This window comes from Bufo gargarizans, chromosome 9, assembly GCF_014858855.1.
Source record: "Bufo gargarizans isolate SCDJY-AF-19 chromosome 9, ASM1485885v1, whole genome shotgun sequence".
Taxonomy (NCBI): domain Eukaryota; kingdom Metazoa; phylum Chordata; class Amphibia; order Anura; family Bufonidae; genus Bufo; species Bufo gargarizans.
The window spans coordinates 147,065,510-147,137,598 of NC_058088.1; the positions used below are offsets into that span (position 1 = coordinate 147,065,510).

The 72,089-nt window shown below is 43.7% G+C and overlaps 1 protein-coding gene and 1 long non-coding RNA gene across 4 annotated transcripts; one reads left to right on the forward strand and one right to left on the reverse strand.

Annotated features, from left to right (window-relative positions):
* Positions 1-21,956: 21,956 nt before the first annotated feature.
* On the reverse strand, positions 21,957-25,952 carry LOC122919697. The gene is made up of 3 exons (XR_006386828.1): positions 25,817-25,952; positions 23,962-24,030; positions 21,957-22,583 (listed from the first exon to the last, which is right to left on the reverse strand). It is a non-coding gene; the product is annotated as an uncharacterized LOC122919697 (long non-coding RNA).
* Positions 25,953-26,047: 95 nt separating this feature from the next.
* Positions 26,048-46,964, forward strand: RAB9B (RAB9B, member RAS oncogene family). Of its 3 annotated transcripts, none has more exons than XM_044268326.1 (2): positions 26,048-26,367; positions 45,933-46,964. In XM_044268326.1, the coding sequence occupies exon 2, from the start codon at positions 46,011-46,013 to the stop codon at positions 46,614-46,616; it is 606 nt and encodes a 201-aa protein (XP_044124261.1). In that variant the 5' UTR covers positions 26,048-26,367; positions 45,933-46,010; the 3' UTR covers positions 46,617-46,964. The 3 variants fall into 3 exon arrangements, with proteins under 3 accessions (XP_044124261.1, XP_044124262.1, XP_044124263.1); XM_044268327.1 differs by lacking the exon at positions 26,048-26,367 and adding an exon at positions 35,523-37,960; XM_044268328.1 differs by lacking the exon at positions 26,048-26,367 and adding an exon at positions 37,976-40,101.
* The last annotated feature ends 25,125 nt before the right edge of the window (positions 46,965-72,089 follow it).

The following is a 72,089-nucleotide window of genomic DNA, read 5'->3' on the forward strand; positions in this document are numbered from 1 at the left end:
AATACTGCGGGTGCTCGAGTACAATTTAATACAATGAAAGTCAATGGGAGACCCGAACATCAAACCAGGCACCCCCTGCTCTGAAAAAGAGAGTGTCTGGTTCACAAAAAAAGGTTAGAAATTGATGGAAATCTATGGTTTGGAAACAGCATTAAGAGGATGGCTGGATGAGTATTGAACTCCTATTATCTACGACATACAATAGAGAATGAAGGTTGTGGAGTTATTTCTCAGAATGTCAGCTATGGAGAAGGATACATGTAAGTTTTTGTTGGGTTTGTTGGACTTTGTGCTGACCCATAACTTTTTTCTATTCAAGGGTGCCTTCTATCTACAGTTCCAGGGCATAGCAATGGGGGTGGCATATGCACCCTCTTATGCCAATTTATTTCTGGGGCTGTAGGAGAGAGGCATCTTCCTTTCGGATTCCCTACCGATGATCTAGAGGGTACAACATCGAAGTTACATCGATGACATCTTGGTCATCTGGTGGGGATCCGAAAGGAAATTTAGGTCATTTTTGCAAGCTCTGGACAACATGAATTGAATATTAAACTTATCTCTAGGGTCGGTCAGGTGTACATGGAGTTTTTGGATTTCCAACTTCAGGTCGATCAAGATGGATGGATAACAACTGACCTGTATAGGAAGTATACGGCAGTAAATGCACTTCTACATGCAACATGATCACATGCAAGAAGTCTGATTATGAACATACCTGTGGGACAATTCCTTAGAATTAAACATATATGCTCAACAGAACGGTCCTTTGACGAATAGGCAACTTCCTTAAGTGAAGAAAATGTATAATAAGGATTGCGCTGCAGGAGAGAAATCTTCTCTGGGTACAAAAGTTCTCTTTACGTAGTCATCAGCTAATGGGACCACATGCAAACTTCACAGTCCAACACTGGTAGGAAACCTGTAATGTGATGAGAAAAGCGCACTATGGTGTAGTAAGCCCCAAACACCTAACGCACCATGTGAATAGGCTATACTCACAAGACTCCGCTAGTGAAAAACGTGTAGAGATCTGTATAGTGTCTTTCTTCGAAAATCTATTACAAAGAAGAACACTATAGTGTAGTATGTTATAACACTTTACACGTCCTGCAAACAGATTGTACTCACAGAACTTCGCTAGTAAGGTGCGTAGATGATGATAGTCAGGAGCAGTTTCAGCTTGGTAGATGGAGCGGGCGTAGATCAGAGCACGTCGGTATAATGGGCCAGTCCAATGGATTGGACAACGTAACACCTGAATAGCACCAGACCCCGGCTTCCAAGGATCTCATAAGAAGAAGCATCACGGCGAAACCCGGGTCGGGCAGTTTAGAGATATTTTAAACACGTTTTAGCTGTATTTTTGTGAGTATAATAAATGATTTCTATCTGACCTATCGGTGCGTACTTCACCATACTTGCAACTTTCTTCTTATGAGATCCTTGGAAGCCGGGGTCTGGTGCTATTCAGGTGTTACGTTGTCCAATCCATTGGACTGGCCCATTATACCGACGTGCTCTGATCTACGCCCGCTCCATCTACCAAGCTGAAACTGCTCCTGACTATGATCATCTACGCACCTTACTAGCGAAGTTCTGTGAGTACAATCTGTTTGCAGGAAGTGTAAACATACTACACTATAGTGTTCTTCTTTGTAATAGATTTTCGAAGAAAGACACTATACAGATATCTACACGTTTTTCACTAGCGGAGTCTTGTGAGTATAGCCTATTCACATGGTGCGTTAGGTGTTTGGGGCTTACTACACCATAGTGCGCTTTTCTCATCACATTACAGGTTTCCTACCAGTGTTGGACTGTGAAGTTTGCATGTGGTCCCATTAGCTGATGACTACATAAAGAGAACTTTTATACCCAGAGAAGATTTCTCTCCTGCAGCGCAATCCTTATTATACATTTTCTTCATTGCAGCGGACTTTTCCCACATTGTCTTTTGGATTTGCAGCGCTAGAGGGAATAAGTATTTCTAACAGAGACACTATTTATATAACTTCCTTAAGTGAAAGATTCAAAAAAAGGGGTTCAGGTCAACGTGAAAAGTGGCATATCACAGAGCCAAATGTACCACAACAAGTCTTAGGCTAGTTTCACATTAGTGGCAAGGGACTCTGGCAGGCTGGTCCGACAGGTGAGTAGCATGTCGGATTTGTCCGTCTTGGTGCTTGTGCTGGGGCCGGAGCAGACTACCACTCCAGCCCCATTGACTATAATGGAGGCGGGCATAGTTCCGGCGGCAGCGCATGCCGAGAGGCCGCTGGAATAAAAGTATTACATGTTGTACTTTTATTCCGTCGGCCTCTCGGCATGCGCTGCCGTGCTGCCGACGGAAATCTTCCCCGCCCTCATTATAGTCAATGGGGCCGGAGCAGTAGTCCAGGGGCATGCATGCACTAGCGGCAGGATGGATCCGACAGGCTGTTCACTCACCAGAACAGCCTGCCAGAGGTCTGTGCCGCTAGTGTTAAAGTACCCTTATTCATTCAAAAGGATCAACTAAGAAGGAGAAGGAAAAGGATGAAGTTCGCTTCATTACAGGATACAAACCCATATCAAGAGAGGTGAGACAAGCCTTATTAAAATATTGGGATGTAATACTTATTGATCCCCAAATTTCTGGGTATATTGCTGCCCATCCATCTATTACATTTCGCAGATCAAAGAACTTGCGTGATAATCTTATCAAGAACCATTATGAGGGCCCCAGGATCAGGAAGATCTTTGGCTCAAGAGGGCCTAAATGGGGATGCAAAGAATGTGGTGACTGTGTCGCTTGCAATAATATTGACGGGCATATTTTGGAATTTGTCTGGGGATAGACAGTTTAAGATTACACATACTATTACTTGCACCACAGTTTAAGTCATTTCTTGGGCCATTTGCCCCTGTGCATTGCAGAAATATGCACAGGGAGCCCACTGTGCTAGTGAAACAGTACTGTGAGTCATGAGTAAGGACCGGGATTGGATGGTCCGAAACGTGTAGATTTTGTACCTTGTCTTGTGTTGGAAAGTTTTTACCGCATGTAATAAAGTTCTTCATATTAGAAGCTGGACACCTCTTTCTCCTTTTTCAAGTACTGTGAGTCAGTATGACATGCTGATGATAGGCATTACTGTTAGAATCAATTCACACTTCACTTATTTGATCAGTTACGGGGCCAAAACTGACAAAATAACTCAAGTGTGAACTCAGTCTTACAGGTCAGTGTTAGCGTCAAGAAGAAGCACACTCCATTTACACCATTGTCAGCTGATTCCATATAGATTTCCACAGAACCTGGAAAAGGTAGCTGGGACCCAAGACCTCTCCTCGGGTCCATAGCCCTTCCAGTGGACCAGGTATTGAAAGGAGATCCTAACCTTTCTAACATCAATAATTCTAGAGATGATAAATTCCTCCTGACCTTCAACATCCACAGGTGGAGGAGGTTTTTTAACCGGAACCACTGGTGACACATATCTCTTAAGCAACGACTTATGAAACACATCATGTATACGAAAAGAGTCGGGTAGCTTAAGTCTAAAGGACACTGGGTTAACAACCTCAATAATATTGTATGGTCCAATGAAACGCGGAGAGAATTTCCTAGAACACTGTTTCAAAGCAAGATTCTTAGTCGACAACCACACCTTATCGCCGAGTACAAAATTTACCCCCTTGGAACGTCTTTTATTGGCATGTTTACACTGGGTTTCCTGGGCCTTTTCCAGGTTTGTTTGAACCTGTGCCCAGACTGTGCACAGTCTAGAGGTAAAAGAATCTGCCTGCGGGTTGAGTGAGGATACAGAGGGACTAGAACAAAAGCGAGTAAGCAAACCACTGTATCTGTAAAGAATAAATCAAGGCAACTGGACGTACTGTAGATTTCTTGAAAACGTTTCACTCGTTCTACCATATATACCATGACCTGGATAAATGAGAACCTTCACAGACATAAGCAAACCACTGTTACAAAAAAAAGTAGACACCCCCGTGGAAGAATTAACTTGATTGTTAATAGCAAATTCTGCCAACGGGAGGTATCTCACCCATAAGAGTTCATTAGGTGATACATAGCACCTTAGAAAAAGCTCTACTGCCTGATTTAACCGTTCCGTCTGCCCATTTGTCTGTGGATGGAAAGCAGACGAAAAGGATAAAGAGATGTTGCATCTTTGACAAAAAGCCCTCCAGAAACCAGAAACAAACTGAACGCCTCTATCAGAGACAATATTCTCAGGGACCCCATGCAGATGTACCACATGTTCAATGAACAAGGATGCTAAAGTCTTCGCATCAGGGAGCTTACTTAAAGGAACAAAGTGCACCATCTTGCTAAAACGGTCAAACACTACCCACACCACTGATTTCCCCTCAGAAGGGGGCAGATCAGAAATAAAATCCATGGAAATGTGAGACCATGGCTTGCAGGGAATGGCTCGTGGTTGTAGTTCACCAGCAGGATGTGTTCTCGGGGTCTTAGACCTGGCACAAACATTGCAAGCCAAAATATAAGACCATACATCCTTAGACAAAGTGGGCCACCAGAAAGACCTCAGCAGCAATTCCTTAGTGGCAGCAATACCTGGATGACCAGAGAGCACGGAGTCATGACATTCACCCAATAATTGAAAACGAAAGCACTCAGGAACAAATAATTTATCTGCCGGTGTTTGTGGAGGAGCAAGTTGCTGAGCCTGTTGAATCTCAGAGGAAAGATCCGCAGAAACTGCTGCCAAAAAGATGATTAAAACTCTGGGACAAGGCATCTGCCTTAATATTTTTACTTCCTGGTCTGAAAGAAACAGGGCCCATCTGGCTTGTCTAGGATTAAGGCGTTTGGCCACCTCAAGAAACACTAAGTTCTTATGATCGGTGAGGACAGTAATACGGTGTCTAGCCTCTTCTAAAAAATACCTCCATTCCTCAAATGCTCATTTTCTGGCCAGTAATTCGCGGTTTCCAACATTGTAATTTCTCTCCGAAGGAGAGAACTTACGAGAGAAGAAGGCGCATGGCCTTAAATTAGTGAGGTTAGAAGACCCCTGAGAAAGGATGGCCCCCACACCATCCTCTGAGGCATCAACCTCCACCACAAAAGGTTCCTCGGTATCGGGCTGAACCAAGACTGGAGACATCTGAAAACAATTTTTAAGGGTATCAAATGCCCGATGGGCTCCAACGACCAGTTAACCAGATCTGAACATTTTTTTAGTTAAGTCAGTAAGTGGCTTGGCAATAACAGAAAAATTCTTTATGAATTTACTGTAAAAATGTGCGAATCCGAAAAAGCGTTGAAGTGTCTTAAAGGAGGATGGTCTTACCCAGTCTTGGATAGCCTGAACCTTACTGGGATCCATTTTAAATGAATGAGGAGTAAGAATATAGACGAGATAAGGAATCTCTTGAACTCCAAACACACATTTCTCCAATTTAACGGACAGATGATTCTCCCTGAGGATTTTAAGAACCAATCTGATGTGAGACACATGAGAATTCCAGTCAGGTAAAAAGACAAGAATATCATCGAGATAAACAATCATAACTTTGCCGATGAATTCTCTAAAAATGTCATTCATGAAATTCTGAAACACAGCTGGGGCATTGCAAAGACCGAATGGGGAGGGAGAGTATCTGTCTCAGTGGTGGAAAAAACATCTGAATAATCAGAAATAAAATGAGGAATAATATCTGATGAAACCCCAGCTTGAACTACGGTTAAGCAAGAATTACAGTTAGGCCCCCATCTCTCTAACTCGTCCAAACTCCAGTTAATGACCGGATTTGTGTTGCTGAAGCCAGAGCATACTAAGGACTACCTGAACAGGAAGATTCTCTAAAACAAAGAAAGAGCATTTCTCTGATTGGCAGACCCCCACAGACAAGATAACCTCCGGAGTACGGAGATTTACCGTGCCCCCTAGCAGGGGGGTAGAATCGATGGCGACAACCTGGATCGGGGTGGACAATTCTAGTATAGGAATTCCCATTTGTTCAACAAATTTGCAATCAATAAAATTGAAAGCTGACCCTGAATCCACAAAGGCATTTCCTGACCCCTTTAAGACTTCAAAGGCAAAAGAAACCGGCAACAATAATTTACTTCTTACCACTTCCGGGAGTACCTTGTCCTTGGATCCTTTAGACTTGGATGACTTTCCAGAAGGCGGAGCTTTAGGACACTGACAGATCCAGTGGTCAGGATCCCCACAATAAAAACAAGAGCCCCGACGACGGCGTAGCTCTCTTCGCGTCATCCCAAGTTGCATGGGCTCGTCCGAGTGGGCCTCCATCTTGGGTTCAATGGGGGAAACCTCAGGTTGAAGGAGGGAATGAGGAGAAAACAAATGCTTTCGCTGTCTCTCTCTGATCCATCTATCTAGTCTGATGGCTAGCGTCATGGTCTCCTCTAAAGAGTCAGGACAGGGATAACAAACCAACATGTCTTTTAACTTCTCAGTCTAAATTGACATTTGAGCGCTGGTTCGTTCCAACCCGAGGGAACGCACCACTTGCGGAACTGCGTACAATAATTCTCCACGGGACGATTCCCCTGAGTGAGGGCCTTAAGATATGGATTCTGCCACAGAGGCTCGATCTGGTTCATCATAAAGAACCCCTAATGCCTGGAAAAAGAGGTCCACAGAGCTAAGACAAGGGGAATCCGGAGGCAAAGAAATGGCCCATTCCTGGGGGTCCCCTTGAAGCAGGGAGATGATAATACCAACCCTCTGTGGATCAAGACCAGAGGAGTGAGGACGTAGTCAAAAATAAAGTTTGCAGCTTTCCTTGAAAGCCAAAAAAACTTTGGCAGTCACCCGAAAACCGATTGGGTAATTTAATGTGTGGTTTCACCTGAACAGTGGCGGTAGCAAGAATGGGGGGGGGAGTTCAGACGGTCTCCTGAACCTGTAGTCTCTCCCCAAGTTCCTGTACTATTTGAGCAAGACCCTGCACATGTTCGGTAAGGCTCCGTAGAGGGTCCATGCTAAATTAAGGCCTGTGATTCTGTCCTGGGGTAGCATCACGGGTATAAAGATAGAGCGAAGGTGCACCCCCTGAGCTGCCACCCGGTCCCCTGTCCCTGCCTACTTGCACCACCTGCCCTAGGTGACGGGGCGCAACTGGGCGACAGTCCCTGACCTGAGTAAGTGCAAGCAGAGAGATAGAGACAGCAGGGAAGCGGACAGCCAATGAGAGGTAGCACTCGAGCGGACAGAGAGGTGGAACAAGCAAGGTACCACCAAAAACTGAAGGGCGAGGCGGGTCAACTAGCCAGGGTCAGTCCAGGAGGTCATGTCAGTACGAGGGAGGAGACAGAGACAGATCCGAGAGCGAGCCGAGGTCAAAATCCGGGAGATTGTCACATGACCGACAGACAGACAAGTCGACCACCGAGTGATCAGCTCGGCGCTCAAGGCAGAGCTAGGAGCAGGGAGCCTCCAAGCTAGCAAAAGCTGCCCTGGGAACGAGGCCGAACACAGATCCTCGCTCTCGAAGCTAAGCAGCAGGTCTGCGGCTGATGGGAGACTGAGTGCGCCTTCAGCGCCCTGTTACAGGTAACTATGTCCCCTCCACACTAAACACCCACTCTGATGCCACACTACTGGCCAGGCAGGAAATCTTGTCCAGGGCAAACTCGGACAGTTGCAGCCACAAATCAAGGTAGGCTGCCCAGTAGTCCAGAGGCTCTTCAATGTGGGGTGGAAGGGTGCAGTCCGAGTATGCCACAACCTGTTGGTTCAGGTTTTGGTCCATGTCTACCTGCTGATGCTGGTAAGTAGTTTTTTCACTAGGAGGGTGAAGAAAACTGCTCATCAGCGACTCTAGACTTAAGTTGCTGCTGATGAAGCTGGTATTGCTCCTGCCACCCCACCCTACCCCAGCAGCCATGGCAGTGGAATGTGAGCGCAGAGGGCTCCCCCAGTCAGACCTGCGTGAGGATGGGCGATGTCACACATAGGCAGCAGCCAACTGACTACATAGGATGTCTCGGTAGTAGTTTAGTTTGTCCTCCCTCTCAGTGCATGAAAAAAAGACCCCCATTTTGGACTGGTAGCGAGGGTCTAACATGGTTGAAAGCCAGTAGTCATCCCTCTGCCGAATGGTGACAATTCGGCTGTCACTACGCAAGCAACTGAACCTGTATTGGGCCATTTGCGCAAGTGACTTGGAGGGACTTCCTGCCTCCATCTCCACTGCATACTGCCACAGTGTTTTTGCCTCATCTTTCTCATTGCCCTGTAGATCCCCCGGCTGCTCCTGCTCCTCCTCTCCTGTCACGTGTGTAGAAAAACCACTCATTTTTCTATGCATTACTTGTGTTCGAATGTCCTTCAGCTCCTCCTCTAGTTCAGCCCCCACAGGGCTCATGTAGCCGTGAGATGTAGTCGCCACATCTCCTGTCCCCTGGCCAGACAAATTTAGCAGCATCGGTTCAAGGATATTAAGCAGTGGAATGACGTTGTTCATCCCTAAGTGCTGGCAACTGACAAATAAAGTGGCCTCCTCAAAAGGCCCAAGCAAACGGCAAGTGTCCCGCATGAGATGCCACTGGCTAACATCCAAGTTAGAATGGGGAGTACCTCTGTCCGCCTGTATCATCAAGAAATCGTTTATGGCCTTTCTCTGTTCATACAGTCGGTCCAACATATGGAGGATTGTCATATATCTTCTATATGAAAGAATCTTCATATAGAAGAGAGGATAAAAAAAAATATAAAAATTATATTATCCTTCAGGCGGACATAAAAAACGCCTATAAGTTCTTTTTATCAAGTATCTTAATTTGATTCGTGCAAGCAGTGAAACAAAGGGTCAGTTGTATGTGCAAAAATATATAATCGTTTATTATAAAAACCAAGAATATAAAACAATACAACTGCAAAACAAATGATAAAGTTACAAAGTAACACCCAAAATGTACCACACGGTGGTGTTGACACACCCCTATCTGATCAGCACAGTATAACTTGGTGATTTATGACAACCAGTGTCATACTTTTAACAAACGGACTCATGTACCAAGAGAAACTTAGGATCTTCTGTTATCAAACAGGCTATAACAATAAAACACGGATTTACAGGAAAATAACTGTTATCCCTTAACTCTGTTTTCCTGTGACCAATCAAAAATATATGATATTAATATGATAACATATTCAGCTCGGCAATCAGACTAAGGAAAAATAACTCTCCAAGGGTTTAGTCCTCTTTTCAAATAATGTCAGATCTTCTATTAACAATATGCATCTTTGCTAAGAGAATAATCAGCATTATGGAGGCACCTAAGACTATATATTCCCACAGTATGGGAACTCTTGGCTATATACCGAGAGAAATATCTTATTAATATCATGAGTAGTAAACAAGATATACGTTACCGGGTCAAAGGCAGACAGAGTTCAGATGGGACCAGTTCTGAAGAACTTTCCTAGTAATCCAAAAAGTATAATCCAAGTTTCTTCTGGTAAAGTTTTTCTTTTTGAATGAATGGATCAATGGACATATGGATCTTTTTCCTCTTTCTCTAGTTCTCCTCCTTTTTTGCTACCCCGCACACGAGTAATTATTCCCCCCCTTATCTAAGAATCACCCCTTTTAGATTAGGGATTCCCAATCAGGTAAGGTGGGTGTACTTGCATGCTAATAATACCATGATGTCATATAACTCCTAATATGGTCAAGAACAAATAATGAAATAATATTGTCCATCTGCCTCCAGATGGCACTGCGGTATTGTAAATGAACATCACAACTTTTAAGCATTAAAATTAAATATCTAATAATATGTTTTCAGGACCTTGTTGACCTTTCTATACAAATCATTGAGGAAGGTCTTTCCCTGACACTTTTAATTACCTATATCCTGGACTTGTTGGAGTTGACTGTCTTTTCCTATCTTTTTGAAATATAGTTTGACTTGATGAAAATTTTATATAGCGGCTTTGATGCTTGGCATCGGAACTTGTACATTTCACTTATCTACATCCATGAATAACTATTGTTTTGAAATAACATTTTCTCTTCTCAGAAAATCCAATTACCATAAACTTACTTGTTTCTATACCTTCTACAATACTTTCTTAATGATGAATACATGGTATAACATATATATATATATAAATCGATACATTGTTACACATAGATAATACATTATATGAATTATTGATTAACATGTGTTGTAAACTAAATATACCATGCAGAGATATATATAATATAATTATGAATATATAAATTGAACTTCATATAGCAGGTGTGCCTCAAGGACATGAAACCTTATCAAATAACCTTGTTCCCTCCAGACATATATGTTTTAAGGAGTTGAATTACTCCTTACAGATGGTCCCATATCTTTAGCAATAACTTTTAAACACAATGTCCGTTTATGTTCACAATTATTTTTTTATAAATTGAACTTGCCATGAACTCATCTTGGCTTCCTCAGCCACATAATAGAACTTTGGTTCAGGCTGTTTTTTTTTTCTTAAAGGCAATGAGATGAGCATACATTTCGATCATAATGTCATTAGATAATATTGTATACGTATGAAAATGCACAACAGGATGGAGTTCCAACGGGTGGAAATGTCGCATATCAGCCATTGTTGGGGAACACCATTCTGCTTTTGCAGCTCAAGGAGGGTGTGCTTTGCAGTGTAAGAGTGGCTGAAGTGCATGAACAGTTCCCTGGCCATTTTCAGGATGTCTTGCAGATGGGTGGAATACTTCAGAAACCTCTTTAAAATCAGATTGAACATGTGCACCATGCAGGACGCACGGCTCAGACCTCCTTGACATAGCGCCGACAGCTTCTTCCCTTTGTCGGTGACCATGCTTCCAATTTTGAGTTGTTGAGGAGAAAGCCAGGATTCTATTTCTTGATGAAGGACACTGAGCAGTTCCTCCCCTGTGTGACTCAGGAAAACTAGGTTAAGAACAGCGTGGCACCGCCGTGCCCTGCACATGTGGTATGCTGGAGGAGCACTGTGAATTGTCCCTGCAGTGAAGGCTGAGGACAAGGTGGAGGTTGAGGAGGCAGACATTGTCGCAGGACCAACAGCGTGAGAACATGGAGGTGGTATCTGAGTCATCTAACCAAGTTGCTGGTGTAGCAAGACAGAAACCACATTTACCCAGTGGCCATAAAGGACATATATTTTCCTTTACCGTAGATACAGCTCCACACATCACTGCTGCCATGCACTTTGGCGGACACCGACATGCCCAAGGACTGGCCCACTTTCTGTTCAACATAGGTGTGCAGGGCTGGTACTGCCTTTTTCGCAAGGAAATGACGGCTTGGGACTCTCCACCTCAGTTTGGCACAAGTCATCAGTTCTCTTAAAGGTGCAGAGTCCACCATTTGCAAAGGAACTTGGCCAGGAACAAGTTCAGCTTCTGCACGCATACTGTTGTCTCTTGGCAATCTCTTTGGTGATCGATTGCTGATGAAATAAGTGACAAGGAGTAGGAGGACAAGGAGCAGGAGCATCAGGACCAGTAGATGATGGAGAGGACGGACAGCTTCCTTTAGCTGAGGTGGTGGAGCCTTGACTTGCCGAAAAGGGTGATGCAACAGTTGCTGCGGCAGGCTAGAGCACTACATTAGCACCATGGTTCTCCCAGGCCACTTTATGGTGACGCTGCATGTGTTGATGCAGGGCTGTGGTGCCAAAATTGGCACCCTGACCACACTTTACCTTCTGCCCACAGATTCGTCAAATGGCCATGTTTACCTCCTCCGGCAACTTGACAAAAAAAAAAAACAACACTCCATGCTGACTGCCTGCTACCGCTGCCTCCGTGAACCCCTGCACAGCTACTTTCTGGGTAGGTAGGCTCCTGCAAAGCGGGCATTCTACCCCGGGCACTTTTTTTCCCTATTAATACACTACAAAAATGTGTATAAAACAATGTACATTCACCGCCGAATGGCTAATTAGACATACTATTTTTTCTTATTAATACACCAGAAAAATGTCTATAAAACAATGTACATTCACCACTGAATGGCTAATTAGACATACTTTTTTTTCATAATACACCAGAAAAATTTATATAAAACAATGTACGTTCACCGCCAAACAGCTAATTAGACGTACTTTTATTTTTATTATTAATACTAGGGATGAGAGAATTTCCCAATTTGGAAAAATTGTTCACACTTCGTTTGTTGGCTAAAGTTGAATTGCGTTATGGATGCATTTCTATAATGGAATGCATAACGGAATGCCTATAGTGCAGGGAGACACGTCAGATAGGGCTAGGGACAGTGGTAGAACAGTAATTTACAAGGGCCGGGAAAGGATAGGCTGGAATCATTTCACAGCATCTTAGTGCAGGGAGAGATGTCAGAAGGCACTAGGGACAGTGCGAGAAAAGCGGTTTACAAGTGCGGGGAAAGATAATTTGGGGATACAAATAGCCATTTCACAGCTCTGTCATTCCAGCAATTTGTTCTTGTTTTTGGGGTGCAAGTGCTATGTTGAAAAGCCTTTAGTGGCCTATTTCAGTATAGAAAGAAAAATATATACGCACATCACTGTTGCAGTTGTTTGTGGAGAAAACGTTTAGTGGCCTATTTCAGTACAGAAAGAAGAATATATACGCACTTCACTGTTGCAGTTATTTGTGGCGAAAGCGTTTAGTTGCCTATTTCAGTACAGAAAGAAAAATATATTCTCAGTTGACTTCTACAGTTATATGTGTTGAAAGCGTTTAGTGGCCTATTTCAGTACACAAAGAAAAATATATATGCACTTCACTGTTGCAGTTATTTGTGGCGAAAGCGTTTAGATGCCTATTTCAGTACAGAAAGAAAAATATATACGCACTTCATTGTTGCAATTATTTGTGATGAAAGCGTTTAGTGGCCTATTTTAGTACAAAAAGAAAAATATATTCTCAATTCACTTCTGCAGTTATATGTAGAAATGTCCCGAACTATTCGCCGGTGAACATCGCTTGTTCGCGTTCGCCGCAGCGGGCGAAAATATGTGATGTTCGGTCCACCCCTATACGTCATCATTGAGCAAACTTTGACCCTGTACCTCACAGTCAGCAGACACATTTCAGCCAATCAGCATACCCTCCATCCCAGACCCTCCCACCTCCTAAAAAAAAGCAAGGATGGCAGCCCTCTTAGATTCATTCTGAAGCTGCAGTGTTAGAGCAGGGAGAGTGCTGCTGTTGCTGCTGAATTAATAGGGAAAGCGTTAGCTAGGCCAGTGTTCTGTGTCCACTCCAGTACTCAAAGACTCATCTGCTGTAAGGACAGCGTCCTGACAGCACCCCAAAAAGCCCTTTTTAGGGCTGGTACATCAGTCTCCTTTTATTTATTTTATATATATATATATATATATATATATATTGCAGTTGCCTGCCCGTGTGTGAGAGGCCACAGGCCCACAGACTGTACTGTGTGCACAACACTCATATACATTGCAGATAAAAAAAAAGTCATTCAATTTTTCCACTGTAATATAATTGCAGTTGCCTGCCAGTGAGTGTCAGGCACACTGACTGTACTGTGCACACTGCCAGTGCCCACCACTTATATCGGGTGGCACAGTACCTTGCAGATAAAAAAGTCATTTAATTTTTCCTCTGTAATATAATTGCAGTTGCCTGCCAGTGAGTGTCAGGCCCACTGACTGTACTGTGCCCACTACTTATATAGGGTGGCACAGTACCTTGCAGATAAAAAAGTCATTTAATTTTTCCTCTGTAATATAATTGCAGTTGCCTGCCAGTGAGTGTCAGGCCCACTGACTGTACTGTGCCCACTGCCCACCACTCATATAGGGTGGCACAGTACCGTGCAGATAAAAAAGTAATTTAATTTGTCCTCTGTAATATAATTGAAGTTGCCTGCCAGTGAGTGTCAGGCCCACTGACTGTACTGTGCCCACTGCCCACCACTCATATAGGGTGGCACAGTACCCTGTAGATAAAAAACTAATTACAATTTTTCCTCTGTAATATAATTGTAGTTGCCTGCCAGTGTGTGTCAGGCCCATAGACTGTACTGTGCCCACTGCCCACCACTCATATAGGGTGGCACAGTACCTTGCAGATAAAAAAGTCATTTAATTTTTCCTCTGTAATATAATTGCAGTTGCATGCCAGTGAGTGTCAGGCCCACTGACTGTACTGTGCCCACTGCCCACCACTCATATAGGGTGGCACAGTACATTGCAGATAAAAAAGTAATTTCATTTTTCCTCTGTAATATAATTGCAGTTGCCTGCCAGTGAGTGTCAGGCCCACTGACTGTACTGTGCCCACTGCCCACCATTTATATAGGGTGGCACAGTACCTTGCAGATAAAAAAGTCATTTAATATTTCCACTGTAATATAATTGCAGTTGCCTGCCAGTGAGTGTGAGGCCCACTGACTGTACTGTGCCCACCACTCATATAAGGTGGCACAGTATCTTGCACGCATAGTACCACTATTCTAAAAAGAAATGACAGGCAGAGGCAGGCCACCCCGCAGGGGCCGTTGTGGTCGTGGTGCTGTGATTTCCTTTGGTCCTAGAATAATGCCCAGTGTTCAGAGGCCACGTACCCTGAACTCGAAAAAGTCTGAGGACATAGTTGACTGGCTTACACAGGACACCCAATCTTCTACAGCTTCCGCTTGGAACCTTGACTCACCACCCTCCTCCAGCTCAGCTTTGGGCACCTCTTAAGTTACCACTCGCCCACCGGCCGCCACCACCAACACTAGCACCACAGCCGATTCACTTGATCTGTCAGAGGAGTTATTTACACATCAGTTGGAAGAAATGAGTGATGTGCAACTATTATTGCCAGAGGATGTAGATAACAGGGATATGTCTCAGCCAGGCAGCATTACGCACATGGACGTACGTTGTGATGATGATGATGATGTTGTACCTGCTGCTGCTTCCTTTGCTGAGTTGTCAGATACAAGTGAAGCGGTTGATGACGATGTGTCCGTAGATGTCACGTGGGTGCCCGCTCAAAGAGAAGAAGAACAGGGGGACAGTTCAGATGGGGAGACAGAGAGGAGTAGGAGACGAGTTGGAAGCAGGGGGAGGTCGTCGCAAGGAGCTAGTAGCACAGTCAAACAGCATGTATCGGAACCCGGGGTCAGCCAGACAGCATGCCAATCAACGCATGCTGTTGCCACCACCAGAATGCCGTCATTGCAAAGCTCAGCAGTGTGGCATTTCTTTTGTGTGTCTGCCTCTGATAACAGTGATGCCATTTGCAATCTGTGCCAAAAGAAACTGAGTCGTGGGAAGTCCAACACCCACCTAGGTACAACTGCTTTGAGAAGGCACATGATCTCACATCACAAACGCCTATGGGATCAACACATGAGTACCAGCAGCACACAAACTCAAAGCCACCATCCTCCTCCTGGTCCAGCATCTTCAGCCACGTCAACCACTGCTGTCCTCGTTGCCCCCTCTCAACCACCCGCCAATCCGCCTCTCACCTGCTCATCTGCCCACAGTCAGGTGTCTGTCAAGGAAATGTTTGAACGTAAGAAGCCAATGACACAGTCACCCCCTTGCCCGGCGTCTGACAGCTGGCTTGTCGGAACTATTAGCTTGCCAGCTTTTACTATACAAGTTGGTGGAGTCTGAGGCCTTCAAAAATTTTGCTTGCTCCACATCAACTGCACCCCCCAAGCTCCCCAGGGGCTATTCCACATCCCGGATACGACAGTGTCACGCCGTCTTGGGGTTGACTTGCCTGAAAGCAGAGAGTCACACCGGACCAGCACTCCTGTCCGCCCTGAACACACAGGTGGATCAGTGGCTGACCCCGCACCAACTGGAGATCGGCAAAGTGGTGTGTGACAACGGAAGAAATCTGTTGGCGGCATTGAATTTGGGCAAGTTGAGACATGTGCCGTGCATGGCACATGTGTTGAATCTGATCGTACAACGCTTTGTGTATAAGTACCCAGGCTTACAGGACCTCCTTAAGCAGGCCAGGAAGGTGATATGGCCATTTCAGGCGTTTCTACACGGCCATGGCGCACTTTTCCGATATTCAGCGGCGAAACAACATGCCAGTGAGACGCTTGATTTGCGACAGCCCGACACGTTGGAATTAAACACTCCTAATGTTCGAACGCCTGCTCCAACAAGATAAAGCCGTTAACGAGTATTTGTATGACTGGGGTGCTAGGACAGCTTCTGCGGAGCTGGGTATTTTTTTGCCACGTTACTGGACGCTCATGTGCAATGCCTGTAGGCTCATGCGTCCTTTTGAGGAGGTGACAAACCTAGTCAGTCGCACTGAAGGCACCATCAGCGACCTCATGCTATTTGTTTTTTTTCCTGGAGTGTGCCCTGCGAAGAGTGCTGGATCAGGCCATAGATGAGCATGAAGAGGAAGAGTTGTGGTCACCATCACCACCAGAAACAGCCTTATCATCATCGCTTGCTGGACCTGCGGCAACGCTGGAAGAGGAGTCTGAGGAAGAGGAGTCAGAGGAGGAATGTGGCTTTGAGGAGGAGGAGGAAGACCAACCACAGAAGGCATCCCAGGGTGCTCGTTGTCACCTATCTAGGACCCGTGGTGTTGTACGTGGCTGGGGGAAGAACAGACCTTCAATGAGATCAGTGAGGACGAGGAACGGGACATGAGTAGCTCGGCATCCAACCTTGTGCAAATGGGGTCTTTCTTGCTGTCATGTCTGTTGAGGGACCCTCGTATAAAAAGGCTGAAGGAGAACAACCTGTACTGGGTGGCCACGCTACTAGACCCCCGGTATAAGCAGAAAGTGGCTGAAATGTTACAGAATTACCAGAAGTCGGAAAGGATGCAGCAGTTCCAAAACAAGTTAAAAAGTATGCTTTACACAGCGTATAAGGGCGATGTCATAGCACAATGGGAATCTAACAGGGGAAGAGGTGAAAGTAATCCTTCTCCTACCACGACCACGCCGGCAAGGACAGGACGCTTTACAGACGTGTTGTTGATGGAGGACATGCAGAGCTTTTTAGGTCCTATGCATCGCCACAGCCCTTCGGGGTCCACCCTTAGAGAACGACTCGACCGACAGGTAGCAGACTACCTCGCCTTAACTGCAGGTATCGACACTCTGAGGAGCGATGAACCCCTTGACTACTGGGTGTGCAGGCTTGACCTGTGGCCTGAGCTATCCCAATTTGCGATAGAACTTTTGGCCTGCCCCGCTTCAAGTGTCCTGTCAGACAGGACCTTCAGCGCAGCAGGAGGTATTGTCACTGAGAAGAGAAGTCGCCTAGGTCAAAAAAGTCTAGAGACGTGAGGTGACGCGCCAAGCCAGCCCGCACATGCGCAGTGCAGGCCGGGAAAAGTCGCAGCATAAGTTCGTCACCAGCCTGCCAGCCAATGATCATCGCTGGCAGGCTGGTGACGTTTAAAAAATCAAATCAAAAGCCATATAACACATTATATTTATAAATATAATGTGTTAAATGGCTTCTGTGTTCTCTGCTGGTTCCTTTTTCGTCGGTTGGTTCCAGCAAAGAGCACAGATCACTGTAAGTGCACAAAACACTACACATTTAGCACCAGATCACCCCCCATCACCCCAATGAACCCCTTGATCACCCCTGTAAATCACTAGTGAAAGGGAAAAAAGTGATCAGTGTAAACTGTCACCGTATTAAACTTTTTCCTCCAGTATTGACGGTTAGGTTTTAGGTTAGTTTAGGCCCCTTTGGTAGGTAGTTAGCGTCGGTTAGCGCCCAGCCCTCCGCACTGCAGTCACTAATTCGCTGATTAGCGTATCGCTAATCAGCATTGGTACTTTTATAGTATCTGTAAGTGATCAGAACTAATCACAGTCAGATCTATAAATAGTATTAGTGTCACCTTAGTTCACCCTCCACCCAAAACTCAGTGTTTGCCCGATCAGGCCTGATCGGTCACCCACACGTGCGTTCACCCACGCCCACCCCGCCGCAGTGACAAATATTTTTTTTTTTAATCACTGCGCAATCACTGCACAAGCGCTGTGGCGACAAAAAAAAATCAGTTTTGATATTTTTTATCAATCGCAGCGGCTTCCTGTACTTTGCTAGCCTCCCATTTGTAAGACAGGCTTGCTTTTTTTCTTGGGTAGTCTCAGGGAATACCCCATAAATTTAGTTGACCAAATAGCAAGTAAGGGGTATTCTTCTGAAGAGGCCTACAGGCTTCTGACCCAGTCGGATGAGCAATGGGAACCCTCATCTGACGAATCCAGCGGGTCAGAATATGAACCTGTAGAAAGCAGTGGCAGTCTGACCCAAAGTTCGGACGATGAGGTTGAGGTCCCTGATACCACCAGGCGTACCCGGCCCCTTGTTGCTAGACCACAGGTTGCGCAGGATCCGCTTCAAGGGCAGAAGAGTGGGGTTGGCGCTGTCGGATTACGTGGTGAGGCATACACCAGCAGCGCAGCCCATCCTAGACCTAGTACCAGCACTGCCGTAGAACATGGTGAAGTGGCGAGCACCAGAAGGGCAGTTGAAGCTGGTACGGTGGCACGTGTAGTAGTTCCCCCGTCGCAGCCACTGCACAGACAGGCCCGTAGGCCCTTTCACTAACAGCTGCTGCAAACCTCTCCTTTCACCTGGGACAAAGTGCATAATGTACTTTGCCACATCTCTGGGCGCTTTGTGCTTTGCACATTGTCCCATGGGGAAGGAGAGGTTTGTCCTATAAAGGTAAAAAATAAAAATAAAAAATCACAGGTAAGCAAAAAAGTTAATGTTCCAAAAGTTCAATAAAGTTTTTCAAAGTTAATGTTCTGTTTCAAATGTTATCTACAGTTAATGTTAATAAATTTATTGCGTTGCGGACAGGTTTTTTTTTTGTTTTTGTTTTTTTACCTTCTAGGTGGACCAACCGATCGACCAGCTGCAGCACTGATGTGCATTCTGACAGAAGCATTGCGCTGCTGTCAGATTACTCAAAAGTCGGTGTATGCGGCGCTGCAAGACAATATTTCTCCTCTGCAGTAAAAAAGATACGTTTGCCGAGGCTTATGAGCTGGGGGGGCGGTGTTCATATGCTTTGGCAAACACTTTGTATATAAAAAATAAAATAAAATAAATTCCGGCAATGATTTATTCATCCACATCGATTGATGTGAATGGAGAAATCGGGTTTGCCAGGGCATACGGGCTGAGTGGGTTTGGATGTTGGGCGGATCTCCTATGTCCTGGCAGACACCGTTCCCCTCTTTTTTTTTTTTTGCACATTTTTTTGGCAGAGATTTTTTCAACCACATTGATCGATGCGAATTAAGAAATCTGTGCCATTCATTTTTTCTTTCAGCCCAGAAGCTGAACGGAAAAAAAAAATCTCATTACCTGTATGCTCAGTATAAGGAGAATAGCAGAAACTCCTAATGCTGGCCATACATGTAATGATTGCGGAGACCCTCAAATGCCAGGGCAGTACAAACACCCCACAAATGACCCCATTTTGGAAAGAAGACACCACAAGGTATTCGCTGAGGGGCATATTGAGTCCATGAAAGATTGAACTTTTTGTCCCAAGTTAGCGGAAAGGGAGACTTTGTGAGAAAAAACAAAAAAAAAACAATTTCTGCTAACTTGTGCAAAAAAAAAAAAAAAAATCTTCTATGAACTCGCCATGCCCCTCACAGAATACCTTGGGGTGTCTTCTTTCCAAAATCGGGTCACATGTGGGGTATTTATACTGCCCTGGCATTTTAGGGGCCCTAAAGCGTGAGAAGAAGTCTGGAATCCAAATGTCTAAAAATGCCCTCCTAAAAGGTATTCATTGGAATTTGGGCACCTTTGCGCACCTAGGCTGCAAAAAAGTGTCACACATGTGGTATTGCCGTACTCAGAAGAAGTAGGGCAATGTGTTTTGGTGTGTCTTTTTACATATACCCATGCTGGGTGAGAGAAATAGCTCTGTCAAATGACAACTTTGTATAAAAAAATGGGAAAAATTGACTTTTACAGAGATATTTCTCTCACCTAGCATGGGTATATGTAAAAATACACCCCAAAACACGTTGCCCTACTTCTTCTGAGTACGGCGATACCACATGTGTGGCACTTTTTTGCAGCACACACTTTAGGTCCCCTAAAATGCCAGGGCAGTATAAATACCCCACAAGTGACCCCATTTTGGAAAGAAGACACCCCAAGGTATTTCGTGAGGGGCATGGCGAGTTCATGTAAAATTTTATTTTTTGTCACAAGTTAGTGGAATATGAGACTTTGTAAGGAAAAAAATAAATAAAAAAAATATAAATCATTTTCCGCTAACTTGTGGCAAAAAAAATAAAAAATCTAGGAACTCGCCATGCCCCTCACGGAATACCTTGGGGTGTCTTCTTTCCAAAATGGGGTCACGTGGGGTATTTATACTGCCCTGGCATTTTAGGGGACCTAAAGCGTGAGAAGTAATTTGGAATCCAAATACGTAAAAATGCCCTGTGAAATCCTGAAAGTACTCATTGGAAATTGGGCCCCTTTGCGCATCTTGGCTGCAAAAAAGTGTCACACTTGTGGTATCGCCGTACTCAGAAGAAGTAGGGCAATGTGTTTTGGGGTGTATTTTTACATATACCCATGCTGGGTGAGAGAAATATCTCTGTCAAATGACAACTATTTCTCTCACCCAGCATGGGTATATGTAAAAAGACACCCTAAAACACATTGCCCTACTTCTCCTGAGTATGGCGATACCACATGTGTGACACTTTTTTGCAGCCAAGATGCGCAAAGGGGCTCAATTTCCAATGAGTACTTTCAGGATTTCACAGGGCATTTGTACGCATTTGGATTCCAAACTACTTCTCACGCTTTAGGGCCCCTAAAATGCAAAGGCAGTATAAATACCCCACATGTGACCCCATTTTGGAAAGAAGACACCCCAAGGTATTCCGTGAGGGGTATGGTGGGTTCATGTAAAAAGAATTGTCACAAGTTAATGGAATATGAGACTTTATTTATTTTTTTATTTTTTTCTTACAATCATTTTCCGCTAACTTGTGACAAAAAATAAAAACTTCCATGAACTCACTATGCCCATCAGTGAATACCTTAGGGTGTCTACTTTCCGAAATGGGGTCATTTGTGGGGTCTTTCTACTGTCTGGGCATTGTATTACCTCAGGAAACATGACAGGTGCTCAGAAAGTCAGAGCTGCTTAAAAATGTGGAAATTCACATATTTGTACCATAGTTTGTAAACGCTATAACTTTTGTGCAAACCAATAAATATACACTTATTGCATTTTTTTTTATCAAAGACATGTAGAACAATAAATTTAGAGAAAAATGTATATAGAAATGTAGTTTTATTTGAAAAATTTTACAACAGAAACTGAAAAATTTCATTTTTTTGCAAAAATTTCGGTCAATTTCGATTAATATAAAAAAAAAGTAAAAAGGTCAGCAGCAATGAAATACCACCAAATAAAAGCTCTATTAGTGAGAAGAAAAGCAGGTAAAATTCATTTGGGTGGTAAGTTGCATGACCGAGCAATAAACGGTGAAAGTAGTGTAGTGCAGAAGTGTAAAAAGTGGTCTGGTCATTAAGGGGGTTTAAGCTAGGGGGGCTGAGGTGGTTAAAGAGGACCTTTCATGTTTTTCTTTTAGTTTAGATAAATACCTTTCGCTGATGCTGCCTCCCTGACAGTTTTTTTTATATTGCTTCCCTGCGCCTCACTGTGCCCCTGCAGTTTGCCCACTCAGTATGTTAATACTGAGCATCGGTACAGGGAGGAGAAGACGCCAGGGTTTCTTAATGGGTGTCTCCTCTCTGCTGTGATTGGACCGCACAGCCAGGGAAAAGGAGACGCCCATTGAGAAACCCTGGTGTCTTCTCCTCCCTGTACCGATGCTCAGTATTAACATACTGAGTGGGAAAAGTGCAGGGGGGCACAGCGGGGAGTAGGAGAGATATAAAAAAAAAAAAAACAGTCAGGGTGGCAGTATCAGCGGGGAGTACTTCACAAGGAAAGGTATTTATTTAAAAGAAAAGAAAAACATGAAAGGTCCTCTTTAAAGGGAACCTGTCAGCACCAAAATGGATCATAAACCGCCAGCAGTACCTTAAAGCTGTTAACATCAGGCTTCTAATGATGTTCTTGTGTAAGATGTCTGAGGTTCATGATCGCTGTAAAACAACTTTTATTCCCTCGCAGGTCGTATGCAAATGAGGCTTCCTTGCTTCGAGTCTAGGTAAGCATGCCCCCTAACTGTCCCCTCTTTTGTTAGATTGACAGCCTGCAGTGCGGCCAGGATGCCATAAGTCTTGCGCATGCGCCGCTGAAACCCAGCTAACAGCGGCAGCCGGAGACAGGATTGTGCCTTACCAAGGAGCGCATGAGCGAGACCTATGCGATCCCGGCCACACTGCAGGCTCTCAATCTAACAAGAGGAGACAGGGGGCGTGCTTAAAATATAAAATTAATAATATTTGACTCTGTGTCTGTATGTCCGCATGGCCATTCTGCAAAATGATAGACCATGTCATTTTATTGTCCGCATGACAGACAAGGATAGGACTGTTCTGCATAATGCGGAATGCACACACCCAGTATCGATGTTTTGTGGATCCGCAATTTGGAGACTGCAAAACATCAAACGGTCATGTTAATGAGCCCTTACAGTGATAACAGATGTATTAAAGATGAAGTATGATGGCAGACATTCACAGCAAAATGCACAAACATACATGTGGCAGAATTTACACATATATGGATATCCTGCACTTAAGGGAACTTTCACACTTGTGTTAAACTTTTCCGGTATTGAGTTCCGTCCTAGTTTTATCCTAATGCATTCTGAATGGAGAGCAATCCGTTCATCAGGATGTCTTCAGTTCAGTCACTGTATGGTTTTTGGATGGAGAAAATACTGCAGCATGCTGCCGTATTTTCTCCGTCCACAATTCCGGAACACTTGCCGTAATGCTGGATCCGGCATTTTTTTCTATTGAAATGCATTAATACCAGATCCAGCCCCAAGTGTTCCGGAAAAAACGGATGCGGTTTGGCGGTCTGTGCATGCGCAGACCTTTAAAAATGTGAAAAAGATAAATATCAGATCCGTTTTTCCAGATGACAACCGGAGAGACGGATTCAGTATTGCAATGCATTTGTGAGACAGATACACATGTGTATCCGTCTATAAATAGCCGTTTGCATACAGATTGCCGGATCCAGCAGGCATAGAAGTGAATGGGGCTGCGTGTTTTCCTGAACGCACCCTGAACGCATCCAGACCTAATCTGTGACGCTCGTGTGAAAGAGGCCTTAGTCAGTGAGAAACAAGACACATGCAGCGCACACCCATCACTCATTGGACACATGTGGCACACAAGACACGGCTCACATGCCACTGACGCATGTGTCACATGCTGCACATACACCATTTATAGCACACACCAATCACACATAGGAAACACACAATGCACACACCAAGACATTTATGCCTAACCCTATTAAGTGTAGCACACTTAAAGGGGATAAAGGGGTTGTCTCACTTCAGCAATTGGCATTTATCATGTAGAGAAAGTTAATGCAAGGTACTCACTAATGTATTCTGATTGTCCATATTGCCTCCTTTCCATCACATTATACACAGCACGTATCCATGGCTACTACCACCGTGTAATCCAGCAGCGGTGGCCGTGCTTGCACACTATAGGTAAAGGTGTTGGCCTATGTGCACTTCCAGCCTTTACCTATGGTGTGTAAGCACGGCTACCGCTGCTGGATTACACGGTGGTCGTAACCACAGATACGTGCTGTGTATAATGTGATGGAAAGGAGGCAATATGGAGAATCACAATACATTAGTAAGTGCCTTGTATTAACTGCATGATAAATGCCATTTACTGAAGTGAGACAAACCCTTTAACCATAAATGCCTGGCATGAAATGTACCAAATCTTAACCTCCTCATGTTGTACATAATCTACATTATAATTAAAAGGGTGGTCCTACCATAATCGCAAGATCTTTTCCCCCCCTGGCTTGTCTGGGCCTGACATGGATTGATTGACAGATCTCTCCCTATGCAGACATACAAAATGAATCTCCTGACAGGAAAAAACTTCGTAAAAAAGACATTGCATCGCACAGACCTGTCACTTACCAGTAGGAGGAGCGTCAGCCGGCTACAGACAGCGCAGGTAAGTATAAGCTAAGTAACCATGGCAGCCAGGACTGCAGTAGCATCCTGGCTGCCCTGGTAACCGATCGGAGCACCAGTGATATATGGGACTCCGATCGGAAATGCCGCTCCGCTGCCACCAATGATGGGGGGGGGGTTGTTAGCCTGTGGCCACTGCCACCAATGCTTTTAATACTGGGGAGGGAGGGGGGGCCGCACTGGCCACCAATGCTAATACTGGGGAGGGAGGGGGGCCGCACTGGCCACCAATGCTAATACTGGGGAGGGAGGGAGGGGGGGCCGCACTGGCCACCAATGCTTTTAATACTGGGGAGGGAGGGGGGTCTGGCCCTGCTGCCTGGCAGCACCCGATCAGGGGGCTGAGATCGTCGCAATTAAGGCTACTTTCACACTTGCGCTTGATCGGATCCGTTCTGAACGGATCCGATCATATTAATGCAGACGGAGGCTCCGTTCAGTACGGATCCGTCTGCATTAATAACTTAGAAAAATTTCTAAGTTCGCAAGTAGCCTGAGCGGATCCGTTCAGACGTTCAATGTAAAGTCAATGGGGGACGGATCCGCTTGAAGATTGAGCCATATAGGCTCATCTTCAAGCGGATCCGTTCCCATTGACTTACATTGTAAGTCTGAACGGATCCGCTCGCCTCCGCACAGCCAGGCGGACAGTTGAACGCTGCAAGCAGCGTTCAGCTGTCCGCCTGTCCGTGCGGAGGCGAGCGGAGCGGAGGCTGAACGCCGCCAGACTGATGCAGTCTGAGCGGATCCGCTCCATTCAGACTGCATCAGGGCTGGACGGAGGCGTTCGGGTCCGCTCGTGAGCTCCTTCAAACGGAGCTCACGAGCGGACCGACGAGCGCAAGTGTGAAAGGAGCCTAACCCCTCAGGTGCGACAGAGATCGGGTGGTGCCAGGCAGCAGGGGGCAGTTATGTACACAGTTTTTAGTATATTCTAACATGAAGCGTCCCCATGACTATGGGAACGCTTCTGTGTTAGAATATACTGTCGGATCTGAGTTGACGATGTAACTCAAATCCGATGGTATATTCTAACATAGAGACGTTCCCATGGTGATGGGGACGCTTCAAGTTAAAATATACCATCTGATTGGAGAAAACTCTCATCCGATGGTATATTAATAGAGACTCCTGACTTTACATTGAAAGTCAATGGGGGACGGATCCGTTTGCAATTGCACCATATGGTGTCAACGTCAAACGGATCCGTCCCCGTTGACTTGCATTGTAAGTTAGGACGGATCCGTTTGGCTCCACACGGCCAGGCGGAGACCAAAATGCTGCAAGCTGCATTTGGGTGTCCGCCTGCTGAGCGGAGCGGAGGCCATACTGATGCATTCTGAACGGATCCGCATCCACTCAGAATGCATTAGGGCCGTACGGATGCGTTCGGGGCCGCTTGTGAGAGCCTTCAAACGGAGCTCACAAGCGGAGCCCCAAACGCTAGTGTGAAAGTAGCCTGAGATGCTTGTCAGCCGACTCAGCAACTGAATCGGTTCCTTTGAATGAGCAGATGCAAATGAACCGAATCATTTAAGATTCGAACGCCCCGTCACTAGGAGTACTGCCTTTTCTTTCTGCTATTGTTGTCACTGGGCACGTCTTGAGAAGCCACCTCAGACCCTGTTTATTCCCGCTGCCGTTTACCATTTCTATTATTCCACATAGTATATGGGTTACTGGCTGCCGCGGCCTCCCCCGTTTTCAGGGCGAGACGTATACATCTGCCTATAGCCTTGGACAGGCCTTTTCCCTGCAGCTCCTTGGCGTCCTCCCTCCTCACTCAGGCACGTCCTCCAGGAGGCGGGCACTTCCTGCGCGTGGCACTCCCATCGTCCCCTGCGGCTGGGCGTGCCTTGCTGTAGATGGCTGCTAGAAGCCCCGCCCCTCTATAGCCCGGTGCCGGGGTTCCTGTGGCGACGGGAAGGATCCTCCAGCGCGGGCACGCAAGTAACGGGCGGCTTTTCTAGGCTTACTGTGTGTGGCCACTCGTCTCTGGGCATTGTACCCAGGCCGTGCGTATGTCCTCGTTAGCACAGGCAGAGCGCTCCGGGGTGACAGAGGCGCATTATGGCATATGATGAGAGCGGCCCAGCCCGCACCTTTACCGGTGGACGACCCGAGCATTGGACTGTGCTCTACCTTGGGATTTACTGAAAAGAATGAATAATATCAGCCATTTATAAAACTGCAGACAGGTAGACTATCCTCTGGACACGCGCCTGGCATTTAGAGAAAATAAGAAAGCGTTTTTATTTCATCAGACCCTCGAGCTCCATTGGCAGCCTCAGACCCCCCCCCAGCCTCAGACCCCCCATGACAGTGCTTCATCGGCAGTTCCCCTATAACTTATTCCGTTACATGTTTGGGGGCATTGCATTATTGCTTCTGCCATTTTTTTCATTGGTCTTTATTTACCATATGAAGCCCCATTTTCTGCACAGCCTTATGTTCCTCTAGTAGCAGGATCTACATTTTCTCTTTTCCGTCAGCCAGCTCAATGGATGGCTCCTTAACTCATTATAGCTCAGTTCTTACCAATAAGAATGTGGCTTAAAGGGATTCTCCAGTTTCTCAAACAGCCCACGGTGATGCCATCGCTCGTCCCCATTCTGTACAGTGGTTTGCCAGTGGCAGATTGTTTATTAGACAGCATGATCTGCTGCTGGCAAATCCTGATCTTTCAACCTGCTGAAAGATCTAGATTGCCCAATGAACGAGTTTGCTCGTTCATCATGCAGTCGGCGGCAGTATTACACTGCAAGATGATCGCTAACGAGCATTCATACAAACAAGCGTTAATAGAGATCATCAGGCAGACAATCTGCCCGTCTAATATGCCCTTAAAATGTGTTATGACATCTTAGTAAATTAGAGATAAGGGTTATTAGATGAAAGTAAAAAGCACCAAGCTCACAGCTAGACAGTTAACCCTTTGTGACAGAACAGCTATATAAACGAGTCCAGATGCAGGCTAGAGGTGACCGGTGTCCCCATGTCTGTTCCAAACTTGGCTCCTTATAAAGTTTCCACCTAGAGTTAGTCCTTCCCCCCCTTCAATTACCAAATCCCTTATGCCTACAATACAAAAGCCCCAACTTATGTCTATAGAGAGCGCATTCCCCCATCTGATCCATTATAAATGGACAGTGTAAGATAAGTGTCCAGAGGTACCTTAAACATAGTGTAGCACGATATTCCATAAGGACGCCGGTTTGGAACGCAAATGTGTTCCACAGGCCGGAAGTGACGTTAGGAGCCGGCGACCAGACAAGGAAATGGCATAGGTAGTTAGGCTCCGTACACCGGAAGTAGTCCTGGAACGCATATGCGTTCCACCAAGTGATTCATAGGCTGATACTCTGCTCCCGGACCGGAAATAACACCATCCTATTGAGTTCATGCTCTGGAATATACATACAGATACTGATCGATTATGTCTTGCAATCGCAACATTAAAGTGATGACCATATGCTACCAAACCACATGAGTGATATGCCAATCAGTCCTATCCGGTCACAGTGCTATTATTATACTATGCTCCTCTTTCATAATTTACTAAATATTCAATTATGTGGCCATGGGGTACACTCTATAATGCAATAGTGTTCAAGGTCTATTTATGACATGACGGTAGAGGCCACAAGGGGGTAGAGGTATGGGGGGGGGGGGGGGGGACAGAAAGGGGTGGGAGTTGGACAATATTACATATAACAAGGAGGGTAAAAATGAGACCTCAAATTCACCGGACATTAACTCTTAAACCGCATTCAGACACTTAGAGGGCAACCACCCTTAATAAGGGTAACCCAATTGTGGCTATATGATACATATATTTGGATCATTTTCGATCCGATAATTAATAGAATGGCAAGAATAACTATATAGATAAAATTCACATTGGTAGCTGGTTTTGTTTGGAGAAGGAGGAGGAGATAAACAAGAGGAGCGGAACCGCAACAGATAAAAATAAAGAAAGATGACACAACAAGAGAGAGAGTATAGTTGTGCCGAAGTGGGTTGGGGATGAGGAGGAAGAAGAGAGCATTCGGATTATAGAAAACAGCCTAATGATAGCTGTTCATTCAGACCATCCGGACTGGACGTTTTTAATCTATAGATCCACTGGCACTCCTGTAAGATCCTCTTATCCCAATCCCCCTTACGTGGAGAGGGTGGGATGATCTCAATGATCTGAAAACCCAGGGATTTGGCATTCCCACCATGGAACTCATGAACATGGTTTGCCACAGGTTTGTCTCGTCCATGTTTGATATCCCCAAGATGCTCTTCCGCCCTCCTCCTCAATTCCCTCTTAGTTTTACCCACATAATTCATGGGGCATTGACACGTTATCAAGTAGACCACTCCACAACTCTTACAATTGCCCAAATCCCTCATTTCAAAGATTCTACCCGTTGAGACACTTCTGAAAGCTTTAGATACAGTGATGTACGGACATGCAATACATCCACTGCACCTGAACATTCCCAACGGTCTCCTATCAAGCCATGTACCTGCGATTTTGGGTGTAGTATAGAGACTGTGTACTAGAAGATCCCTAATCGATCTCCCCCTCCTAAAGGTAATCCCTGTTTTTTGTGGGAGTACATCAACAAGGTCCATATCGATCCGAAGGATACCCCAATGTCTTCTAAGGATTTAAAAAATCCTCTCATGGGAGTTATCAAAAGTCCCGATCACTCTTATACCTTATCCTGTACTCTACCCTTTTTTTGTGGGTCTAGAAAGCAGCCTCTATCTGTGGCCAGGGAGTGTTAAAAGCTTTCTTCAGTGTCTCATCCTGAAGAAAGCTCAATATTTTTAGTAAAGACCAATTGACAAATTGCCTCCAAAAATTACATAGCCTTTAACATATACGTAATGTATAACTAGGGATTACTGTAATATTTCTCTAGTTTCAATAGATTGGTGTAGAAAGTCCTTGACTTATCAGATATTGGGTTAAAGGGTTTTTCCCATCTCAACAGTTGTCGCATGTTATTATTATTATTTATTATTAAAGAGCCATTCATTCCATAGCGCTGTACATATGATAAGGGGTGCACATGTTGTAAAAATATGCGACAAATGTCAAAGGTAAAGGCCCCGCACACCTATCTCAAGAATGGGGTCCACAAGTGCTCTCGATTCACTGCTATGAGACTTCCAAAAGTAGCCAAGTGAGTGCACTCACCTATTTTTTCAGGTTTCATAACAGTGAATGCAGAGCAAGGCACCCAGGCACAGCACCAAAGAGGCTCCATCTGGTCAGGGGTCAGTTGGGGTCCTACAGGAGGTACGGGGCCCCTGTTATTGTGATCCCTGGGGGTGTCAGTGGTAGGACCCCCATCGATCTGATAGTTATAACTTTTACCTACTGGAATACCCCTTTAACTCCATTCCTGACTATTTCTCAACCAACCTGTTTAAAGGGGTTTTCCAATTTTATTTTATTTTTTACTAATGACCTGTTCTCTGGTCATCATTATCTGATTGGCGGGGGTTCTGGGTGTTAGACCGTCACCAATCAGTCAGCTATTTGAGAAGGCAGCAGTGTGCAAGTACATTATATAGCAGCTGTGCTTGGTATCACCGCCCAGCCCCATTCACTTCAATGGGGCTGAGCTGCACCTAGGCCATGTGACTGATGAACATGACATCAAGCAGCCTTCTCAACAGGTTGGACCCAGAGGTCGCACTACATTTTTTTCCAAAAATACTCCTCTTACCATTTTTGGGGAGTATTTTTAGTCAAGGAAGAGTACGAAAGTTGCAGTAATTCAAATAAATAATCCATAGGCCTACATAATGTTAAGGGCTTGTTCACCTCTGTGTTGGAGGCTGTGTTTGGGCCTCTGTTGCAGATTCTGTCAGAGACCAGCCAAAAAAGCCTTCTCTGCAGCACTTTTTTGTCTTTTAAAGACAGGATCCCGAACAGAAACTGAACAGATCCCATCATGGTCAATGGAGTCTGTTCAGCTCCGTTCCTGTTCGTTATGTGCCCGTTCCAGTACTTCCATGATTTTAGTTGTTCTGCTCATTATGGAGCAGAGCAACAGAAATACAGGTCCTTCTAAAAAAATTAGCATATTGTGATAAAGTTCATTATTTTCTGTAATGTACTGATAAACATTAGACTTTCATATATTTTAGATTCATTACACACCAACTGAAGTAGTTCAAGCCTTTTATTGTTTTAATATTGATGATTTTGGCATACAGCTCATGAAAACCCAAATTTCCTATCTAAAAAAATTAGCATATTTCATCCGACCAATAAAAGAAAAGTGTTTTTAATACAAAAAAAGCCAACCTTCAAATAATTATGTTCGGTTATGCACTCAATACTTGGTCGGGAATCCTTTTGCAGAAATGACTGCTTCAATGCGGCGTGGCATGGAGGCAATCAGCCTGTGGCACTGCTGAGGTGTTATGGAGGCCCAGGATGCTTCGATAGCGGCCTTAAGCTCATCCAGAGTGTTGGGTTTTGCGTCTCTCAACTTTCTCTTCCCAATATCTCACAGATTCTCTATGGGGTTCAGGTCAGGAGAGTTGGCAGGCCAATTGAGCACAGTAATACCATGGTCAGTAAACCATTTACCAGTGGTTTTGGCACTGTGAGCAGGTGCCAGGTCGTGCTGAAAAATGAAATCTTCATCTCCATAAAGCTTTTCAGCAGATGGAAGCATGAAGTGCTCCAAAATCTCCTGATAGCGAGCTGCACTGACCCTGCCCTTGATAAAACACAGTGGACCAACACCAGCAGCTGACATGGCACCCCAGACCATCACTGACTGTGGGTACTTGACACTGGACTTCAGGCATTTTGGCATTTCCCTCTTCCCAGTCTTCCTCCAGACTCTGGCACCTTGATTTCCGAATGACATGCAAAATTTGCTTTCATCCGAAAAAAGTACTTTGGACCACTGAGCAACAGTCCAGTGCTGCTTCTCTGTAGCCCAGGTCAGGCGCTTCTGCCGCTGTTTCTGGTTCAAAAGTGGCTTGACCTGGGGAATGCGGCACCTGTAGCCCATTTCCTGCACACGCCTGTACACGGTGGCTCTGGATGTTTCTACTCCAGACTCAGTCCACTGCTTCCGCAGGTTCCCCAGGGTCTGGAATCGGTCCTTCTCCACAATCTTCCTCAGGGTCCGGTCACCTCTTCTCGTTGTGCAGCGTTTTCTGCCACACTTTTTCCTTCCCACAGACTTCCCACTGAGGTGCCTTGATACAGCACTCTGGGAACAGCCTATTCGTTCAGAAATTTCTTTCTGTGTCTTACCCTCTTGCTTGAGGGTGTCAATGATGGCCTTCTGGACAGCAGTCAGGTCGGCAGTCTTACCCATGATTGCGGTTTTGAGTAATGAACCAGGCTGGGAGTTTTTAAAAGCCTCAGGAATCTTTTGCAGGTGTTTAGAGTTAATTAGTTGATTCAGATGATTAGGTTAATAGCTCGTTTAGAGAACCTTTTCATGATATGCTAATTTTTTGAGATAGGAATTTTGGGTTTTCATGAGCTGTATGCCAAAATCATCAAAATTAAAACAATAAAAGGCTTGAACTACTTCAGTTGGTGTGTAATGAATCTAAAATATATGAAAGTCTAATGTTTATCAGTACATTACAGAAAATAATGAACTTTATCACAATATGCAAATTTTTTTAGAAGGACCTGTAAATAGAGGTCGGTATTTATGCAGGTAAACCATTGCTAGTCTAAATAACATCTCCCCCCTTCTATTCAGACCAGTTCCATGTCAATAACATCACTGCCCTCTCTCCAGCCCTTCCAACATGCAGTCCTATGTAAATAACACTGCTCCTATCCCTGCAGGATAAGGTTAATGAGGCTACTTTCACATCTGCGTTTTTGGTTTCTGGTTTTGAGAACCAACAGAGGATCTCAAAACTGGGCCAAAACAGTTTGGTTTGGGTCCAGTTTTCCATTCATTGTCTTTGGGTACAAAACTGATCAGAATGCAAGCTGCAGTTTTGTGTCCAGTCTGCAGTCCAGTTTATATATCTAAACTGATGCATCTGTATGTATTAAATGGTACGGAAGTGTTTTTTATTAACCACTTCACATCGGGGCCATTAGCCCCCTTCCTGACCAAGCCTACGTTAGCAAATCTGACATATGTCACTTTATGTGGTAATATCTTTGGAACGCTTTTACGTTACTTATCCAAGCCATTCAGAGATTGTTTTCTCGTGACACATTGTACTTTATGCTAGTTATAAATTTGAGGCAATATATTTCACCTTTATTTATGAAAAAATCCAAAATTTACAAAAAATTGGGAAAAATTCGCAATTTTCAAAATTTATATTTCTCTGCTTTTAAAACAAAGTGATTCCTCAAAAAATATTTATTCCTTAACATTCCTCATATGTCCACTTTATGTTGGCATCATTTTTTAAAGGTCATTTTATTTTTTTAGGATGTTAGAAGGCTTAGAATTTTAGAAGCAATTCTTAAAATGTTTAAGAAAATTGGCAGATTTTGCTGAACTGGTTTTTAGATGCCATGTCCCATCATTTAAAGCCCCCCCTGATGCACCCTTACAGTAGAAACTTCCAAAAGTGACCCCATTTTGGAAACCAGGGGATAAGGTTCCAGTTTTATTGGTACTATTTTGGGGTACATATGATTTTTAATTGCTCTATATTACGTTTTTTGTGAGGCAAGGTAAGGTTTTGGCACTGTTTTTATTTTTTACAACATTCATCTGACAGGGTAGATCATGTGCTATTTTTATAGAGCAGGTTGTTACGGACACAGTGATATCAAATATGTCTATTTTCTTTGTTTCTTTCAGTTTTACATAATAAACCATTTTTGAAAAAAAGATCTTGTGCAGGGGCTCGTTATTTTTTTTTCAGGAAGAGTTGATGTTTTTATTGCTACTATTTTTGGGTACATAAGATAACACTTTATGGGGCAAGGTGACCAAAAATTGGTTGTTTTAGCACTGTTTTTATTTTTACAGCGTTCACCTGAGGGGCTAGGTCATGTGACATTTTTATAGAGCAGATCGTTACGGACGTGGCGATGCCTAATATGTATACTTTTTCTTATTAATTTAGGTTTTACAGAATAATAGCATTTTGGAAACCAAGTTTTAGTGTCTCCATAGTCTGAGAGCCATATATTTAATTTTTTGCGGGATCAGGTGACAGCTTGATTGGTACTATTTTTGGGGGCATAGGCCTTTTTGATCGCTTGGTCTTGCACTTTGTGATGTTAGGAGACCAAAAATGGCTTTTTAGGCCTTTTTATTTTTTTATTACGGCGTTCACCCGAGGGGTGAGATCATGTAATATTTTTATAGAGCTGGTTGTAATGGACGCGGCGATACCTAATATGTATACTTTTTATTTATTTATTTCACTTTAACACAATAATAGCATTTTTGAAACAAAAAAATGATGGTTTAATGTGTCCATGTTCTGAGAGCTATATAATTTTTTTTTTTTTTTTTGAGCGATTTTCTTATGCAGGGACTCATTCCACTTTTTTGTGGAATGAGGTGACCATATCATATTGGTACCATTTTTTAAATTTTATTTTTGGGGACATACACCTTTTTGATCACTTCGTGTTGCACATTTTGTGATGTAAGGTGACACATTTTATATATATCAAATCGTTTTTTTTACACAATAAAAGCACACAGAGCTATGGGGACTGGGTATTGCGGAAGCGCTAGTGGCCATCTAGCAACCCATGTCCTCAGCTCTATACCCAAAATCCCTGTGACAGGTTCCTTTTAAAGCAAACCTTTCACCTGCACTTTACTTAATAAACTATCAAAAGTACCTTATAGATCATCCTCATTGTGTTATCATACAGTCTTGTCCCGCTTGAGTCCGCGCGATAGACAGGATCACGCTGCTACTGAGGCCGACGGCGCATGCGGTCCCGGCGACTTGTACAGGCATAGACTGCATAGAGTCGGGGTTAGGGCAGGGGAGTTACAGCCTGGAGTGAGGGAAGGGCTGCCTCCTTGACTTCTATCGTGACTTGTGGAGCTGGAGAAGAGTACTTTATAAGGTGATGTTTTTCATGCATATACATGGCAGAAAAGCGGGACAAGACTGTATGATAACATAATGAGGATGATCTATAAGGTACTTTTGATAGTTTATTAAGTGAAATGCAGGTGAAAGGTTCGCTTTAACTTTTGAGATCCTGTGCCAGATGTCAAAACTTGAATAAACAATGGTGATGTGAAAGTAGCCTAAGCTGCTGGGAGAGGTCTGGAGTGACTGCACAGCAGGCTATTATAGCCAAGTGATAGCGTACCGTCCAATGTACAGTGTATCTTCCCTGTATTTCATTACTTGGCTATAATAGCCTGCCTGTATTCACTCCAGACCCCACCCCAGTCAGGCACCCTGACCAACATTAAAGGGTAACTACACTTTTATTTTTATTTTTGATGTGTCATAAACACATATCAAAAGAGATGATTGATCTCTAGAACAAGAAGTCAGAGGCGCTCAGCCGAGCGCTGCTTCTCCTTGATTCTGAGCTCAATAATGAGAACGGTCTCAATAGAAAGTCAATGAGACATCTTCAGTATCACACCCAGCAGTGAGGAGAAGCAGCACGTGGCTGAGCGTTTCTGACTCCTCGTTCTAGAGGTCAGCGGGAGTCTCGGTGCTGGGACGCCTGCTGATCAAAGCTTTTTATATGTCCCTATAACATATAAAATGTTTCAAAAACTAGATCCCACTGCCCACCAGGAGGCCTCTTACCCTGCCAGGCGCCACCCCATGAAGATCGTGCTCTTGCTGTATGGAGCTGGTTATTTCAGGCATCGCTGCGCTGCCTGTGCCGTTCACAGCACGCCCTGTGCTCATGAATGACAGGGAAAGGGCTAACCTGTATTGCTAAGCATTAGACTATTTTAGGGAGTAAAGTGGCCTGAACAGGCGTTATTGCAATCTCTGGTTTGACCCCCACTAATCAGATACCGATGACCTATTCAGAGGATAGATCATCGGTCAATAAAACTTGGGAAACCCCTTTAAAACGGTTGTCCGGGTTCAAAGCTGAACCCGGACATACCCATATTTTTACCCAGGCAGCCCCCCTGATGTTGGCATCGGAGCATCTCATGCTCCGATGCGCTCCCTTGTCTTGCGCTAGATCGCGCAGAGCACGGGCTCTTTTGTTTACAATAACACAATGCTGGGCCGTTTTACTGGCTAGGGCAGCGCTAAAGACTGCCATCAGTGCCGACGACGTCACCGGGCTTCCTGGCAGCCCCATGGAGAGCCCGGTACATCACCGGAAATCATGAAAATGCCTTTAGTGCAGGGCAAAGCAGAGTATCGGAGCATGAACTGCTCCGATGCTCAAGTCGGAGGGGCTGCCTGGGTGAAAATAGAGGTATGTTCGGAAAACCCCTTTAAGCTACAGAAATATTATACTAATAGTCTACATAAACTACACTATAAATACTTTTTACACTATATCAAAAAAGCAGTCCACCATAAACTGCACAGACACTCTGTTCATCCTTGTACTAGAAGCACACGGAATACAAAATGAATCTACTTCTACGGAGTGTGTTTATAAACTGCACGTATATACTGTTCATTCTCCATCTAATGCTACATCTGCACTTTGGTTTCCGGTTTTCAGATCCAGCAGAGGCTCTCAAAACCGGACCAAAACAGTTCCAGCTTGCATCGGTTTTGTGTCTGGTCACGGAATGCCAAAACGCTGATGTGAAAGTAGTCTAAGATGCACAGGGAATTCAGTAAACCCCTATATGTGGAAAACTAACTGTTTATGTTCATTCCACTAGAAATTACACTTATCATATTCATTCCCTGTCTAGGAAGCACAGGCAATTTAGTATACACCTGTATATGTGTAATGTGTTATTACAGTATAACCTACATATGCAGTATATCCTGTTTATTCCATGTGTAAGACGCACAGGCAATTCAGTATACACCAGTATGTGTGTTCATTCCGGTATAACCTTCATACATAGTACATCTCGTTCGTTCCATGTATAAGAGGCACAGGGAGTTCAGTATACACCAGTATGTGTGTTCATTCCGGTATAACCTACATACACAGTACATCCCGTTTGTTCCATGTATAAGAGGCACAGGGAGTTCAGTATACACCGGTATATGAGGAATTTGTATTCATTCCAGTATAAACTACACATATAACCTATTTATGCCCTGTCTGCGAAGAATATGCCTGTTTATGCTAAATGTGTTCATTCTATCTCTAACAAATACAGAACACTGATTATACCCCTCTCTATAGCTCTACAAATTGATATTATTAATTCCCTATCTTCATCCTTTTTAGTACAGTATATCCTGTCAAAAATGTATGTATGATCTATTGGCAGGAACATAGTATATACTATTGCTCCACTTAGCCGTTTACCAGCCCTTTTAGCTATTGTAATCTAGTGGATTACTACTGGGGGTGATTGGACCATTTTCTGGTGTCTGTGCAGGTATCTTATTATATTGTGCCTGTTTTGTTTTTTTGTATACATTTTATTGAGAATCAAACAATTATTTTCCATACATCTTCAACATCATTATTACTTTTCTTTCTTTTTACCCCTACCCGTAATACCCTCCTTACCCACCCTCTCTTTTGCGATGCGTGTCTCTAGCGAGGCGTCAAGACGACGAAGACTAACATTTCCACACACCCCATATCCTAGTCCATTTAGCCTCTATATTTCACTGTTTATAAAGAACCTTCTCATATCTCTTAATCTTATTCACCAAGTTTAACCATGTAGTTAAATTTGGTATATTCCGTGAAAACCAGACCCGTGTGATCAGGAGTCTTGCCAGAAACATTACTTAACATTATCTTTATGGCAGTTTACTTTAGAGAGATCCCCCAGTATCCAACATTCAGGCTTAAAAGGGATCACTACTTTCAATTTTTTGGTAATACCCATGTCAATTGCTCCCCAATACTCTTTTAATTCTATACAAAGCTAGAACATGTGCAAAAAATCAGCCCCAAATGAATCACACAGTGGACAATTAGATCTATTTCTCAAACCACATCTGGCTACTCAACCACATAATGGCTTGACATATATTCTATGTAAAATATTAAATTGAACCAAGATCTGGTTAAAGTTGCGAGACGCTAATCTTAAATTAGACAATACATTTTCCAATTCATCTAGTTGTATCGTTGGACATTCAGTTCCCCAAGCTTTTTGACCGTGAGAACTAATATTATTAAATAGTGCTTTAACTAATAATCTATAAAGTTGAGCAATCCGAACATTGTGACCTAGATCCCCCATTATACATTTAAGAATGTAGAAGTCTCTATATCTAGCAAAGATTTTTCTATAAGACTGGAAGGTGCCGAATGAAGCTGAAAGTACCTAAACCATGATACATTAGACATATTTTCTTTTTTCTCCAACTACAATAAGGAAAATATATCTCCTTTCCTCACCACTTGTGCAGCATAAAAAATATTTTTTTTTGCCTGTACTGATCCCCTACTAATTAATCTAAAACCTGTAAATGATAATTGTGCCAAAGGGGTGTACAAAATAAGGATCCCTTTATTCCCAGCCATCCTCTAATAGTGCACCAGGACTTACTGAACAGTTTCCTTGTCTCACCATAATCCTGCCACTCATTCCAATAAAGTAAACATGTTATCATAACGAGATCCACTTACCAAATTCCTACACAGTGGGCTTTTCTTCCATTGGAAATATAGCCATAACTGAGCCAATACAAAATTACCCTTGAAATAAGGTAGGTTCAATTCTCTCTTTTTCTATCGGCTTATAAAGATGTTCCACTTTAAGTCTTACATGCTTTCTTCCCCAAAGAAGATCATTAATAATTCCCTTAATTAATTTAAAAAATGTATCCTCAATCCATATTGGGGAATTCCTGAGAATATAAAGGACCTGGGGTAAAAATCACCATCTTAACTAGGGATATTCTATCGGCTCTAGATAGAGGAAGTCTAAGCCATATTGCAATTTTGCAATTTTAGACCTCAGTTTACTTATCAAAGGGTTTAAATTAAAAGTCTTCAGTCTTGAGGGAAATCATCATACCCAAATAGCCAAAGGAGTCAGAGATCTTCAGCATACTCAGGGGCCCTTTACTGGGAAGTTCAAATCTATCTTCAGGCATATCTATCTAAGGCATATGACCAGTTAATATAACTCTTGGGAGTGTAACATTAGTATTATGTATGAAGAATAACGCACCATCTGCATATAGCGAAATGCGGTCCTCTTTACTAATGTCCCAAACCATTAAATCCCAGAATATTATCTCACCCTAGCTGCAAGAGGCTTAATATAAATATCAAACAGTATTGGGGAGAGAGGGATCCCTTGACTGGCACCTCTAGCGTAATCATATATATATAAACCTAGCACCAAATCCCTTTTTTTTTTTTTCTAAAACCTTCCAGAGGAATCTCCACTCCACCCTGTCAAAGGCCTTAGAGGCATCAAGAGACAGGATGGAGCAAGAAGCCCGCCAAGAAGATTGCAGATTGGCAAACAAGCGATTGAGATTATAGTGTGTGCCCTTATTGGGAATAAAGCCATCAGGATGTATAATTCATGTAATAACCTTAGCAAACCTGATTGCCAGGACCCTGGCGAAAAGCTTCACATCCATATTTAATAATGAAATCTGCCTATATGACTCCATATCCAGGGGTCCTTGCATTTATTTCTTATTATTAATATTATCACAGCTTCTGACATTGATTCCGGAAGGGTACCATCATCCAATGATTCAGTAAACACCCTCAATAGACAAGGGAGAACAACCACCCTATATTTACGATAGAATTCATATGGGAATCCATCTGAACCAGGGGAGGAGTTTCCCGAGCATGCTTTTAATGCTGCCTCTAACTCATACAGGGAAAGATCAAAAGATTGTCTTTGGGTGTCCGTGAGGACCGGTAAAGAGATGTAGTCCAAATAGACATCAATCATTTCATCTAACAAAGGTTCCTTTTATATACTCTTGATCTTCAATTATCCCTTCAGATAAACGAATACTTTGTATTTTTTTTTATTTATTTTTTTATCCTGATTCGAGATCACACTAGCTAGAAATTTCCCTGGGCCGCTTGATTCAGCAAAATATCTTTGTCCCCTAAAAAAACGTCTCTGCTGGGCCTTATCCAGGACGAAGTTGGAGTATTCCTGACTGGCATTCTCCATAATTTCCCGGTTTTCTTCTGTTTTATTTCTGGAGAATTCCATCATGGCACCTGCCGCTGCATCTTTTAAATTCCTTTCTTTTGTACCATACCCCTTTCTTAAATTAGAGATATTACTAACAAATAGCCCCCTAATAAAGGCCTTAAATGCATCCCATACCATCTGGGTTTTTGCTGACTTATAATTAATATCCCAGAATCTGACAATCTCCTGTTCCATCATTTTATGAGATCCAGTGGGGGTTTAATCTAAAGGGGGGTTTTACCCTATGTTTATTGTCTGCCATTGATACCTCCCTACAAGGCCCCATACATCAACAAAGCCAGATTCCTGACAGAATCTAGCCAATGGGGGACCCTTGTACAGGAGTCTGGTTGTCAGCCCCATTGAAATCCTATCAGTCCCTGGGTTTATAACACAAAATCTCCATTGACTAGTGAGGGACACTCAGGCCAATGATCAATGAAGTTAACCTAATTAAGTATTTCAAGAGAGAAGGGTGAGGGAATATAAATAAAAGCCAGGATGCATAACTGACCACTCTTAACATTCTTTTATGTTATCTGTGTTTGATACAGTAAATGATATTGTGTATGCTTTGTGTGTGCAGTTATCGCCTTTTATTGTACCGGGTGAACCCCTGATGAAGCTGTGCTAGCGGCATATGCATGGGGACTCTTCCACAGCACTCTTTATGTGAGGTTGTTTTTAATTATTTGTGCTTACACTTATTCTATAGCTTCACATTGGTTTTTACCTTATCAGAGGTTTGGGATGTGGTCTTCAGAGTCATTATATATGAATTGATGCTCCTCGAGAATTCTGTGTATTTTAAATGGAGCCTTTCGTCAATTTTATGTTAAACTCGCCAAAGACGGCATAAAGTAATGAATGACAAATGTGCTGATTTCAATGGTGTGTGACTCATGAGTTAAAAGTAAGTGGTTGTCGAGAACCAGCATCATTGCAGCCAAGGCCTTGAAAAGAGTCAATTCTACCTATGAAGAGTCAATTATCCGTACGTTTCTGCTCTCTGCCCATCTTATGATCATTGACAGTCTTCTCATTACTTTTCTCCCTAGAAGAAAACTGTAAATCATCAGCAGATGGGTGGGGAGAGCAGGAGCTTATGAATAAGTCGGCTCTTCTCAGGTAGATTTGACTCTTTTCAAGACCTGCAATAGTTTTAATGGTGGTTCTTGACAACCATTTACTTTTAGCTTATCAGTGACACACCGCTGAAATCAGCTCGTCTGTCACTACTTTATGCTGTTCTGAGTGAGGGCAGCATAAACTTGGTGACAGGCTCCCTTTAAAGGCTATTTACACCTTCGGGGGGCAATTTTTTTTTATGATTGCATTTTACTCATTTTATGCTAAAATATTTTTTTCAATTGGTCTTTATTAAAAATATTGAGCCGTTCTGTTTAGGGCTGCAGCTAACGATTATTTGAATAATCGATTAGTTGCCGATTAATTTCTACGATTAATCGGGAAAAACGACAAAATTACAAAACAGAGAGGTTTATATGATCTTACTTGAAAAATTATGTTCAAAGGCCATATTAAAACAAATTGTGGACGACACTATTATGGGGGATCTGTGGACGACACTATTATGGGGGATCTGTGGACGACACTATTATGGGGGATCTGTGGACGACACTATTGTGGGGGATCTGTGGACGACACTATTATGGGGGATCTGTGGACGACACTATTATGGGGGATCTGTGGACGACACTATTATGGGGGATCTGTGGACGACACTTATGGGGGATCTGTGGACGACACTTATGGGGGATCTGTGGACGACACTATTATGGGGGATCTGTGGACGACACTATTATGGGGGATCTGTGGACGACACTATTATGGGGGATCTGTGGACGGCGCAGTTATGGAGAGGGGGATCTGTGGACGGCGCAGTTATGGAGAGGGGGATCTGTGGACGGCGTAGTTATGGAGAGGGGGATCTGTGGACGGCGTAGTTATGGAGAGGGGGATCTGTGGACGGCGTAGTTATGGAGAGGGGGATCTGTGGACGGCGTAGTTATGGAGAGGGGGATCTGTGGGTGGCGCAGTTATGGAGAGGGGGATCTGTGGGCGGCGCAGTTATGGAGAGGGGGATCTGTGGGTGGCGCAGTTATGGAGAGGGGGATCTGTGGGCCGCGCAGTTATGGAGAGGGGGATCTGTGGGCGGCGCAGTTATGGAGAGGGGGATATGTGCACTGTTATGGGCATAACAGTGCACAGATCCCTTTCCTCATAACAGTGCACAGATCCCCCTTCCCATAGCAGTGCCATACACAGACCCCCCCCCCCTCCTCCCTATAGCAGTGCTATACACAGACCCCCCTCCCCATAGCAGTGCCATCGACAGATCCTCCCCCCTCCCCATAGCAGTGCTATACACAGACCCCCCTCCCCATAGCAGTGCCATAGACAGATCCTCCCCCCTCCCCATAACAGCCCCGGCCCCGATGCTTATAAGTCGGACTAATCACTGCATCTTTATTTTACCTTTTTACAATGACGATCCTGTAACAGCCAGGCATAGCGGACGGCGGCGTAACGTCACTCACTCACGTGACGCACCTGCTCCGCCCACTTCATGAATGAAGGAGGCGGAGCAGGCGTGTCACGTGAGTGAGTGACGTTACGCCGCCGTCCGCTCTGCCTGGCTGTTACAGGAGCGTCATTGTAAAAAGGTAAAATAAAGATGCAGCGACCGCCCGCCCGCATAGCAACGAATCGGCGATTATTCGATAACTGGATTAGTCGACAACGAATCCAGTTATCGAATATAATCGATTACATCGATTAATCGTTGCAGCCCTAGTTCTGTTACAAGGGGATAACTGTTTGTCTAATTATGTGGTACTTTTTACTTTTACATTGTGCGGGTCATCTAATAACCCTTATCTCTAATTTACTAAGACATCATACTAAGACACTTATTTAAGCCACATTCTTATCAGTAAGATAAGAACTGAGGTATAATTAGCGTTTATAATGTCAGAGAGCAGAGATAAGGAGCCCGTCAGCTTCCCAACTGACAGAAAAGAGAGAAAATCCACAGGCTGCTTCTAGAGCAGGCATGGCCAACTTGAGGCTCTCAAGCTGTTGCAAAACTACAGCTCCCAGCATGCCCATACTACCTATAGCTATCAGCTTACAGCAGGGCAGAGTGGGAGTTGTAGTTTTACAAGGCTGGAGAGCTGCAAGTTGACCATGCCTGTTCTAGAGCATCTTAGCTATGTACAGAAAAAAGCTTAAAAAAGATTTTTAGCTCAAAATGAGTACAATGCAATAATAAAAAAAAATTGCTCCCAAAGCTGTACATAGCCTTTAAGTGTTTTTAACTTGTTTATTTTTGTCTTGGATGACATTAATAAAATTATAGTATTTTGTAAGGATTTTGAACTTGGTGTGCTCTATTCATGTGGGCTGTGGTTTTCTAATATACAGTCGTGGCCAAAAGTTTTGAGAATGACACAAATATTAGTTTTCACAAAGTTTGCTGCTAAACTGCTTTTAGATCTTTGTTTCAGTTGTTTCTGTGATGTAGTGAAATATAATTCCACGCACTTCATACGTTTCAAAGGCTTTTATCGACAATTACATGACATTTATGCAAAGAGTTAGTATTTGCAGTGTTGGCCCTTCTTTTTCAGGACCTCTGGAATTCGACTGGGCATGCTCTCAATCAACTTCTGGGCCAATTCCTGACTGATAGCAACCTATTCTTTCATAATCACTTCTTGGAGTTTGTCAGAATTAGTGGGTTTTTGTTTGTCCACCCGCCTCTTGAGGATTGACCACAAGTTCTCAATGGGATTAAGATCTGGGGAGTTTCCAGGCCATGGACCCAAAATGTCAACGTTTTGGTCCCCGAGCCACTTAGTTATCACTTTTGCCTTATGGCACGGTGCTCCGTCGTGCTGGAAAAAATGGCTTGTCCGGAGAAGAAAAGGTGAGCACTACCATCAGTCCTGTGTCATGCCAACAGTAAAGCTTCCTGAGACCATTCATGTGTGGGGTTGCTTCTCATCCAAGGGTGTGGGCTCACTCACAATTTTGCCCAAAAAGACAGCCATGAATAAAGAATGGTACCAAAACACCCTCCAACAGCAACTTATTCCAACAATCCAACAACATTTTGGTGAAGAACAATGCATTTCTGATGCCCCTAACAATCGGAAAGAGGCTTCATCGGAGAATATGACTTTGCCTTAGTCCTCAGTAGTCCATTCACCATATTTTCTGCAGAAGATCAATCTGTCCCTGATGTTTTTTTTGGAGAGAAGTGGCTTCTTTGCTGCCCTTCTTGACACCAGGCCATCTTCCAAAAGTCTTCGCCTCACTGTGCGTGCAGATGCGCTCACACCTGCCTGCTGCCATTTCTGAGCAAGCTCTGCACTGGTGGCACTCCGATCCCGCAGCTGAATCCTCTTTAGAAGACGATCCTGGCGCTTGCTGGACTTTCTTGGACGCCCTGAAGCCTTCTTAACAAGAATTGAACCTCTTTCCTTGAAGTTCTTGATGATCCTATAAATTGTTGATTGAGGCGCAATCTTAGTATGCAACGCAATGATGGCTGCACGCGTTTCTTTGCAGGTCACCATGGTTAACAATGGAAGAACAATGATTTCAAGCATCACCCTCTTTTTAACAGGTCAAGTCTGCCATTTTAACCCAATCAGCCTGACATAATGATCTCCAGCCTTGTGCTCGTCAACATTCTCACCTGACTTAACATAACGATTACTGAAATGATCTCAGCAGGTCCTTTAATGACAGCAATGAAATGCAGTGGAAAGGGATTAAGTTAATTTTCATGGCAAAGAAGGACTATGCAATTCATCTGATCACGCTTCATAACATTCTGGAGTATATGCAAATTGCTATTATAAAAACTTAAGCAGCAACTTTTCCAATTTCCAATATTTATGTAATTCTCAAAACTTTTGGCCATGACTGTACATTGCTTTTTGCACTTGGAGCACCAAGTACATTTAGATTTGTTCGAGGTGCTTGCTTTTTATCATAACATTATATTGTGCCGTGTTTCCATGATGTCATTTGGGCAGATTTATCATTAATATATGCCAGAGAACTGGCATGAAAAGTTGCAAACTGCAGTTTTTTGTTTTTTGTTTTTTAACACCACTTGCCCAAATTGTTTTGCACAAGTGGTATTTCTCCACTGGCCCCTATAATTTACAACAGTTTTCTGTCATTAAAAAACCCTGAAATCTATGGCAGTCACAGGCTAGCGTAGATATCTGTAAAGGAACATGTACTGCTGGATGCTGCATCTAATTTATGGCCAGGTGTGGTGTACATCAGTCTATGATAAGTGTGCCCTATTAACTTTAGGCCATTCTTAACATCTTTTTATATTGTCTATGTTCTGCTACATAAAGTGCTATTGTGTATGGTTTATGCTCTATGTCCCGTAATGAACTGTGGTTGAATACCACAGGGAAATTCGTTGGGACTCAGGACATTTTCTCCATTTCTTTGAAACATATGCTTTCGCATGCTCTGTCCAGTATTATCCATTTGGCCATTGTACATGTAAGTACTTATAGTTTTGACTGACAACGGGTAACAGTGACTTGTTGATTGTTCTCTCTGTGTGCCAGTGGGATACCAGGGTAGAATAGGAGGTTCCTGACACGGGATAAGCCCTATTGTGGTAGACGTTCCAGAGACCTTAGAGAGAGCGTTCTCTTCTCCAGCCTGTCCCACTTGTTTAATATTTTATGCCTACACGTGAGGGATGGTTATGTCTTCATGGTGGTTGTTCTGTTAATAAATAGAAAGTGTAAGTGCAGAATGGTATATGCTGGAGTAGCTACACACTTGTCAATAGTTTTTCCTGTTAAAGTGAAATATACCTGGAATAGGCCATACTTTAAAGGGGTTATTCTGGAAAAGATAATGATCTATCCTCATGATAGGTCATCCTTATCACATTGGCGGGAGTCCAGATGATAGGTTATCAGTATAAATTACCGGATAACCCTTTTAAGGGTTTTCCAAGATTTTCTAACTGATGACTTATCCTCTGGATAGGTCACCTGTATATGATCCATGGGGATCCGATACCCGGGGCACCAGCCACAGCCTTCTCCGTGCTCACGAAGCGCCGTACATTTTATAGAGGCTATGCTTGGTATCGCAGCTCAGCCCCATAGAAGTTGCTGTTAGGCCACATGACATCACTGGCCTCGGAAAAGCTGTGAGAATCCTGATGATAGTTCATCAGTTGTAAAGTCTCAGAAAATCCCTTTAAGTTGAAAGAAAAAACTAGTGCTGTGGACAGTTTAGCTTATGAAGAAAGTTTTCTGATGGTGGTTACGAATTAAGGGCAATTACTGTTGTACATGGGTGTTTGATTTTGTTTCTCATATTTAAATTGTGTAATGTGTTAACATTGCCATGTTGCTGCACACACAGTTCACTTAATGGTTTACCATGACTGTTTGCAACTTTATTTCATTGTCGTTTTCTCTTAGATGATCACCGTGTTTTCTGAAGAATTATGTTGACAAAATCTATCAGCGAGATATAGGACATCTTCAAATTCTGCAGAAATGAGTGGAAAATCTTTACTGCTCAAAGTCATATTATTGGGGGATGGTGGCGTTGGAAAAAGCTCCCTTATGAATCGATATGTAACTAACAAGTTTGACTCTCAAGCATTTCACACAATTGGAGTTGAGTTTCTTAATCGGGACCTTGAAGTTGATGGCCGGTTGGTGACTCTGCAGATATGGGACACAGCTGGTCAAGAACGCTTTAAGAGTCTTCGCACTCCCTTCTACAGAGGAGCTGACTGCTGTCTACTTACATTTAGCGTGGACGACAGACAGAGTTTTCATAATCTTAGTAACTGGAGAAAGGAATTCACATTTTATGCAGATGTTAAAGAACCTGAACATTTTCCTTTTGTTGTTTTAGGCAACAAACTTGACAAGAATGAAAGAGAAGTTAGCACAGCTGAAGCGCAAGCATGGTGCAGTGAAAATGGGGGCTACCCCTACCTAGAAACAAGTGCAAAGGATGACACAAATGTTACTGGTGCATTTGAAGAAGCAGTAAGACAAGTTTTGGCCATGGAAGAACACATGGACCATACAGTGTTTGGGCATACTGTAGATCTTCATAGTGGTGACCATTCAAGGTCACTGTGCTGCTAAATGAAGTGCATGGCAGTTGGCAAGTCAGAAATCTGTCAGAACACAGAAACCGGAAGTAGGAAATTAGAGTACTGCTTCAAAAATAGGAGCAAAGGTTCTTAGAAATGATGGTGTTTAAAGGACTGTAAATCAGTGTTGGCACAAAAAGGTTGGATATTCTTGTTCTACGGCTACTTTCACACTTGCGTTTTGGCGGATCCGTTATGGATCTACCAAAACGGATGTGTTACAATAATACAACCGCATGAATCCGTCATGAACGGATCAGTTTGTATTATCTGTAACATAGCCAAGACTGCTCCGATCAGTTTTCTAATGTGCCAGATTGTGTCAGAGAAAACTGATCTGTCCCCATTGACTTACATTATGTACCAGGACGGATCCGTTTGGCTCAGTTTCGTCAAGCGGACAGCAAAACGCTGCAGGCATTGTTTTTGTGTCCGCCTCCAGAGTGGAATGGTGACTGAACGGAGGCATTCTGAGCAGATCCTTTTACATTCAGACTGCATTAGGGCAAAACTGATCCGTTTTGGACCGCTTGTGAGAGCCCATGACGGATCTCACAAACGGAAAGCCAAAACGGGAGTGTGAAAGTAGCCTAACGCAGAGATCAGCGACCTTCAGCACTTTAGATGCTGTGAAACTACGACTCCCAGCATGCAAACAAACTCGGCTGTTCTCACAACTCGCACAGAAGTGAATGGAGCATTCAGAACATCTGGGGTGCCTGAGGTTGCGGATCCCTCTTCTAATGTTTCCAGAGGTAGTATGCCTCAAATTCTGAATGCTTTGGCTTTGTGTAAATAACAATTTTACATGCTGAAAGGTAGCCAAAGTTCTATTATTTAGTGATTTTTCTGTCACTTTTTGTAGCTAACAGCATTTAGGTAACTACATATAATTATTTATTGTGTATCTTACAGGAATTATTTATTGTGTATCTTACAGGATGAAGATTTTTATCTGACAATAAGAAAACCCTATTTTATATGACCCTTTCACATCACCGTTTCTCCTTTCCGTTCTCCGGCTCCGTTGAGGAGCAGGAGAACGGAAAGGATGGATTCTGCAGATAACTGAGACCTAACGGAGCGTAACTGAGCCTAAAGACCCCATAGACTATAATGGGGTCCGTTCGGTGTCCGCTCAGAATATGATTTTTGAGCGGACACCGAATGGACCCCATTATAGTCTATGGGGTCTTTAGGCTCCGTTACGCTCAGTTAGGTCTCAGTTATCTGCCAAATCCGTTCTTTCCGTTATCCTGCTCCTCATTGGAGCCGGAGAACGGAAAGGAGAAACGTGATGTGAAAGGAGCCTAACGCCTTTTGAAAATCTGCTCCAATTGCCCTCTGCTGCCTTTTTTTATCTGTGAGGATCCTTGGATTAGATCAAGGGTGCAAGGACCAGAGAGAAACAGTTGGCAGCCCTCATCCTGCTGGACAGAAACACAGCTGATCAGGGGACATATTATGTGGCAAAACTTTATATATAAAAAAAGTTAAAATAAAAAGATAAAAATCAACATAAAGAGAAGAAATAAAAACTCTTGCACCAACCAAAACCGTTGCCATTCTCTCCTATTAAAACGACACAAAATGGGGAACAAATTTTAATAATGTCTATTTGAATATTCAAAGAACAAAGAGCTATAGTTTTAAAGAAAAAATGAATTTTAAGAAAAGTTTGCACAGTTTTCCATAGATAAAACTAAAAATTTTAAAAGTTAAAAATATTATATTAAAATGCCTTATCTGTCATGTTATAGAAAATAAAGTTTTGACACTTAAACAGATAAAGTTACAACCACCACATGCGCTAAAATCAAAAATATGTATCTGGTCTTTTAAAGGTTATTTTTTTTAATTAGTGCTTTGTACAAATTTTGAGCTCCAATTCATTTTTTTCAATTGTTCTTTATAAAAAAAAAAATTGTAGACCCTCTCTCTGTGCAGCCTTGAGTTTTTGTAGGAGCAGGCTTTGAATTTTTACTCCATTCGGTCAGCTGAGGGCTCCTTACCTCTGCTCTCTCACCTCCTGTTCTTATCTTTCTGAGAAGACTGGCTTAAATAAGTGTTTATGACCTTTTTAGTAATTTAGAGATAAGGGTTATTAGATGACCAGCACAAAGTAAAAGTGAAGATACCATTGACACAGCAAGACAGTTAAACCTTTGTGACAGAATGGTTCAATATAAAAAAAAAAAAGGATTTTTAGCCTAAAATGAATAAAGTGCAATTATAAAAAATTGCCCCCAAAGGTGTACATAGGCCTTTTCAGGCCTGGACATTAAAGGGGTTTACCAATGAACACTTTCCCTGCCAGTAAGTTAACGTGCTTACTAGGGTTGTTGCGGGTATCGAAATTTCGATAACCAATCGATACTTTTGTCCTGGTATCGATACAATACCGGGATTTCCAATTTTTCGATACTGGGCTGCACAGTCTAGTATCATAGAACATGAGCGCGCTGCTGTCGGCGCGCTCATGTTCTTTCAGCAGCACAGGGGAGAAGGAAGCAGTCTTTCCCTCCCCCCTGTGCTGCTGCCACCAATGAAAGAAAGGGGCGGGCGCACTGTGCCACCAATGATAGGACTTTTCCTGGGTTCAGACTTTAAGTAGCAGGCTACACAGAGCAGCGCCGCTCCATTCGCCTGCTGTGCACCATTACTGTCTCCTGCTGATTACTATCGGAGCGATGGGAGAAGACATCAGCTTCTCTCCTGGGCGTTCCTTCTCCCTGCGCTGCGATCGGACAGCGCTACATCCAGGGAGAAGGAACGCTCACTAGAGAACCTGATGTCTCCTCCCCATTGCTCCGATAGTAATTAGCATATCGAGCAGGAGACAGTAATGGGTCACAGCAGGCGAACGGAGCGGCGCCCAGAAATAATAGTAAGTGCTGTTACAACTTTGGGCGCCGCTCTATGTAGCCTGCTACTTAAAGTCTGGACCCATATAAGTTTGTCTTTAACACATAATACAGGAGGCAGGTGCCGGCAGCAGAATCACATAGCCGGCACCCTGCCTCTGACAGGGAGCTGCGATCAGCGGCAGTTAACCCCTGATCTGCTGCCAGTACCCGCTTCCTGTATTAAGGGTTAGTTATCATTGGTGGCGCAGTGCACCTACTTCTCATTGGTGGCAGTGGCAGCTTCTGATCGGAGCCCCAGCAATGTAATCCTGGGGCTCTTATCGGTTACCATGGCAGCCAGGACGCTACTGAAGCCCGGGCTGCCATGGTAATCTCCCTGCTGCTGTGTGTACTATGCACAGGGCAGCAGGGAGAGTGTGAGGTCCTATTTACCCTGATAGAGCTTTAGGCTTTTAGTGAATAGGACAAGGGATTAAAAGATCCCATGTTCTGGCCCCTAAGGGGGGAAAGAGTTATTAAATAAAAAGTGTAAAAATAAATAAAAAAAACACCAAAATATTAAGTATAAATCACCCCCTTTCCCAATTTCACATATAAAATATATAAACAATAAATAAATAAACATATCGCCATGTCAGGAAAGTCCAAACTATTAAAATATAAAAAAAAAATCTATGTAGTGAACGCCGGAACAGAAAAAAATGAATAAAAACTGCGATTCACCATTTTTTTAAATGCGGAGTCCACGTTGCTTTTTTAACGTGGTATCGAGTATCGCAATACTTTTTTATGGTATTGAAATCGAATCAAAAATTTGGTATTGCAACAACTCTAGTGCTTACTGGTTATTGTAGATCACGCAGCTATAACCTGTAGCTGTGGGAGCAATGAGCACGGTCCTCTGAAGGAAAGCACTCATTTATGATTATTTTGAGGCAGGATGGAAGGAACTTTTACTACTTAAGCTTCTGCACGATTTTCAGACCAATTACTGGGAACAATCATCTATAGGAACACTCATTACTGATAAGTGGCCTGTATAATTGCTCCTCCGATCAGCTGATAAACGAGCAATCACTTGTTTGTCGGCTGATTTGCATATTACATCAGAATGAAAACTGTACAATTAGGGCACATTCACACAAACTGGGTTTGGTTCCTCATCCGAGCTGCATTTTTTGCGGCTTGGATGCGAACGGATTCACTTCAATGGGGCCACAAAAGAAGTCTGTTTTGGACAAGAATAGCCATTTTTATAATGGGTGGCCTGTTCAGTTCCGCAAATTGCGGAAGGCACACAGACGGCATCCGTGTTTTGCGGATCAGCAATTTGCAGACTGCAAAACACAGCACATTCTTGTGCATGAGCCCGTAATGTCAGCACATCTCCCTGTGTAATCAGGCATGTCTTGTCGATAATCATTAGAACTAAATGAGGGAGGAACAACTGTGGTAGCATTGGCCTGTGTGATAGGCCAGTGTAAACGAGCGCTAATCAAAAATGTTTTCTATTTTTGCAGCCCCCTGACCAAGCAGAAGGTTGTGCGTCCCTGGTTTAGATTCTGTTGTGTCCATTATGACTTTTCATTAAGTGACTGCAGTGGGCATTGACTGAAGACCAAGAGAGGTTTCATGCACAATGATGTAACCTCCTGTGCAAGCCAAGACATCTTTGTTCGAAGCTTAGGGGTTTTCCAGAATGTCGTCCCTTTTAAATTAGGCCCCCTAGCATACCCACATGCTCCCTACAAGTCCAGTCCAGTGCCCTGGCTCCATACAGCTAGTCCCGTAGTAGTTTTCTTCCAGCCGGGGAATGGACAGGGTTACTTAGACCACTACAGTGTCTGGCCTCAGTGTTAGCATGTCGCCAAGCCGCACATAACTGCTGGGTCATGTGACACGTCACCACTGAGGCCAATCATTGGCTGAAGAGGCACACATGGCCCCATCTGTACCCCATCCAGACTTAGGCTACTTTCACACTTGCGTTTGTTGCAGATCCATCATGGATCTGCACAGACGGATCCGTTCAGATAATACAACCGTCTGCATCCGTTCAGAACGGATCTGTTTGTATTATCTGTAACATAGCCAAGACGGATCCGTCTTGAACACCATTGAAAGTCAATGGAGGACTGATCCGTTTTCTATTGTGCCAGATTGTGCCGTCCCCATTGACTTACATTGTGTGTCAGAACGGATCCGTTTGGCTCAGTCTCGTCAGATGGACACCAAAACGCTGCAAGCAGCGTTTTGGTGTCCGCCTCCAGAGCAGAATGGTGACTGATCAGAGGCAAACTGATGCATTCTGAGCGGGTCATTCAGAATGCATTAGGGCAAAACTGATCCGTTTTGGACCACTTGTGAGATCCCTGAATGGATCTCACAAACGGAAAGCCAAAACGCCAGTGTGAAAGTAGCCTTAAAGGGGTTGTCCGGGTTCAGAGCTGAACCCGGACATCCCTTCATTTTCACCCCGGCAGCCCCCCTGACAGGAGCATCGGAGCAGTTCATGCTCAAAGGCATTTTTTTGGAGATCCGGGGACGTACCGGGGCTTTTCATGGGGCTGCCAGGAACCCCGGTGAAGTCACCGACACTGATGGGCGGGATTTAGTGCTGCCCTGGCCAATAAAATGGCTAGGACAGCGCTAAAGCCCGCCCATCAGATCCGGTGACATCACTGAACACACTGCCGGGTGGAAGTTTCTGCCCGGCAGTGTGTTATTGAAAACAAAAGAGCCCTTGCCCTGCGCAATGTAGTGCAGGGCAAGGGAGCACATCGGTGCATGAGATGCTCCGATGCTAGCTTAAGGGGGCTGCCGGGGTGAAAATAAGGGTATGTCCGGGTTCAGCTCCCTTTACCCTTTAAACAAGCTGGTCACTGGAAGATTGCCAAACAGAGCTAGGATACCTGACCAGAAAGGCGAGGAGCAGGCGAGTGATTCTTTCATTAGATACCACACACTTGGTGGGAAATCCCGGAATAAAACCTTTAAGCGAAATTTCTCACCCCTTAAGTGTTTCATATGGGCTATTTGAGAGACTCTAATATCAAGTACACCTGTTCAATCACAAAGTGTGTAAATGTCCGTTCTTATCAACTTGTACATTTCTAGTATTTTAAGTGCATGGCTACATGCTGTTAATCGGAGCAATTACAGAAAATCAGCCACTGTCTACTTTTGCAGTATTTAAAATTTCAGTAGAAAACTGTTGCGCTAACATTGTAGTTGTCTTTTCTCAAAAAATAATTACATTAATAAACAAAAAGTATTAAAAAACATTAAGGGCTAGTTAATTCCAAGTAATGCTTGCTTATGGTCTTCTCTCTTATAGTGCAATATAGAAAATGAAGTGTACAAATAAGATAGAAAAACAAGAAAGTTGTATAAGAATACAATAAAGTTTATAAACTGCATATCGCCTAATAACTGTGGTATTCCTATAACTTTAACAACTTGTACAATACATTTTATCTGCATATCAGTAAATTATTGGTGTTGGCGGGGCCTAATTGACATCCATGCATGGCAGGTGCCTTTGTTAAAGGGTTTCTACCACTTCGTTTTCACATAATTAGGTGTCAGACACCTCTAGGTGTCTGCTCTGCCAAACAATCCTAATATGATAGCTTTTGGGGCAGCCGTTTCGCTAAAAAATGAACTTATATTGCTATGCTAAATACCCTCTAGGTGCTATGGGGGTGTCATTAGCACCTAGAGGATCGGTCTACCTTCACAAGATGCCGTCATAGTGCTCCATCGGCGCAGGCGCAGTGGAGATGTCTGAGCAGGGAAGCGGTCGGACATTCACTGCGCATGCGCCGAATACAGACGCGCACGGCGCATGCGCGAGAAGTCGTCCGCTTGATCGCATTCTGGAGGAGATGGGCGGGCTGGAGGGACGTGCTGGGCGGCGGCATCTTGTGAAGGTAGACCGATCCTCTAGGTGCTAATGACGCCCCCATAGCACCTAGAGGGTCATTAGCATAGCAATATAAGTTCATTTTTTAGCGAAACGGCTGCCCCAAAAGCTATTATATTAGGATTGTTTGGCAGAGCAGACACTAGCGGATTGCTAGTGTCTGACACCTAATTATGTGAAAACGAAGTGGTAGAAACCCTTTAAGCCCATGGCAAACACCCAAAATTACTTAATCACCAGCTGCAGTTGTAAACCCCACCTCAGCCATTCGTTGGCTTAGTTGTCATTTCCTGCATTTAGTGAAGCACCAAGAGCATGTGACCTCTGTAGCCAATTACCAACCACTGCTGCAGTTGCTCATTTGCTGCAGCGGTCACATTCCCCTTTGCCAGAACATTGTCACTGAACCAGGAAACAAAAATAATTGGCAAACTGGACAATGTCGGTATAGAAGCAGCATGGGATCCATGAGGTGAGTACTGCTTTTTCATGTTTTAAAGAGGACCAGTCATTGCTCCTGACAAGTGTCACGGAAGGTGTGCAGGAAACTAGAAAACACAAAATGAATATACGACTGACTGGATCCAAAACTAAGAAACAAAAAGGGAGAGCCCTGCATCAGACCTGGCTCTCTCCCTGACTGCTCAGCCTATGCGAAAATCCCAAAGGTAGATGATCGCATATCCTCGTACCTCGACTGTATAACACCTGAACACCCTATAATAGTGAGGGGACATGACCACCGGCTCCCTACTCTAGATACGGAGGGAGTCAGGGTCACCTGGGATCCAGCAAACAGAAAGACACAAATAAATGAACAAAATTTATCTTGTAGAAGACTCAGAAGTAGGAACCGCATGCACACACTCCAGGAAGTTGTATAAACCGCAAAGTGATGCACTATGGGAAAGGGATTTAAAGGGATGCAATCAGTGCAACTACATGACAGCTGAGAGAGGCTAACGAGATGAGAAAATTAAAGCAAAACAAAGGAACCTCAAGGAGGAGATTCTAGACGTCTGTCAGAGCTTCTCAGATGTCTGGTGGTGACAACAAGTTTATTTTAGTAGCTACTTACATTCCCCGTTTATTAACCCTTTCATGACCAAGGGTCATTGATACCCCTGTGACCACATCTAATTTAGCAAATCTGACATGTCACTTTATGTGGTAATAACTTTGGAAGACTTTTATTTATCCAAACCATTCTGAGTTTGTTTTCTTGTGACACATTGTACTTCATAATAGTCATAAATTTGAGTCAATATATTTCACCTTTATTTATGAAAAAATCCCAAATTTACCCCAAAATTTGAAAAATTCACAATCTCTGCTATTAAAACCGAAAGTGATACCTCATAAAGTATTTATTACTTAACATTCCCCATATGTCTACTTTATGTTGGCATCATTTTGTTAATGTCATTTTTTATTTTATTTTTTAGGACGTTAGAAGGCTTAGAAGTTTAGAAGACATTCTTAAAATTTTTAAGAAAATTTCCAAAACCCACTTTTTAACCTCTCCAGGACCGCCTACCGCACGGATGCGTCCTGGAGGCGGTCGATTCATTCCTCCTGGACGTATCCATGCGTCATCTCGCGAGATGCGAGATTTCATTGTAGAACCAGCAGCCAGTGCCTGATTTCACGCTCTGATCTGCAGAGCGCAGATCAGAGAATGAAACCGGCATTTTAACACTGCCGGTTTCCGATTGATTAGTCAGCACAGACTAGCCAATCGGATCGATTGCAGGCGCTTGACCACTCTGGTCCCTTGCCGGCATTGCTGGACTGTATGCTGTCCATGACAGCAGCAGTCCAGGGGCAGAAGCTTTAATCCAAGCTTTTGCAGCGCTTGGATTAAAGAGCTGCCATGACGTTTATACACGTGCTAGCTGGGTATGTGCAAATAGCACGTATATAGACTGATTGCAGTCGGGAAGGTGTTAACAATTCTGGGGCATTTATTCTTATGCCATTCTTCTACTATTCTTGCTAGACGTTTATGGATAAAGGTACAGAGGTGCGTTACTATAGGGGTTAAGATGCCTTTGCTCAGCAAGCCCTGGTTTTCTGTACCTCTTGCATTGACCCTTACTTTAACCCCATAAAGACCCGCATCATACATGTACGGCGCTGGTGGACGTATCTTAAGGACCAGTGCCGTACATGTTTGGCCGGCTGATCGGGCAGGAGCAGGGATCTGGCAGTCACTGATAGCCTGACCCCTTCTGTATGCACTGGCATCGGTGAAAACACTGATGCCGGCACATTAACCCTCACACTGCCGCGGTCAGCGCTTACCGCGGCACGTGCGGGATCCTGCCGGGTGTGAGGTGGCCATCAGGTCCCCACGCTGCTGTGACGGGAACCTGATGGCAGGGAAGGCAGCCGGATGCCTTCCTTAGGCATCATGGCTGCCTTCCGTGGCAGCCTGTAAGATCCAGCCCCCTGGATCTTACAGGAAGCAGGCTATAGGTATATTACAGTGTGTAATACACTCACAGCCAATGCATTATTATAATACAGAAGTATTGTTATGCATTGTAAAGGGGATCAGACTCCCAAAAGTTGAAGTCTCAGAGTGGGACAAAAAATAAAGTGGAAAAAAAAAAAGTTACTAAAATAGTTGTCACCTCCAAAAACCATCTGAAGCTGCCAGCAGTACCTGAGAGTAGCGAGCAGTGTGTTTCTGATTGTTTTGTTACTGAAGGCAGATGCAGCAAAAGCTCTGAAAACATTCCTTTATTCCCTGCCGGCGCGCTTCTCTAGGAATGCTTGAAGTCAAGGGGGCAGCGGCCTCCTTGCTTCAAGTCAAGGTAACCATGCACCCTTCCCTGCCTCTTCGCTTCAAAGATTTGCTTCTAAGGGTACTTTCACACTTGCGTTGTTGGATTCCGGCAGGCAGTTCCGTCGCCAGAACTGCCTCCCGGATCCGGCAATCTGTATGCAAACAGATACCATTTGTAGAGGGATCAAGATGCAGATCCGTCTCACAAATGTATTGCAATACCGGATCCGTCTCTCCGGTTGTCATCCGGAAAAACTGATCCGGTATTCATCTTTTTCACATTTTTAAAGGTCTGCGTTTTTCCGGAACACTTGGGGCCGGACCTGGCATTTAATGCATTTCAATGGAACGTGTACTGGAATTTTGGATTGAGAAAATACTGCAGCATGCTGCAGTATTTTCTCCGTCCAAAAACCGTACAGTGACTGAACTGAAGACATCCTGATGCATCCTGAACGGATTGCTCTCCATTCAGAATGCATTAGGATAAAACTGATCAGTTTTTTTTTTCCGGTATTGCGCCCCTAAGACGGAAATCAATACCGGAAAAGTTTAATGCAAGTGTGAAAGTACCCTAAGCCTTCTAACGTCCCCCCAATCTTTTATTGTCATCTGATATGTATAGCTGCTCTGGTTGCTCACGCTGTCTTAAGCATAACCTCCTGTGCGAGGTATTTCTTCCCTTTCAACCAGGCTATGACTACTTTATTTAATTTAAGTTTAATAAAACTTTTGAAACAAAGGTACAGAGTTACCAGTTGGGGGTATGTCCCTGCACAGTCTGCCACTATCGGTGATGCCAGTGACAGACTGTGCAGGAACACCCGCAATCCCCCCCCCCCCCCCCCAGTCGGTAACTCCTATCTGTACCTTTATCCATAAACTTCTAGCAGGAATAAGAGAAGAATGGCACAACATAGCCATAAGAAAAGATGCTCCAGAATTGTTATTACATGTGGTTGCTAAAACATGTCAGGAGAAGTGACAGATCATCTTTAAATAGCACCCTGAACACAGACCTCTTGATTTTTCCCATATTTCTCAGGAAAGCACATAAATGGTTACTAAAACCTTGGAATATATATATTTTCAGAGAAAGATGCATCTTTACTACCCAAGTTTATTTGCTCTTCCATGTCTCCCTTCTAAACGTTTACTCTGATTTCCCTGCTAAATTCATCTTGGAATACTTTCAGCTAACTGAGGGATTGGATTATATGCTGCCTATAGAAGTATATGGAGAGAGGAGGGTAAGGAAGGAAGGAGGAGGAGCCATATGAAAGAATAGCAGAGACACACAGACATGCTGCTGCAGTTAAGTTTTAAACCGCTGGATTCACATCTACACTCTTCAGTACTTCTCGAATGTCTTCCATGCCTCACAGACTTGTCTTTCTTGAGATAAAGGGTTTGGCCAGCATGTGTAACTTCTAATTGATCTTCGTGGTGTATGCAAATCCATTGTTCTGGACTCTGTGTTATCACACCTTACAGTTGCTGCTGAGTAATGCCTGTTTGACATATTTGACATTACAAAATGACACATTACTGACAGACATCAACATGGACGTATGAAAGAAGCCTAAAAGTACATTTTTCTCCAGTTTTTCAAACTGTTCTGTGCCGTGCTTGCTAATTAATTCCTTAAGGACGAACAACATCCATGTAGGTGCACTGATTGAGTGGACACAGAAGTTGACCACTAAATCTAAGGGGTTTACAGAGGGAGGAGGCTCCCACTCCATTGACTTCCCGCAATGCGATCATGTGATATTGTGGGCCAGTAAATATCTTAACTGGGCAGTTAAAGTGTATTCGTAGCGAGGAGGGCCGTCTGTCTTGCGAGACCATCTTCACCTCGCGCATGTGCCGTTACTGTGAGTAATATAATTTATTACGAATCTGAACTCGGGACTAGTGATGCACACCACAATAAACATGAATAGAGGTTTGCATTTGTAATGAGTTATATTCACAAATTTGCTGCTATTCACAGCAACAGCGCAGGTGCAAGGTTAAGATGGTCTTGAAAGACAGAAGGCCATCTTTATCTGCCCTCATCGTTACGAATACATTTTAACAGTGCACTTAAGGTATTTCCTGACCCACAATAACAATATGATGAATGAATTGGGTTCACCAGGAACAGGAAAAATTGATTCGCACAAAACTATAACCATGGCAAAATTTAGCCACAAAATTGGGCTCCTGTGAACAAGGCAGACCTACCAGGCAGAGAGTTCCATAGTCTCGCTGCTCTTACCATAAAGAATCCTTCTTGTATACAAACCTTCTTTCCTCCAGATGCAGAGCATGTCCCCTCATCACAGTCCTGGGGATAAATAGATGATGGGAGAGATCTCTGTACTGACCCCTGATATATTTATACATAGTTATTAGATCTCCCCTCAGTCATCTTTTTCTAAAGTGAATAACTGTAATTTTGATATTTTTGGATACTGTAGTCCACCCATTCCAGTTATTACTTTAGTTGCCCTCCTCTGGACCCTCTCCAGCTCTGCCATATCTGCCTTGTTCACAGGAGCCCAGAACTGTACACAGTGCTCCATGTGTGGTCTGACAAGTGGTTTGTAAAGTGGCAGGACTATGTTCTCATAAAATAATAAATAAAAAAAGTATGGCAGCACAACATTACTTATACAAACAATATAACTATGGAATAAGGATTATTCTGAATTATAGGGGTATACCTACCATATATGCAAAAATTTTATGTTCTTTGCGCACTACAAGAAAATTTTGACAAGCACATTTATAGTCGCAGGTGCACATCCATAAAGCTAGCTAGTGGTATAATACCACTTTAATTCAGAAAATCCGTATTCCCCAGTTTTATTGTTTGTATGAGTAATGTTGTGTTGCCATTCCATTCCTTTTTTTTTTTTTTTTTTGCTTTCTGCATGCTAGCTTTATGGATGTGCAGCTGTGACTATAAATGTGTTTGTCTAAATTTTCTTGTCTTATATATTGAGGTCCATAAATATTGGGACATCGACACAATTCTAACATTTTTGGCTCTATACACCACACCACAATGGATTTGAAATGAAACAAACAAGATGTGCTTTAACTGCAGACTGTCAGCTTTAACGTGAGGGTATTTACATCCAAATCAGGTGAACGGTGTAGGAATTACATCAGTTTGCATATGTGCCTCCCACTTGTTAAGGGACCAAAAGTAATGGGACAGAATAATAATCATAAATCAAACTTTCACTTTTTAATACTTGGTTGCGAATCCTTTGCAGCCAATTACAGCCTGAAGTCTGGAACGCATAGACCTCACCAGACGCTGGGTTTCATCCCTGGTGATGTTTTGCCAGGCCTCTACTGCAACTGTCTTCAGTTCCTGCTTGTTCTTGGGGCATTTTCCCTTTAGTTTTGTCTTCAGCAAGTGAAATGCATGCTCAATCGGATTCAGGTCAGGTGATTGACTTGGCCATTGCCGAACATTCCACTTCTTTAGGCGTTCTCACCCTGCTGCTGCTCGCCTGTCAGCGCTGCAGCGTAACATCGGGCTTTCCGCTCACCGCCTTATATGCGACGTGCCCACAAGCTGGAACTCCACCTTGCACATGCTGGCCAGACTGTGCGAGCAGCAGCAGGCGATAGTGGAGTTTCAGCTGCAGCACGCACGGGTGAGTAGCTCTGCGGAACAGCACCACGTCATCACCAATGACTGGGCCTCCATGCGAGACCTGAGTTCCTTGTTGCGCTGTTTCGAGTTCTCCACCAACATGGCCAGTGCCGATAACGCCATTCTCAGCTTTACTATCCCACTTCTATGCCTCCTTGAAAAAACGCTGCTGGCGATGATGGAAGAGGATGTGGTCACCAACGCAGCTGGGGCACCACCAGCTGATATGGAACGTCTTAGCAGGAGGCAGCATTTCAGCAACATGGTGGAGCAGTATGTGTGCACACGCCTACACGTACTGAATGATGGGTCTGCCCCCTTCACTTGGTCTCCAAATTGGGCACATGGCCTGAGCTTGCCCTTTACGCCTTGGAGGTGCTGGCCTGCCCTGCAGCCAGTGTATTGTCTGAATGTGTGTTTAGCATGACTATAGGGGGTTATCACAGGTTATATTTCCCAATGTTTTGAGGTGTAGGGGGCGTTATCCCAGACAAGCGCAGCCGCCTGTCCACAGCCAATGTGGACAAGCTCATGTACATTAAAATGAACCAGGCATGGATCCCATAGGACTTGTCCGTACCTTTTGCAGAATAGACATGTATATGGGCCTTAACCAGCCATTGTTATACTGCAGCACAATTGCTCATTGTTGTATTTTGGATATTTCACACTCTTTTGGAGTGTACCCTAATTAAAAAAATTAATGGAGTGTACACCGCTACATCCACCTCCTACTCCATACGGACCTCCATAATTATTATTTTTTTTGTACGTATTTTATTTTATGTCTTTTCACTAATTTGTCTGTTACATTTTCTGGTGAAATTCACCAATTTTTGGGTGTGATATACCACTGCTATACCTAGTAGACAGGTAAAAAAAAAATCATTAATTTGTCTGTTATATATTCGGGTGAAATTCACAAATTTTTGCGTGTGATATACCCCGGCTGTGCCTAGTAGACAGGTAAAAACATTTCACTAATTTGTATGTTACATTTTCGGGTGAAATTCACCAATTTTTGGGTGTGATATACCACTGCTATACCTAGTAGACAGGTAATAAAAATTCACTAATTTGTCTGTTACATTTTCTGGTGAAATTCACAAATTTTTGGGTGTGATATACCACTGCTATACGTAGTAGACAGGTAAAAAAAAATCATTAATTTGTCATTGTCATCAATTTGTTACATTCTTGGGTGACATTTGACCATTTTTGCCGTGATTAAATTAAACCCCTGCTCTGCATAGGTGACAGGGAATTAAATTTAAAAAATTCTTCTTTAGATGATGCGCCCCCTCCTTTCATTCAATGCTTAAACTTTAACAACTTATCCCACATTTTGCGCTTCAATAATTTGTCCCACTTTTCCGCTCAATCATATTTAATTTCAAACAATTAACCTCCCTTGGATGTGGTCTCTCTTTCTCATGCTCCCTCTCCGGCGTGGAACCCTGATTCGCCGATAACCGTGATCAACATGGTAGGCGGGCTGCCATCTTTAGTAAGGTAGACTCACCCGTCCGGCGATGCACAGGTAAGCCCTTACCTGTGCCTATGCCGGGCCGGTCTGAAATCAAATGCAGTCACCAGGAGCAGGCAGTTCTGAGAACAGCCCAATGAAGGCCCCCGGCATCTGTTCTCGGAACTGCCTGCTCCCGGTGACTGCATTTGATTTCAGACCGGCTCCCGACACAGGCACAGGTAAGGGCTTACCTGTGCATCGCCGGACGGGTGAGTCTACCTTACTAAAGATAGCAGCCCGCATGTGTTCACTGGCAAACACTGCGAACTGACCATCACTGATAGTAGGCGCAGAAAAGATCATTGAAAGTTGATAGAGAAGATATCCAAATGGATCGCACGGGGACGTGCGATCAGGCAGAAGTTATCTAGAGTCAACAAAGCGGCAGCAGGGCCTCTCCTGTCTAACTTTTCCAAATCCTAAATACCCTAGTGACATTCCCTATTATTTTTTATTAATCATTCCAATAACAGGGCATCTTAAGAGTCCTGTATTGTTATTTATCGTCACTACCTCCCCGAGTTGGGAGTGAGTAATTGCTGTGCGCCCCCTCCTTTCCTTCGATTCTTCCATTTTAATAGCTTCTCCTACATTTTCGCTCGATCACAATTAAATTTCATCCATTGATCTCCCTTGGATGTGGTATCCCTTTCTCACGCTCCCTCTCTGGCGTGGAACCCTGATTCACCGCTAACCGTGATCAACATGGTAGGCGCAGGAAAGAACATCGAAAATTTAGCAGATATCAAATTGGATCGTGAACATCACAGGGACGTGCGACATGGTGGGGCAGTATGTGTTCACACGCCTACACGAACTGACTGATGGGTCTGCCCCCTGCAACTTCTGGGTCTCCAAATTGGGCACATGGCCTGAGCTTGCCCTTTACTCCTTGGAGGTGCTGGCCTGCCCTGCAGCCAGTGTATTGTCTGAACGTTTGTTTAGCACGGCTGGAGGGGGTTATTACAGGTTATATTTCCCAATGTCGAACCCGAACATCAAGGTGTCCGCTCAACTCTAATCCCAAACCAAAACCCGGCCTGGAACGTGGGGAACAGCCACCCACCCTGCACTTTGGCTGCTCCCAGTAAGAGTCGGCCCAGATCAGCTTTACAGCCACACTAAATAATCAATTATGGCCCCTTGCGCTGTCCTACATAGATCATAGACTAAATAACAGCATGCAATGCCAGTCTAAGGCAAACAGCCTCTGAGGCCAACAGAAATTTGTCTTGTAATAAAAGAAGTATGGACTCACGGGACAGGGATGTAATATTGCCACTATGCAAAGCGTTGGTGCGGCCTCAACTGGAATATGCAGTTCAGTTCTAGGCACCAGTCCATAAAAAGGATGCCCTGGAGTTAAAAAAATAAGTACAGAGGAGAGCAACTTAACTCATAAATAGAGATGGATGTGCATTTCGCCCGGCGGTCGTTTCGCAGCGAACTTTGCTCGTTCGATGTTCGCGAACTTATAGTGATGTCCGCCGGCACCATATTCTTTGCATTGTGCAGAACTTTGACCCATGACACATCCATCAGGTGGGACACGACAGCCAATTGAGATGTTTCAGCACATGGACACACCCCCTACCCGATCTGGCCACCATTTTACATTCTGTTTTTTGCCAGTGTAGAGAGAGGTTGCTGTGCGGAGCAGGGACAGACTGTCAGAGAGTATAGAGACACCAAACGCTAGCTAATAGAGCCACAAAAGTACTTTTAAGGACTGGTATAGGTGTGCTATCGATAGGTGTGACATACTGAGGGGTGTAATATACTTATAATATACATTCTAACATAGAAAGGATAATCTAGTGCATTTGTATTGTGCAGCAGTTGTGTGAGGTTCTGCTGCAATACTGCAGCTACACAGAGGGACAAATGCTATTGGAACAACTAATTACAACTGGTGTGCTATACCAGTTGCCCCCCAACAAATCTGATTGAGGCAGGGGTGTGATATACCTATAATATAATTTCTATATAGTGCATTTGTATTGTGCAGCATTTGTGTGTGGTTCTGCTGAGATACCGCAGCTATACAGAGGGACAAACACCATTGGAACTACTAATTGCAACTGGTGTGATATACCAGTTGCCCCCCAAAAAATCTGATTGAGGCAGGGGTGTGATATACCTATAATATAATTTCTATATAGTGCATTTGTATTGTGCAGCATTTGTGTGCGATTCTGCTGAGATACTGAAGCTATACAGACAAACGCCATTGGAACAACTAATTGAAACTGGTGTGATATACCAGTTGCCCCCAAAAAATCAGATTAAGGGGTTCTATATACCTGCTTCCACAAATACTGCTTTTCTATAGGGACTTTGTCACAAGGTCATTTTGAAAAGGCAGAGGAAGAGGCAGGCCATTCCCCAGGGGTGGTAGGGGTCGGGCAGGTGCACCAGGCCGAAGCTTAAGTGGGAAGTTGGAAAAGGTGCATGCGATTACGTCAAAGGACGCACCAGAGTTGGTTGAGTGGCTCACTCAGCCTTCCGATTCTGCACCCTCCTCATCCTCTGTATCTGCACCCTCCTCATTCTCTGCTGTGTGCACCCCCAAAGACACCACCACCACCATTGCCCCTCCACTCGAGTCAGAGGAATTATTTTCCCATCCATTCCCAGACCTTACCGATGCACAGCCATTCTTGGCATTGGATGAGGAATAGGAGGTAGCAACTGCTGCCACCCAGCAGTCTGACGAGAGTACCCAGATCAGCCCAAGGAGGGTGGTCCCCGCAGATGCTGCCTACTTCGAGATCTCTAATGTCAGTGATGGTGAAGGTGATGATGATGATGTGTCAATGGACGTCACGTGGGTGCCCACAAGAGAGAAAGAGGAGGGGAGTTCAGAGGGAGAGACGGAGCAGCAGATAAGGAGGAGAAGCAGGCAGAACTCGCAGTGTACAGGAAGCAAAAATCAGACTGCAAATGTATTTGGAGCGAGCCATCCACCATGTGCGGTCACATCTGGCACTCCCAGGACGCTGGCACATGGCTCCGCAGTGTGAGCTTTTTTTAACGTGTCAGCTGCTGATAATAGTGTTGCCATCTGCAGCCTGTGCTGTCGACACATAAGTCGTGGTAAGCCCAACACTTCTCCTTCTCCTCTCTCCTCCCATTTGTCCTTCACTCTACCTTCCACCGTGCCATTGTCACGTTCATCTGGCACAACGCAGACTTCCGTGGCCTAAATGTTTGAATGCAAAAAAATTACTACAACGGATAATCCTCTTGCCCAACGGCTGACCGCTGGCTTGTCGGAACTGCTAGCCCGCCAACTACTGCCATATAAATTGGTGGACTCGGAGGCCTTTAGAAAATTTGCAGCCATGGGTACACTGCAATGGAAGGTCCCCGGAAGGAAATATTTCTCCCAGAAGGGCATCCCTGAACTATATGGTTCAGCAGCAAGTTAATATATATCTGGCACACAGTATTGGTGCAAAGACTCGTGGTCTAGCAAACACAGGCAGGGAAGGTACAAAAGTTTTACTGCCCACTGGGTGAACCTTCTGACAGCCGTCAAGAATGTAACCCGCTGCACCCCCCAAGAACCTATTCGACATGCCAGGTGAGATGTTGCCATGCTGTGCTGCGGCTGTTGTGCCTGGAAGCCAAGAGTCACACCGGTCCTGCACTTTTTTCAGTTCTGCGGTCACAGGACGATCAGTGGCTAACCTCGCTCAATTTGACAGTTGGTAAAGTGGTGTGCAACAACGGTGCCAATCTGCTGAGCGCGCTGTAACAGGGCAAAATAACACACATGCTGTGCATGGCACAAATCCTGAACATAAAATATTAGTCAGGCACTCGCATCATTCGTGCACCGGAGAGCAAAAGAGTACGGGTAGCTGTTATAATTATATTTATTAACACTGTACTGTAAAAACGCATGCAGAAGAAAATGAACTCATATAAAAATTTGAATTAAAATATATAAGATCGTATACAAAAGTTGATGCAGTCTCTTTGTTGACCACTAGATGGCAATCTCTAGCAGCTTTGAAACACTAATACTTTCTGTGTATCATATGTAATTGCATCTGTTCTCCCCCAGATGGTGCTGTTCTTCAATAAGAATGTATTTTTTGGTGAATACAAGAGTTATTGCCCTGTTTACCACCAGATGGTGTTGTTCTCTAATATATGCGTGCTGCTGGTAAGTAACCGTTAGTTGTTACATTTGTGAATGCTGACCAGTATATCATTGCACAAGAAACAGACTCTCAGTCCGCATAAGATGAGTGTGGTTAAATACAATGGCTCAATCCAGTGTGTTTAAATGCTTTGTAGCAATTCAGTAGTTATCAGTCGGCTAGCGTGGCGTCCCACGTGCCTAACAGACGTAACTTATAAGGTACCTTATTTTCCCATAGATGTCTTGTCCTGATGCTTGCCTTTTCCTTCGTCTTGTTTACCAATTCCCATAGTACTTGCGCTATTCAGCGTGTCACGAGGTCATTGGTTAAGACCCTTCGTGAGCTGGTAGTTTTCTCACGCCTTTATATTTGCTGCTGTGGGGGAGGATGTGGAGATTCCTGGAAATGTCCAGTTGTTGGCAGGGTATAAATTCGGATCAGTGAGCAAGTCTTATCCCCAGACGCGTTTTGAAGTGTCGTACTTCTTCCTCAGTGTACCACCAGGAAGAAGTGCGACACTTCTGTATGGTTATATGAATAATTTTTGGGGCCTGTAGTCCACTGGCCTGCAGTAAAACTGATATCCAATAATGGTCTAATGTACCTCCAGTCACATAATTACTTGTGAATAATTACTTAATAATTACTTGTGAATGCCTAATGTTTGGGGCCTGTACTCCAGTGACCTACATTAAAATTTTTATCCATTGACCGCATAATGTACCTTGAGCCACATAATCACAATTTCTTTCATGTCAGGTGAATGCCTAATTTTTAAGGACCGTACTCCCATGGCCTAAAATAAAATTTTTATAGGCTCCAGCAGGGTACATTTCTGAGAATTTTCTTTTAAAACGCATACAAATGGCCCATGATTAAAATACATATTTTTGGGGGGAATTCTTGCCATTGACCCCCCTCTGGTATATCACTATTCATGTTGTGGGATGATTTGTGCACTTCTTGTAAGTATTTGGCGGCTGCAAATGTGACTTGAAGGTTTGTCAGGTTCGCCTGTCATTAAAGTGAATGGGGCCTGCCGCAAACTTGCGGTTCGCGAACATTTGATCGCGTTCGCGAATTGTCCTGGCCGATGTTCGTCCATCACTACTAATAAAGCACCTGGAAGATCTTAGCTATGAGCAAAGATTAAATGAACTGAATTTGTTTAGCCTTGAAAAAAGACGTCTAAGGGATGACATGATTAACCTGTACAAATATATAAACGGACCATACAAAAAATATCAAGGGAAGCTATTCTGTGTTAAACCCCCTCAAATAATTAAGGGGCCACTCCCTACGCCTGGAGAAAAAAAGATTCAGTCATAAGAAGCAACAAGCATTCTTTACAGTAAGAACTGTGAATCTCTGGAATAGCCTGCCACAGGAGCTGGTCACAGCAAATACAGTAGATGGCTTCAAAAAAGGTTTAGAGGACTTTTTAATTTAAAATAACCCTGAGGCTTATGACAATGTATAGAAATCTTGTTCTATGCACCCTTTCCCTTTGGTCCAACCCCTTTTTAAAAAGAAGATGGACATTGATCCAGGGATCGATCCATGGATCCATATAGCAGGATTAGGCTTCGTTCACATCACCGTTCAGCCTTTCCGTTCTCCTGCTCCATTTAGGAGCAGGAGAATGGAAAGGACGGATTTGGCACATAACTGAGCAAAACTGAGCCCTTAGGACCCCATAGACTATAATGGGGTCCGTTATGTTTCCGCTCAGAAGATGATTTTGAAGCGGAGACAAAAGTCCTGCATGCACAACTTTTGTCTCCGCTCCAAAATCATCTTCTGAGCGGAAAGATAACGGAACCCATTATAGTCTATGGGGTCCTTAGGCTCTGTTTGGCTCAGTTATGTGCCTTCTCCGTCCTTTACCGTTCTCCTACTCCTAAACGGAGCAGGAGAACGGAAAGGCTGAACGGTGATGTGAACAAAGCCTAACAGGTTGGAATTGATGGACTTTTATCTTTTTCCAACCATAACAACTATGTAAGAGGGGCCTGGATGTATTTCTGGAGTGTAATAATATTACAAGTTATAGTTACTAGAGATGGGTTGTTGATCCAGGAAATTATTCTGATTGGAGTCGGGAAGGAATTTCAACTGAACTGGATGGACAGATGTCTTTTTTTCAGCGTGTTACTTTATGTGGTGATAACTTTGAAACTCTTTTACTTATCGAAGCCATTCTGAAATTGTTTTCTCGTCAAATATTGTACTTCATGACAGTGGTAAATTTGAGTCAAAATATTTTATTTCTATTTATAAAAAAATACCAAATTTACCAAAAATGTATAAAAATTTGCAATTTTCAAAATTAAAATTTCTCTGCTTTCAAAACAGATAGTGATACTTAGAGTTGACCGGACCCCTGGATGCTCGGGTTCGGCCGAACTTCACAAAAAAGTTTGAGTTCGGGACCCGAACTTGACCCCGAATCCCATTGAAGTCAATGGGGACCCGAACTTTGGAGCACTAAAATGGATCTAAAAAAGTCAAGGAAAGGGCTAGAGGGCTGCAAATGGAAGCAAAATGTGGTTATGAGCATGACAAGTGCTCTGCAAACAAATGTGGATAGGGAAATGAATTCAAATAACATAAAATACATAAAAAAATAAAATAATAATCTTGATCTAGAAGGAGGAGGTCCATATGGAGTAGGAGGTTGAGGAGACGGTGGATGTGGCGGTGTAGGTGTAAGCGGCGGTGGAGGAGGAGGTAGCCAACACTGGTTTTATTTTTTTATTTTATTATTTTATTATTTTTTTATAAATTTGGGTAGACCCCAAAACATTGGGAAATATAAAAAATAAAACAAAGAGAAAGTGCGCTGGAGTACAACAATGGCTGGGTTAGGCCGGTAAACATGTTTATGCAAATGAGTTTTTACATGACAAAATTGTATAGAAAGGTTATTAAATATTATGTTAGGACAATCAGAAAACTTTTTGTTGCCCTAATGATATTGATCTGGGTGTGCAGGTCCACTCAAGCCATCCAACAGATGCAAAATAACTTTGAGGTTTACTGGTTCTCAGTCAGATGAGAGCTGGTTTGGAATATCTCATAGTGCACAAGGCTGCCATTGCAAGGTATGCTGGCTGTTATCTGTCTCATGGATATATGGATGGCTTGTACATACCTGGCTTTTGGCATATAGCCTCTGTGTGGTTGTCTGTTGTATGTCATACATAATAGGAGTCTAAGACGCATCCAGCTATCCTGTTAATGCTATTGCCAAACCATTTTGATGGGGTTTCCACAAATTTCTAACCTTTTTTTTTATGAACCAGACACCCTCTTCTCTTCCGAGCAGGGGGTGCCTGGGGTTCTCCCATTGACTTCCATTGTATTAAATTGTATTCGAGCACCCAAATTATTCGGCTGAGCACTCAGATCTGCTGAGCATAGCGATGCTCGAGCCAAACAGCAGTAATAATGAGGGGAAAAAAATCCAGAAAATCACATTGTCTGATTTTTTAAGAATTTATTTGCTAAATATGGTGGAAAATAAGTATTTGGTCAATAACAAAAGTTCATCTCAATACTTTGTTATATACCCTTTGTTGGCAATGACAGAGGTCAAACGTTTTCTTTAAGTCTTCACAAGATTTTCACACACTGTTGCTGGTATTTTGGTCCATTCCTCCATGCAGATCTCCTCTAGAGCAGTGATGTTTTGGGGCTGGCGCTGGGCAACACAGACTTTCAACTACCTCCAAAGGCTTTCTATGGGGTTGAGATCTGGAGACTGGCTAGGCCACTCCAGGACCTTGAAATGCTTCTTACGAAGCCATTCCTTCGTTGCCCGGACAGTGTGTTTGGGATCATTGTCCTGCTGAAAGATCCTGCCACATTTCATCTTCAATGCCCTTGCTGATGGAAGCAGGTTTTCACTAAAAATCTCACAATACATGGCCCCATTCATTCTTTCCTTTACACGGATCAGTCATCCTGGTCCCTTTGCAGAAAAACAGCCCCAAAGCACGATGTTTCCACCCCCATGCTTCACAGTAGGTATGGTGTTCTTTGGATGCAATTCAGCATTCTTTCGCTTCCAAACACGACTAGTTGAGTTTTTACTAAAAAGTTCTACTTTGGTTTCATCTGACCATATGACATTCTCCCAATTCTCTTCTAGATCATCCAAATACTCTCTAACAAACTTCAGACGGGCCCCAGACATGTACTGGCTTAAGCAGGGGGACACGTCTGGCACTGCAGGATTTGAGTCCCTGGCGGAGTAGTGTGTTACTGATGGTAGCCTTTGTTACTTTGGTCCCAGCTCTCTGCAGGTCATTCACTAGGTCCCCCCGTGTGGTTCTGGGATTTTTGCTCACCGTTCTTGTGATCATTTTGACCCCACAAGGTGAGATCATGCGTAGAGCCCCAGATCGAGGGAGATTATCAGTGGTCTTGTATGTCTTCCATTTTCTAATAATTGCTTCCACAGTTGATTTCTTCACACCAAGCTGCTTGCCTATTGCAGATTCAGTCTTCCAAGCCTGGTGCAGGTCTACAATTTTGTTTCTGGTGTCCTTCGACAGCTCTTTGGTCTTGGCCATAGTGGAGTTTGGAGTGTGACTGTTTGAGGTTGTGGACAGGTGTCTTTTATACTGATAACAAGTTCAAACAGGTGCCATTAATACAGGTAACGAGTGGGGGACAGAGGAGCCTCTTAAAGAAGAAGTTACAGGTCTGTGAGAGCCAGAAATGCTTGTTTATAGGTGATCAAATACTTATTTTACCAAAGAATTTACCAATTAATTCATTAGAAATCCTACAATGTGATTTCCTGTATTCTTTCCCCCTATTCTGTCTCTCATAATTGTAGTGTACCTATGATGAAAATTACAGGCCTCTCTCATCTTTTTAAGTGGGAGAACGTGCACAATTGGTGGCTGACTAAATACTTTTACTGTATAAAGAGAATTTGGATCCAGACATTCTTAATATTATCCAAACTATGTCTGTTTCCCCTAATCCAGATCCAACCTTAGGTCTCCTTTCGATGGGTATTGATAGGTTTTCCTTTCTACATACTACCATCATCTCTCGAATGTGTATAGCAGTAAGATGAAAAAATTGCAGCTTACTGGAAACAGAATATACCCCTACACATTTCCAACATCATCCAATCTGTGAACGAGCAATGCTCATATGAGAAGATGTCCGCCTCGGCCTTTAACTACCTCTATAAACATTGCGCTAGGGGGGACTTATAGACTGCAGAGAAAATAGAAAAATAAAAACTCCTGTACTCCCCTCGATTGCTTCAAGTGCTGTATTTTATTTGACAAGCGGATTTCTAGTTCGAATTAAATGTTCTGAATGTTTTCGGCATTTAGCCTTCTTCAGAACACTGGAATAATTTACAGACATGCCTACACATACACCTACCCCTTATGGACTGCATCTAGTTTTTATAAACCGGTGTATTAGTGTATATGTCTTCTTGTTCTTATTTTAACCCCTTAACGACCCAGGACGAGAATGCTCGTCCTAAATCGCCGGCACTTAGTGCTAGAGGACGAGTGTTCTCGTCCTGCAGTCGTTCCTCCCCTTGCATGCGGTGCCGCGAACAGCGGCAGAGATCCGGCTGTTACTGACAGCCGGATCCCTGCTGCATCCACCAGCATCGACGCTAACGCCGATGCCGGTGGATTAACCCCTCATATGCCGCGGTCAGCGCTGACCGTGGCATATGGGAGGTTAGCTCTTCCTCACCTCATCCATCGGTCCCCACGCTGCTGTGGCGAGGACTCGATAGTTGCCATGGCAGCCCCAAGTCAAGCATGTACGGGCCCGATAAGATGCGTAAAATGCGCGATTTTTCCACGTGAGTGCAAAGCGTTTAAATGCGTTTTGCACGCGTGTGAGAAAAATCGGCATGTTTGGTACCCAGACCCAAACCCGGACTTCCTCACTGAAGTTCAGGTTTGGGTTCGGTGTTGTGTAGATTTTATTATTTTCCCTTATAACATGGTTATAAGGGAAAATAATAGCATTCTTAATACAGAATGCAAAGTAAATTAGGGATGGAGGGGTAAAAAAAAAAAAAAAAGTTAACAGTTAACTTACCTGCTCCATAGCTGCCGGTCTCTGTTCTATCTTCAGGATCTGGCAAAAGACCTGTGGTGATGTCACGGTGCTCACCACATGGTCCAATCACATGGTTCACCACCATGGTGAGGGACCATGTGATTGGACCATGTTATGTGACGTCACCACAGGTCCTTAGCCGTCAGCTCAACATTACAGAAGAAGACAGAGATCCGCAACTACGCGATCAAGTGAACTCGGTGAGTTAATTATATATTTTTTTTAACCCCTCCTTCACTATTTTACTTTGCATTCTGTATTCAGAATGCTATTATTTTCCCTTTATAACCATGTTATAAGGGAAAATAATACGGATCGGGTGCCCAGCCCGATCGTCACCTAGCAACCATGCGTGAAAATCGCACCGCATCCGCACTTGCTTACGGATGCTTGCGATTTTCACGCAGCCCCATTCACTTCTATGGTGC

Bases quoted from the DNA above. Each gene is read 5' to 3' on its own strand.
- RAB9B (XM_044268326.1), top strand. From the start codon at position 46,011: ATGAGTGGAAAATCTTTACTGCTCAAAGTCATATTATTGGGGGATGGT.